General features: G+C 33.6%; 2 protein-coding genes and 1 pseudogene across 6 annotated transcripts; 2 read left to right on the top strand and 1 right to left on the bottom strand.

The window, feature by feature from the left end:
- Positions 1-3,833: 3,833 nt before the first annotated feature.
- Positions 3,834-9,107, bottom strand: LOC105761124 (ABC transporter C family member 3-like; annotated as a pseudogene).
- A 23,513-nt stretch (positions 9,108-32,620) lies between these two features.
- Positions 32,621-36,160, top strand: LOC105761125 (proteasome subunit beta type-4). The gene is made up of 7 exons (XM_012578830.2): positions 32,621-32,773; positions 32,894-32,958; positions 33,065-33,141; positions 34,752-34,881; positions 35,058-35,217; positions 35,307-35,492; positions 35,828-36,160. Exons 1-7 carry the CDS (start codon positions 32,768-32,770, stop codon positions 35,939-35,941), a joined length of 738 nt encoding a protein of 245 aa, XP_012434284.1. The 5' UTR covers positions 32,621-32,767; the 3' UTR covers positions 35,942-36,160.
- Positions 36,161-38,038: 1,878 nt separating this feature from the next.
- LOC105761126 (nuclear pore complex protein NUP160) lies at positions 38,039-61,193 on the top strand. Of its 5 annotated transcripts, XM_012578834.2 has the most exons (28): positions 38,044-38,282; positions 38,786-39,027; positions 39,127-39,500; positions 39,593-39,659; positions 40,663-40,823; positions 43,366-43,451; positions 45,488-45,592; positions 45,717-45,811; positions 46,592-46,712; positions 47,024-47,206; positions 47,298-47,490; positions 47,605-48,176; positions 49,642-49,804; positions 49,935-50,212; positions 50,335-50,522; positions 51,046-51,122; positions 51,218-51,558; positions 52,044-52,115; positions 52,218-52,536; positions 53,231-53,356; positions 56,611-56,719; positions 56,821-56,892; positions 57,009-57,132; positions 57,973-58,080; positions 58,736-58,876; positions 60,507-60,680; positions 60,774-60,837; positions 60,972-61,193. In XM_012578834.2, exons 2-27 carry the CDS (start codon positions 38,855-38,857, stop codon positions 60,813-60,815), a joined length of 4,464 nt encoding a protein of 1,487 aa, XP_012434288.1. In that variant the 5' UTR covers positions 38,044-38,282; positions 38,786-38,854; the 3' UTR covers positions 60,816-60,837; positions 60,972-61,193. The 5 variants fall into 5 exon arrangements, 4 of the variants coding, with proteins under 4 accessions (XP_012434288.1, XP_012434287.1, XP_012434289.1 ...); XM_012578833.2 differs by having other exon boundaries at positions 38,854-39,027; positions 60,774-61,193; XM_012578835.2 differs by having other exon boundaries at positions 38,045-38,282; positions 52,047-52,115; positions 60,774-61,193.
- Positions 61,194-61,658: the final 465 nt, after the last annotated feature.

The raw sequence follows: 61,658 nt of genomic DNA, 5'->3' as shown, positions 1-61,658 counted from the left end.
CAAACAGATTTCCAATTTTCCATTAGGGAATTATTGGTAAAAATACTACATCGGTCCCTGTACCATAATGAAGAATGTATTTTAGTTCAAATAAACATAAAGATCCTTGTAGGTAGATAAATTAACAAGATTATATTTTTCGTAATAGTTGAAAAATTTTGTTAATTTTATGAGATTAACTCGGTTAAATGTTACAACATCAGTTTAAAATATGAGATGGTATGTTCATTTACTCGATTGTAGTTGGACTGGGGACTGGATTCTTGGTTATAACCATTACCTAGAGGAGTGTTCAGTGTTTGAACTTGAACTTGAACTTGAACTTTGGAGCATTTTGGATGGGCTGACTATTTTAAACGAACAGAGATATGAGAGAGTGCTAATTCATACGAATAGCATGTAGGTGATTAAAGTCATTGAAGATAGGTAATCGGCGGATGCAAATTCAGCCTTGGTTAGAAGAACCAAACAATTATTAAACTATGGAAGATTGTGGTTTTTCAGGTTTGTTTCCAAGAAGAATAATAGATTTGCCGATGGGATCGCTAAATTGATTTTTGATAATAAGGAAGGTGTCTAAATTTTTGAGGAGATTTCTAAGGAGATTTTCAAGACTAAGGTTTAGATAAAGCAAATGGCTTTTTTTACTTCTAGTAGTTTGATGTAAGCACTTTGAGTTTGTTATATTCACCAAAAAAAAGAAGAATAAGAAACTAAGTCGGGTTAAATTAATAGTCGGAATTAAGGTACAATAGATAAAAGTGAACAACTCATGTTGTCAAAACCTTTTTTTTGAAATCGAATTTTATTTGAAAAACGAAAATGGAGTCGCCACCAATCACTTTCATGAGATGTGATTGATCACCTCGTAATTTGGTCGTTTTAATAAGATGTTTGATTTACCAAAACAATGTTTTTCAGTCTTCAAAATACAAAAAATGGGTTCGGGAGTCAGTTACGCATGAGGAATGATTAGCACCCTTGTTACACCCAAAATTGGTACCTGGTTGATTACTTGATGTCTTAGTATCAAGAATTGAAAATCTAAAGAGAATTTAAAATATGATCCATTTTTTGTATTAAGATATTTTAATAGAAAAGACTCTATTCTGAATTAATCGAGAAGAAGGATCATGCCCCCGTGAGTTAGGACACGATGCCTTTAGTTTTTGAAAACCAGAATAATCACCGTTTTAATCGTACTTAAATCTAGTTTTTATATTTTGAAATGGATATTCGACTATTTCAGTTTTAGAAAAAGCCATATTCTGTAAGTTAGGAACAAGACTCTTCTAAATTCCAAAGATAATAAACATTGTCACGGTATAAAAAATTTTTCCTTTTTTATGCATCGTGCGAAAAAACGAACGTAACACTTAAAACGATGTGCATTTAACTTATTTAGGCATAATATACACATGGATAAATGCTTAAACTTAATGTATGATATGATGATAATGAATTAATTTAAAATGGTTATGTGGGTAGAATGATAAATAATAAGTAAATAAAGAAATATTATAATAATAACATAATTATAATATTATTATTAATAATTAGTTACTAATACTAATACTAATACTAATTAATAATAATAGAAAAATCAATAATAATAAAATAAAAATAATGTAAAAATACATAAAAAGGAATATAAATAAATTAAATGCTAAACATTAAAAAAGGGTAGAGAAAATAATAAAAGGTATAAAAATAAATAGTAAAAAATAAAAAGTTCAAAAAGGAGTAAAATTATATAGGCTAGGGACTGAAATAAAATTTAAGTGAAATTAAAGGTACAAATTATATATAAAAAATAAGCAAATTAATCAAATAAGGACTAAAACAAAAGAGTTTAAACAAACAGGGACTAGATGGGTAATTATCCCAAACCCTTGGGACACGTGTCATCCCCTAAATGGGTCCACAGTGGTTCAAGGACTAAATTGCACAAAATCAAAACAAAAGGGGAAAAATAAAAGAAAATAATAATCAATAGGATGAAATTTAAAAGTAACAAAAAAGCGGAAGGGCCAAAGCAGAAATTAGACCCCTTTTAAAAAAACACGCGAATCCTGCTAAGTCGGGTCAAGTTGGCAGGTCAATCCCCTCAAAATGACTCAGTTTTGGGGTTTAAGGAAATAGTCCAAAACGACGTCGTTTTCGACCCCTATTTATGTTTTAAAAAATGGAAAAAAATCATTTCATCTTAGTTTTAAAAAACTGAAAACCTTTTTTTTTTTTTAAAACACGCCCTAGGGCCGACCACTGGGTCTGGCAAGCCCCCACGACGGCCACCGGTCGCCGGTGATGGGATCCAACGTTCCCGGTGGCCGAAAAATGCAAAAAATGGCCATTTTTTGGCCTTTCGACTCCTCAAACCCAAATCTAGGGTAAGTGGTCCTCGAAACTCGACAAAAAAATTCGAGAAACCCCTTTCAGTTTCTCCATCGTTTCACCAAAGGGAGCTGCCCATCTGTCCTCGTCCACTCTCGGTAGTGGAAACCAAAATGACTCGGTGAGTTTTTTTTATTTTAAGTTTTATGTTTTTAATACAGAAAAAAATGAAGAGAATCACCTTTTGAAATTTTTGTTCTATCTTTTTTTATTGCTTTTCGTGTCTGTTTCTGTTTTATTTCTCTTTAAAAAAAAACCACCCCCTACAATTGGTTTTTTTAGGCTTTTTATAGTCGATTTTACAACATTAATTATTTTATTTTTCTACTGTTTCAACTGCTCCTTCTTGCGTGTTTGGTTTCTATCTTTTCTTCGTTTTTTTTTGTAGATGGTTGGAAATGACAGTTGCAGAGATAAAAGGCCTAGGAGCGGCCGCGGTGCTAGCCTAGGGTGCGGCGCAAAAGTGGCTAGGGTTTTTGTTGTTTTTTTTCTTCTAAAAATTGTTTAGGTTATACACCATTTGGGCTATTAGGGTTTTCTGATTTTGGTCATATTGGGCCATATTGCAAATGGATTGTTTTCTAATTTGTACTTTATTTTTTTAGTTTAATTTTTTTGTTTGTAATTTGGGCCTGGGCGAAATTGGACATCACACACGTCATATCTTAAATTAATGTCACATCATCTAAATAATTCCACCTAATAAAACTAATTGTTTTTTCCCTTCAATTGTTATAGAAATGACCATTTTGCTTGTATTTCTAGTGTACGTTAATATTTTACTTGTAGAAACTACAAAAGCATTCCACGCTATAATACAAAGACCTCTACAGTGCCCTATTAGTTGGATGAAGAAGCATAAGGATGGGAATAAGACCAAATACATTAAAAACATTAAAATAAATGTTTCCCAATAAATTGAAAATAAATTAAAAAGAAGTATTTATACTTAAATAATAATAAGATAATTATAACTTAACAATCAAATGCCTTTAAAATAGTAGTAAAATTAATAATGAAATAAGAGTTATACAATATCTAAAAAATAACAATAAAATAGTAATAATATAATAACGAAATAGTAACAAAATAGCAACGAAACAACAACAAAACAGCAACGAAATAGCTCATACCTACGAGAGGTCCAACCCATTTAGGAATGAGTATTATTTTTTTGTCTAAACTCGTTTTCTAGACTTATATTTTTACTCAAACTCTCACTTTTGTGTCTAGACTATTGCATTTAACAGATGAATAAGATATGATAAATTGATTGAACATGTTATGCGGTTTAAAAATACTATGTTATATTTTAAATTAATGTGAAACCATTTAATTAAATTATCTCATAAATTTTAACATTTTTTGTTATTAATTACAAAAATTATCATTTTGCTCATTTTTTAATGTACAAGACTCTTTCACCCTTAGACTAAGGAGGCTGGAAGTTTATTAGCAATTTATCAAATGTTAAAACTATACATTTCAAATTTATTCGGATTTGGATGCAAATATAAAGTATAGATGTGTATTTGACACCAATGCATTTTTTAAATCGTTTATTGGGAGCCAAAGAAAATGGCACGAAACAATGAAAAACATTCACAATTACAAATTAAAAACATCACGAATTGTTTACACTCGTAAATTTTCTTCATCTTCATCATCTAATTCAATCCAGTTTCCATCAAAAACCAGAATTTGATCTCACAGTGTACTCTGCTACAAGCTGTGCAAATGATGAAGACTTGTTTTCCAGCAAACTTGATGGACTATCATATTCTTCTATTACTCCTGCAAAAACAAATGTTTTTTTTTCTATTTAAATGAAATGAACTTGAAAGAATCCATCTTAATAAGCAGAGCATACTGTACTACTAACCATGACTTAGAAGCAGAACCATGTCGCTATCCAGAACCGAAGTTATTCGGTGAGCGATCGTTATGACCGTACAATCGGAGAAGTGCTCCCTTAACGTCATCTGTATTAGGTTGTCAGTGGCTGTATCCACCGATGCGGTCGCTTCGTCAAGCACTAAGATCTTACTTTTCTTCAATAGTACACGTCCAAGGCACACCAACTGCCTTTGCCCCATGCTCCAATTCTCTCCATTCTCACTAACTGCACAACAATAATCATACTAAGTATAACTTATGCAACAGAAGGCAAACTTGTGCGTTATAAGATAGAAGGATCGAACCTGAGGAATTGAGCCGGCCGGCCTTGTTTCGAACTTCATCCCCGAGTCGGCATTTATCCAATGCCTTTAACACACAATATTGATGGATGTTAGACTTCGATTACCAATCATAAAAGACGGTGTTTTACTAAAATGAACCTACCTCCCAAATCTGTTCATCTGTGTATTCTTCAAGAGGGTCCAAGTTGCTTCGTATAGTCCCTTCGAACATGGTAGGCTCTGGAGGGATGATGCCGAGTCGTGAACGCAAATCATGCAACCCAATCGATGAGATGTTTACACCATCGATTATGATCTGCCCTGCTGCAGGTTCAACGATCCGGAAAAGTGTTTGTATAAGAGTTGATTTACCACTGCCTGTTCTCCCTACAATTCCGGTTTTCAACCCTCCAGGAAATGTGCAGGTCAGACCTCGCAACACAAGTGGCATGTGCGGGGCATATCGTACCTACATCGAGACCATCATCGTTTATTTAATACAGCCAATGCATAAGAAACAGGATCATAGAACACCACAACACTGCCTTGCCTGCAGATCACGAATCTGAACTTCTCCGTGGTACGGCCAACAATGGTCTGGGCGATTCGTTTCCACCACAAGGGCAGGCTCACTAGGAATACTACAGTACTGAAGTATTCTCTCAACAGATATAATTTTATTCTCCGTTTTGCAAATATTCCATACCATCGAAGCTTGCAATATATTTAGATTGAGTCCATACATCACAGCTAACCCGGCAATAGCTAAACGAACTAAAAATGCATCAAGTCATTCTCCTAGAACATCTGTTATCCAGTAGTCAATAAAGGTGCCAATACGCATCTGCATTTACTTACCGGGATGAATAACTCCCACCGGTGTAGAGATTAAAATGAATAAAGAGAAGGCAAAAGTAACAGTAGACAATAAGTCCAGGCGGAAGAACAGCCATTCCATTGCACCGGCAACATGGAATTTTGGACGAGAATACGAGTCGGTCAGCGCCATGTTTGTGTCTTGGAACCTTTTTTCTTGATCAAAGCTCCTTATAGTTGTTGCTCCTAAAATTGTTTCGGCAAAATTCTGTATTACTGGAGCTTTGCATACTCCAACCAGCCGCAAAAGTTCTCGTGCAGAAGATCTGTAATATTGCTGCGAGATTACAAATTTATGAGCATTCCTTTGTTCAGCAATAAGGCAATGATTAAATGTGTTCTACAAAGTAGAAAATTCGAGATTTTCCATGTGGTGCTGCATTGTAACAAGTCCATGATTTCATGCATTCCATAGCCACAATTCGGCAAGAGTTACCTGATACAAAATGCAGGTAGCAACCACTGGAATAAAAATGATAAAGATCTGCCAAGCAGCTTGAGACATGACTGCAATGATTCCAAGTAGATGGATAACTGAGAAAGCAAATGCGGCGACTTGATACGGGATGTCCATATCTACTGCTCTTTGATCTGTAGAAGCCTATAAGAGGCAGCAACAAAGTTTACAATACTTCAAAAACAAGGGACAAGTGCCAACAAAAATGAAGATAAATCGAATCTTTCGTATCCATACAGGAAAAACATTAGATGCTTACTCTGTTGAGGATTCTTCCACTCGGTGTAGAATCGAAGAAAGACATAGGAGCGCGGAAAATGCAAAGATGCATCTTTTTAAAGAGAAGAGTGGCTGTTTTATATCCAGCTGTACCAAGAAGCATGGATATGGCTAAGACACAAACGGCACTTGAAATGGCCAAAGCCAAATAGACAATGGTTAGTGTAAAGTTCCCAACTGGAGGCTTTATGTCTGCCGACATCGGTGATCCCCAAGCCATCCAATAGTTGCTGCCTATTTGATAAATCTGAAGGAGAATCAGAGCACGCAATATTAAATGCACAAGAGCTCCTCCATATGCCATTGTGATGTACTTCCAGTAGACCGAAAACCCTACTTGTCCTTTCTCTCATTCTTCTTCTTGAACAAGTTGTCCTTTTGGTCCGACATCATCTACTTTACCGCTCTCATTACCTTGGTTTTCTTCTATCTGCACTTTCCCATTAGTAGTACCTATATCACCTTCTTCACTGGTAGTTCGTTCCGAAACCGAACATGCTTTGACGGTATCAAGGGCCAACAAAGCTTTCTTATGTGCATCCACAAGTTCCATAAAATCAGTACCTGATTTGAGAATATCATTATACTTTCCAGCTTGAACAATCCTGCCACCTTTCATCACCTAACAAATTAATATGTAAATACAAGTTGAATCCAGTTAATAAATTATTTCTTGAATCTAAGACATATGATGAAAATAAATGAAAATAATGTAAACAATAGCTCACCAAAATTAGATCAGCAGCTGGTAAAATCTCGACTTGATTAGTGACATAAATCACTGTTTTTGATCTCAAATTGTTTAGTAAAACCTCCTGCATGCCATTCAAAAGAATAAACAAGATGCTCCGAGTTCATACATAACTATTTCAACTAAATTAACTATAGAAACTCTTAAAATACATGCCATATGATCATAGGAGGACATTGCCTTAAATAAATGAGATCGGGTGTGAGCATCCACCGTGCTGAAAGGATCATCAAACAGATAGATATCGGCATCATGGTACAGAGCACGAGCAATCTGTATTCTGTGCTTTTGTCCACCACTCAGATTGATTCCCCATTCGCCTATAACTGTGTGATCACCGAAAGAATTTCGAGATCCTTCTTGAGGGCACAAGCTTCAAGCACTTTGTCATACTTGTCTCTGTCCATTTCCTTACCGAACAATATGTTGTCTACAATCTTGCCACTTTGTATCCAAGGTGACTGAGCAACATAGGCTGTTGTACCAAACAACTTCAGAGTTCCTGATATCTTTGGTAACTCTCCCAAAAGACAGGAAAGAAAACTTGATTTGCCAGAGCCAACCGTACCACAAACAGCAACACTCATGCCATGGGAAACTTTCAAGTTTATATCTTTTAGTGTTGCAGTAGGGGATGACATATCCCAAGAGAAGTTCCCATCAGCAATCTCAATCGCTGTTTCGGAACTACCACTCGGTAGTTTTTCTATAGCATCAAGCTGCAAGTCATCGAGCCGGAGGAGGGCAGCAATTCGATCAAGTGACACCTTTGTTTGAGCTATCATTGAGATTGTGCCAGGAAGGTTGTAGATTGGCTCCTGAAGAATCCTGAATGTTGCGACTGCAGATAGGATCTTCCCTGACACAAGTGGGACTCCTAAGAACATGCAAGCACCAAAAGTGGCAGCAGACACAAAAGTTGGTGCAACCAAGAAAACAGAATCAATCATGGCATTCGTATAAACGTAACATTTTAACCATCCTTCCTCGACCCTCCTGAGCCCGAAAATCTTAGAGAGGAACTTCATTTCCCACCCCTGCAGTTTAAGAATCCTCATATTCCTCAAAATTTCATATGTTGTCTTCATCCTTGTATCTTTTGATTCCATTAACTTATACTGAAACTTCTCTAGCATTTTCCTCAAAGGAATATTGGCCAACATAACAAGTACGTTAGCAACAAAAGCGGCAATGGATGCCAGCCCCAGGGCCTTATACAAGATCAATAAAGCCAAAGCAACGTGCAAAGCTACCATCCATGGATCATGCATGTACCAACTAAAGTCACCCACCCTTTCTGCATCAACAATCATGAAATTGATTATCTTCCCACTGGTATGGCTCTGCTTCGACTGACACGAAAGGGTTAACCCCTTGTTATATATCATTGCTACCAATAGAGCCCTCTGCCTAATTCCAACTTGTTGCAACTTAAATAACCTGTGCCTCTGAGACAGACACTCCACTAGCTTGGCAACAAAGAAAGCAGCAACTAGAAGATACCCCTCAGCCTTAAATTGCCTTTTCCCATTCAGACACTGAACGAAAGGGTCGATGAGGTATGAACCCACATACAAAGCCACCGTGTAAGTAAATGAAAGCAAAGCTGTCCAAAGAATATCTTTCCAAGCCGAAAAGAACAGTGCCTTCACCAGCTTAAGGGAGGTAACACCATTCCCCTCACTATCAGCTGATTCAAGCCTGTTTTTAAATTTTGGAAATGCCCCAATAACACTATCGTGGCTATCTAGCTGAGGAACATCCGTAAGATCTAATGGTTTCTTAGTGCCAGCAGCAATGAGAGGCCCCATCCAAGAAAATGTAAGACGGCTGAAAGAACCAGCATTTGAATATGGGGATACAGTATCAACCCCTTTTTCATTACTGAACTCTACATTACTAACCCTAGAATCCCCATTTAGAAGGGTCTCCTCAAGGATTGAATCTTCACCCTCAGTTCTTAAACTAGTAGCTGTACACATTAGTAAAGACGATCGTAAAAGGATTTTTTTTTTTTTTTAGTTTTGGGAGTAGAAAAATTTGGGTTGCAGTTTTCAGATTAAAGTTTTGATTGGTTTCAAGTGAATATACAAATGCAAGGAAAGCAAAATAGGAGGCAGAGACCGCGAAAGGGTTGGTGGAGCCTTCGCCCCCTCATGTCGTCATTTTTGACTCCGAAATAGCTTTTTATTTTTTATTTTACTTTGGTGTCGGTTTTCCAGAAATGACAAATAGTAAAGTAGCGAAAATATGGGAGAGAAAGAATGGCCCTAGTTATTGGGTTCTCAAATGATTAGTACGTACTATGTCAATAAAATTATTTTGTTTGTGTCCCTATCATTTTAAGCAATGAAACATGAAACATTTCTATCAAATCGTAAACAATGGGTAGTTGAAATCTAATATATTAAAAAAAGAAGAAGAAAATATGAGTATTATTTTTTTAATATGTATGATTCAAGTGTTTATAATTTGATATCTGAGGTTTTAATATGATTTTAATACGTTTAAGCTAATGACTGATCTAATGGAATGACTTAATAGGTATGATATTGATATTTTGGTGATGGAACAATTTGAACTTTGGACATGCATTTGAAATGCAAGTCATAGTTTGAGGATTGAATTTAACATTTCCCAACGGTCCTTGTCCTGCTGACTCATCGGATCAAATGACAGAAAAAGTCAAAAGAAAAAAAAACATGATAGTCACACTAGACAGCAACTTCAGCACACACCGCGTTAATCCGAGGGATTCGGTAGTCAGACGCAAGTTGAGTATGATCCTTCTCCCTGCTGACTCACATTCCACTTGATGCAGGGTGCCGTCATCAGGTTAGTAAACCAATCACACACGGCGATGCAGAACTAGGCGCCCCCTTTTACATTTTTTCCTTTTTAAATTTGGTGTGATGGCAGATTGCGACAGTTGGCCTGAATGCATGCGGTCTCTCTAATTTTCTAAATACTTTAATACCTTCCAACTATCCTTCATGTGGGTACCCTATTCTAGAGTTCTGGAACTGTCAACTCCACTCACCCTTCATTTTCCTTCTAATAAAATAATTATTAGGATGAATTTTATTTGTATTAATCGCCTTTATTAATTTTTAAAGATCAATTAAGAATTAAGAATATGTTGCTTTTTGGAGTTAAAAATGTTTTATTATTAATAGACCAAGTAATTATTTAATTTAAACAAACAAATGTCAAAGTACTAGAAAGAAAATTGTTGTAAAGTTTTTGATATAGTTGAAGCAATTCCTTTAATCAGTTGTAATGCGTGAAATGGAATTTGATATTTCAACGTGGAAAATGATGGTTTTATTTATAATTCAATTTATTTTATGCTTAATTATCTTAAAATTTATATATCTATTATTCATCTTATTATTTCCGGTTTATGTCTATATGAGACTGTTGGCTTTTAAGAATAAAGGCATACAAAGATAATGAAAGTTTTAGGTACTAAAGATAAATTTCATAGATTAATAGATTGTCTATATAAAGATAAAATTTGCAATCATGCTATACATATTGACTCTAAAAATGAAAATAATATTTCAGCTCGAGTAAAAGTTTTAATAGTTTAATGAATATTACTTCTATATATTTTCATAAATTAAAATAGAACAACAAGTAAATAATTTAGGTAAAGTTACGTAATTAGATTTGAACAATGAATCTAAAGAAATCTTATCGATGTTAATAATAAACTACAAGTTATTATTAATAAAAATATAGAAAAATAAAAGATTTATTAGGACATTTATATTATGGAAATAGTAATATAATATTAACTTTGTTCGAAGAAGAATATATTTCTTCGAAGAATCATCTTCTATTAATAAAATAAATAAAACCGAAAAACAGAAAAAATATACTCATCAATAAAATATGATTTCCAATCCTATAAACAACTTATAGAACATTGGAAGAATAAATTTACTAAGACATTTGATAAAAATGAAAGAATAAAATATCTAAAACTAATAGAACAACTTTATGAATATCATAAAGAATTGTTTACATTATTTAATTATCATTATATGTTAAATTATGATACTACAGATAGTAGTAGTAGTTCTAATAATTCTATCAATTTAGAAGATATAAATGTTACTAGTTATAATTCGATAAAGAAAGTACTTCAACAGATGAGGAAGAAAATATAGAAATATCAAAACCTATGGATATTGATAAAAGCAGATCCTTATGAAAAAGAAAAATAGAGAAAAGATGATTATCTAAGATCTTTTAATAAATTTTATGAAAAGTTGAAAATACAACTAGAATTTTTGGTAATCAAACCGAAAGTATTGCTACAAATGAAATAAAATTTGAAAACTTAGGAGAACCCTCTACTCAACCTATACCTCATAGAATAGATGATCTAAATAAAAGAAATGTTGCTCAATGATAAATATATTTAGATCTAACTAATGTTCCTATGGCATACTATGAAAAACCATAGATGATTGGATACAATCTATGACTATTGTTGTTAATAACAACAACAATATATGGTCAAAAGAAAATTTTCTAAACTATTTTGTTGGAATATTTCAAAGAGATGTTCTACAATTTCTAAGAATATGGGAAGAACACGAGAAAGATAAACAACAAAAAAGGCGGTTAATTAACTGATTGGAACTCCCAAAGATCTTTTAAAATGATTAACTTTTATTCTAAAAATAGAATTTTGTGGATATACTGATAAAAAAGATCAGGATTGTTAGTCTAATTATATATTGTCAAAAATTAAATTATGTGATATTAGATATTTAGAAGAATTTTCTAAAAAATTTCTTCATGAATATCAAAAACTAAAAAATTGAAAATATAGAATTTTGGAAAAACCAATATTTTCATAAATTACCACCACCATGGGATGAGATTTGTATAAAAAAATTGTAACACCCCTTACCCGAGACCATTTCCGGAGTCGAGCACGAAGCGTTACTTGATTATCTTGCTAGTTTGGAGCATAAAAATTTACTTTTGAAATTAATTTCACTATTTACAACAAATCTGTCCAATCATGCAGCATTTACTAATTTAATTATAACTCGAGCTACGGAACTCAAAATTTAACTCCGTAAATTTTCCCTAAAATTAGACTCATATATCTTCTTACCATAAAATTTTTGGAATTTTTGGTTCAGCCAGTTAGTTCAGTTTATTAGTTAAATTCTCCCCTATTTCATCATTCGACTGTCCTGACCTCTTGTCACTAAAAATAAATTTTCTCACTGTAAAATTTTCATATGGTGTTCTCCCTTGTTTCTACAGAAAATAGACTCATTAAGGAATCTATACATATAAAATATAAATCATAACTATTTTTGTTCAATTTTTAATGATTTTCTAAAGTCAGAACAGAGGACTCCACAAACAGTTTTGACCCTGTCTAACCAAATTTCACATATCTCAAAATATAAAATTCCTTTTTCTACACCGTTATTTTTCTATGAAAATAGACTCAATAAGCTTTAATTCTATATATCACTCATTCTCTAATTCATTTTATACTCAAAGCCAAGTCATTGTTGCTGTTCCAATTCTATTTCATTGCAAGTTTTTACTCTTTCACAATTTCTAGATATAAACTATTACCTAGGCATTCATAACACCAAACATATTCATGCTTAACCAATTTAATAGCCAAATATTACCATATAATTACACATCATTCTTTAGCAACATTCTAAATACAAACATTCAAAATGGCTAAGTCCCTATACATGCCATAGTTCAAACATAGTTCATCATAAAATACCGAGTTGTTGTTGTTGATAGTGTGGACGATCTCCGACGTCTTTAAGATCCCTGAAGTAGCTTTGCAACACTATAAGAGAAAGAAAAATAAAAGAAGTAAGCATAGAGCTTAGTAAGTTTACAAGCAAATAAATAACAACATTTAACACAAGTAATAATACTCAAGTGACATAATCTTTAATTTCCTATTTACTTAATCTCTTACTCGTTCTCTTGCTTGTTTACTTAGATAACTCATAATTACGACTTACTTTTCTCTTGCTGAAATGTTGATTTTCAATTGTTAATATAATATATTCTTAACTCTTATAACTCACCTGAGCTTGCCATTTATGCTTTTAACTGAACTTTCATGAACATGATTTATTTACTAACCCGTTGAGCCACATTGGAATAATAAGGATACTTGGGTCTCTTTCTGTAAATAACATGCCAAAGCCATGTCCCAGACATGGTCTTACATGGGATGTTCTGGTACTGCCAATGCCATATCCCAGATATGGTCTTACATGGGAGCTCTCATATCGGTGCCCATGCCATGTCCCAGACATGGTCTTACGGGGGACCTCTCATCTCGGTGCCAACGCCATGTACCAGACATGGTCTTACATGGGACCTCTCGTAATCTCAATGATGCCAATGCCATGTTCCAAACATGGTCTTACATGGGATCTCATCACCCAAATGTCATGACATTTGTATCCAATATCTTCCTTATGTTTCAACGGGACTCTTTAATACAAATTCTCTATCGTCTCATACGTGAGTCATCATCAAATAAATTCATGAAATAAATACATAATTGCTGGAAAATATCAGCATTAATAATAATTATTGAAATATTGCATTTATTTAACGTAAACTTACCTCGGTAGAAGATATAGCCAAATTTATCAATTTAGTCTTCAACCTTTTTCTTTCCTCGATCTAACCCCGGATTTCATTCTTCTTGATCTAAAATAGCAAATTTAACTTATTTAATACTCACATTTATCAAAACAGCCCTCGACTCTAACTTTAGCAAAATTACAATTTTACCCCTAAACTTTTACATAATTACACTTTGGCCCCAAGGCTCGGAAATTAAACTTCATCTCTTATTCTTATGTTTTATAACATGCTGAACATTTTTCCCTTCTATGACAACATCAAATTATCACTCTAACACCTACTTATGAACATTAGGTATTTTTACCGATTATGTCAGCTTACCCGTTTTCATTTTAAAATCGACTAGCAAAAGTTGTTTAACATAATTTTTAGCTTCATATTCTACCATAAAACATCAAAATAAACACTTTTCACCTATGAGTATTTTTCCAAATATGAACCCTAGGTTAAATTATTGCTAGAATAAGCTAAATTAAGCTACCGGGATCTCAAAAACGTAAAGAACATTAAAAACGGGGCTTGGAATAACTTACTATGAGCTTGAGAAAGGGTAAAAACCCTAGCTATGGTGTCCCTTGATATTCGGCCAAGCTATGGAGAAGATGAGCATATTTTGCCATCTTTTTCCCTTTTAATTCTATTTATTATTCAATGACTTAAATACCCTTTATTAAAAATTTATTTATTTTTATCTATGCATGCCTATTTTTGTCCATGAAAATTTTATGGTCTAATTACCATTTAAGGACCTCTACTTTAATTGTGGACTTCAAATAAATCCTTTACCATTTTAAACTCATGCTTACCCACTTTTGCAACTAAGTCCTAATAGGCAATTTATGCATGCAATCAATAAAATTTCCTACCAATACTCTAATACTTATATCTAATCACTCGATGAATCATAAAAATTAATTGGTATAAACTTTTCTATCGATATTGTTATACGATTTTCCTATCTTTTCTATATTTATGCAAAAATATTAGAAATAAATTTCTCTTTAAATCGGATTTGTGGTCACAAAACCACTATTTTGATAATCTTAAATTTGGGCCATTACAAAATACAATTCTTATTTAGAAAAAGCATAGTAAAATAACTAGAGTAGAACCAGAAAGTATAGATTCTATAGGAAATAGAATTAATTTTGCAAAAGAAAGAATAATCATTTTGTCTACAAAGTAAGCTTCTAAACAAGTTAAGCATATATTAAGTTATAAGCATTGTACAAAAATTTTAGAAAATGAATGGGAATTTGGATGTAAACCCATACGTCCTAATACTTATAAAAAACATAAAAGAAAAATAGAATATATAAGCTAGTTAGATGGAAACCGGAAATAAAAAATATCTGGTTATAATAAAAAGAAAAGATTTGTTATAAGAAAAACTTCTAAAAACCTAAAACAAATATGTAAATGTTTTATATGTGATGAAGAAGGACATATAGCACCAAATTGTCCTAATAAAGAAAAAGTGCAAGAAAAATTATTAAAACTCTTGAAGAACAATATTTAGAAATATGTTCGAAGTGGAAATAAATCGAGAAAAATATTTTATGAATTAATATCGAAAATGATTTTGATACAGATAAAGAAGAATATATATTTATGTCTAATATGGAAGCAGTTCTAATAATCAATTAGAAGAAATTCCTAAAATGAACAACAAGATATAAAATTAGGAAATATAATAAGAGAAGAAAAGACTTTTCCAATTAAATGATAGAAAAATTAATAAAATTATATTTCTAAAGAATAAATTTATAAAATATCTAAATATAAGATATGGAGTCGAAGACATATAGAAAAAAAAGTGGTAATACAAGTAGCTAAAGACACTAAAGGTGGATTAATAGAAATCTCATTATTTACTAAAGATAAAATTAAGAGGATTAAAAGAAATATTCTCAAGTTAGATATATACATTTAGGAATAATAATGATAACAATAAGAGCTTTGTTTTGAAAAGTTCATGATATACCAATAATAACAGTTTTATTAGACAAAAGATCCGAAAATCTAATAATAGCATTTATTGGAGGAATTCAATCAAATTTACATAGAAGAGTGATAGGATTTAAGGTTAAACCAAATTATTTTATATCTATTTCCGATCCTCTAATAGAAAAATGTTTATGTCTTAGAATTCGGACAAAAATTCTGAAATTAATGATTTAGCGAAGATCTAGCAATAAATTGGACTTCTATTAATGAATATACTAATACAGAGAAGTAGAAATCAACGAAATTAATAATAAAATTATTGAGCTATTTGAACCTAATAAATTCACTATTGAAATACAACCAAATTTGTTACATTTAAGAGATTTATCAATACCAAGAGTTTGGATGATAGAAAAGATAAGTAGTACAAGTACTTCTAAACCTGTAAGTACTATAGAATATATGCTATCTGGGGATAAATTATATTTTAAAAATACTGCTATAACAAATACAAATGATAATTTAGTTTTACCTCAAATACTCAAATAGAGGAAGATGAGAAAACTACATGTACAAGTTCTATATCTTTAACACCAATAGGAATGAAAACAATTCATATTCCTATTTTCCCCACGAACCAAGTAGAAATTCAGTATCTTCTAGAAACACTAGAATGGAAGAAATACAAACTTGATAATAATTCAACAAATGAAAATTGAAACAAGTGATGTAATTACATTTTCAAATTTTCAATCCAGAAATATTACACATATATTGAAATTACATTTCAATTTAGAAAATATAAAACATATTTTTACATGCTTTATTAGAATCTTGGAGCTACAACTAGTAGTTGCAAAAGAATGATATTCCTTTAGAAAATGGGAACATATGAAACATCGAATAAAAGCCATAGGAATAGATGGTAATGAAACTATAATTCAATATAAAGTTAGGAATATACCAATGTACATAAATAATGTAAGATTTGTGATACCTAAAATTTATACTTTACAACAATGCATGGAGATATATTATTAGGTAATAATAATATCAACATTTACCATTCTCTATTGATAAAAATTTAATTATGTTATCTCAAAAAAACTTCAGAGAAATACCATTAGTAGAAAAGCATAAATTTGTTTGTGATAAAAACTTTCCACCACCAAGAAAAGAACAAATTAAACAACTTGAAACAAGTCATTGATTATTTAAAATATTAGAAAATAATTTTGTGAAATAAAATTAGAAAATCCTAATAAAATTATTAGAGTTAAACCAATGATCTATACTAAACAAGATATAAATGAATTTGATATGCAAATTAAAGAAATATTAGAAAAGGATTAATAGAAACAACTAATAGTTCACATTCGGTCCAACTTTTATGGTTAGAAATTACGCTGAAATAAAAAGAGGAAAAGCTAGAATGGTTATTAATTAGAAAAGATTAAATCAAAATATTATTTTTGATGGATATTTTATTCAAGAAAGGATGTTTTAATTAATCAAGCCAAACAAGCAAAATATTTTAGTAAATTTGATCAGAATTGGGTTTTTACAAAATTATTATAAAAAATAAAAATAACCAAAATATTATAACTTTTTTATTTACCAAAATATACCCAAAAAAACAGAAAAAAAACCTGACAACAGCCTGATCAGGCCAATCTCATTTAATAACTCTATTTTAATGTGATTGGCCTGATCAGGCTGTTGTCAAGTTTTTTTTTCTGTTTTTTGTTTTTTTGGTATATTTTGGTAAATAAAAAAATTTATAATATTTTGGTAAATAAAAAAAGTTATAATATTTTGGTTATTTTTTTATTTTTTTATAATAATTTTGTAAAAAAACCCTTGTAAATCAGGATTCTGGCAAATCATATTAACAGAAGAGTCCAAGCATTTGACAGCTTTTAGTGCACCTAATGGACATTATCAATGGAAAGTAATGCCATTTGGATTATGCAGTGCACCACAAATCTTTCAAAGATGGATGGATTCTATATTTAATAAATATAAACAAAGTTGTGTAGTTTATATAGATGGTATTTTAATATTTTCGGACACATTAGAATACATAGAAAACATTTAAATATCATTTCTCAAGAATTCATAAAACATGGAATTATACTAAGTCCTAAGAAAATAGAGGTAGAAAAACGAAATAGAATTCTTAGGATTAAAATTATCTGCAGATAGTCTTAAACTATAAGATCATATTATAGTAAAAATAAAAGAATTCACTAAAAAATTGAAGATAAAAAGTAGCTTTAACAAATTTTAGGAATTATTAATCATGGAAGAAATTTCTTTTCTAACTTATCTGAAAAAATAGGTAAGTTATATGAAAAACTAAAAAGGATAAACCTTTTATCTAGGCTAAAACAGACTCGTAAATTATAAAAATTTAAAATTTGAAATAAATCATATTCCAAAAGTTTATTTACCCAAAGAAGGTGATAAATTAATTTTAGAAACAAATGCCTCACAAAACTATTGGGGTTGTATTTTAAAAGCTAAAACAATAAAATGAAGAATGAATATGTGAATATAGTTCGAAAAATTTAAACCAAATGAAATTAATTATGTTATATATGAAAAATAATTATTAGAAATAAAGAAATGAATAAAAACTTAAAAGAATTATTAGTAATAAAGAAATGAATAAAAAACTTTCTCATATATTTAACACCTGAAAATTTTATTATAAAAACTAATTATTAAGTAGTTAAATATTTCAATAATAGTTTAAAAACATATCACACTCGTTTTCTATGCACATCACACAAGATATAAACATATCAGTCAACCATAGTCGCAAGCTAGTGTATTTAAACATAACTCTTTTTGGGGCTAACCACATGATAAACCATTTCAATGCATAACTTATAAATTTAACGTGGCATAGTCTAGCCACTACTTGGTCAAAGCCTAAGCATGTATACCAAATATGTTAGCCAAATACACATATAGCATAAGCATTATAAGCATGGATGAGCACAACATTTATTCATGTACTTACCAACATGTGTTAATTCATAAATCATTCATGACATTATTTCATGCCAAATCATATACCGAATATACCATACTCACATACTATGAAACTTTATTTTCACACATGAGCTTAAACCATGACCAATAATGCACAAATATAAGCATCATTTCTATTTCATCGTTTATCAATTATAATCAAGCATATGACCAATTATACACAAATCATTCATATATTTCCCAATTTTCCTCCACCTCCTCTCCATTCCTCATCCTTAATGTGTATAACACATTTAAACAACATTATTCATACTTTCACTATTTTCTTGTATGTAAAATTCAAGCTATCCGTCTGAGTCAGAGTCACTAAATTATTTTTATCCGGAGATACAGAGCTCAAAATTAAGATCCATAAATTTTCCCTGAAACTAGACTCACATATCTTCTTACCATAACATTTTCAAAATTTTTTGTTTAGCCAATTAGTACAGTTTATTCTTTAAAGTTTCCCCCGTTTCGCTATCTGACAGCTCCAACCACCCTTCACTAAAAATGAATTAGCTAATTGTACAGAATTCCGATGATGTTTTCGTTCTTTCCTTTGAAAATAGATTCATTAAAGATTCTAAGAGTATAAATTATAACTCACAAATATTTTTCTTCAATTTTTGATGATTTTCCAAAGTCAAAACCAGGGAACCCGAAATCATTCTGACATTGTCTCACAAAATTTATTATATCTCATGATTTACAATTCCATTGCTTACACCGTTTGTTCTATGAGAAACTAGACTCAATAAGCTTTAATTTCATATTTTATTCACCCTCTAATTCAATTTCCACAATTTTTGGTGATTTTTCAAATTTATACTACTGTTGCTGTCCAAAACCGCTTTAGTGCAAAATGTTGATTTCCATTTTGCCCCAAATTTCACAGTTTATACAATTCGGTCCTTTCTCAATTAACCCCTCAATTAATCTAATTTTCTCAATTAATACATTACCAAGACATTATAGGTTGTTTCACAACTATTGAAATTCAGAATTTCCACATATAACTCTATCTTCAAACTCTTTTACTATTAGGTCCCAAACATTCACTTTCTATTCAATTCTTTCAATAAAATCAGCATATGAACAATTTAAAGCTCTAATTCCATGCTAAATCATCATATACTTCCAGCATGTATTCATATCAACTTTCAACTTCTTTCATAGAATCAAAAACTAATGAATACAATAAGTGGGCCTAGTTGTAAAAGTCACAAAAACACAAAATTTTCAAGAAATAATCAAGAATTGAACTTACCTGCAGCAAAAATAGGAATAATCAGCTTAAGGAAACCCTTCTATGGTGTTTTTGCTGTTGAGAATGCAGAAAAATAAAAAGAAATCTAGATAATTCCACTTTGGTCCTAACTTTATTAAGTAAATTTTGCAATATTCCAATTTTGCCCTTAATTATCCTTACTTTGTTGCTGATTTCATGCCTTTGTCGTCCAGCCCAAATAGACATTGGGTCTATTTGCCTTTTAAGCTCTCTTCCTTTTATCATTTAAACTATTTAATCATTTCCCATAATTTTACATTTGTTACAATTTAGTCCTTTTTGTTCAATTAATTATCGGAACTTTAAAATTTCCTAACGAAACTTTAATACTAACTTTTTAACACTACATAAATATTTATAAAAATATTTATGGCTCGGTTTAAAATTCCTGAGGTCTCGATACCTCATTTTCGATTCTAATTATTTTAATATTTATTTCTAGTGTACTATTCACTATTTCAAAAAATTTCCTAACTTCACATTTAACTTATACACACTAAATTAATAATATTTTCTACCCATTTGTCCAATTTAGTGATATCGAATTACCGTTCCGACACCTCTGAAAATTTAGGCAATTACATTTTTCCTCGTCGGATTTGTGGTCCCAAAACCACTGTTCCGACTAGACCCAAAATCTGGCTGTTACGAAAATCCTATCATATTATCCACTAAAGTGTCGATGTGAGGTAACGGGAAATTGCCTTTCAGGCTAGCCTTGTTTAAATTCCTATAGCCTACACGCAGTCGTACTTTTCTATCTTTTTTAGAGACATAGACTATATTGGCTAGCCTTGTTTCGAGTTTTACTGAACATTCTATTAATAAGATATGTAGTTGTTAACAAGACTTCTCCCCAAAGATAACGTGGTACCTGACTAGTGAACATTAAGGCTCTAATTACTTCCAAAAGATGATGATTTTTTCTTTCTGCAATCCCATTCTGTTGTGGTGTATTTGTACAAGAGCTTTGGTGGACTATTACATGTTTGGTTAAGAAAACACCTAATTGGTCACTAAAAAATTCCCACCATTATCACTCCGAAATACTTTTATTTTCACACCAAATTGTGTTTTCACCATAGCATAAAAAGACTGAAACATATTTTTAACTTTAAACTTATCTTTTAATAAAAACACCTAATAAATGTGAGTATGATCATCGATAATTGTGACAAATCAACGTTTTCCTAAAAAAGTTAAGACTCTCGAAGGTCCCTAAACATCACTATGAATTAACAAAAAAAGGTTTGGAAGCTTTATATTTTTAAGGTGGAAAGAATGGCGGGTTTTTTACAAAATTATTATAAAAAAATAAAAATAACCAAAATATTATAAATTTTTTTATTTACCAAAATATTATAAATTTTTTTTATTTACCAAAATATGCCAAAAAAACAAAAAACAGAAAAAAAAAACCTGACAACAGCCTGATCAGGCCAATCACATTGGAGGCACCAAAGGTGCCAAAGAGATTGGCGGCACCAATGGTGCCAAAGGACTAAAATGTAACTATCTGTAGTTTCAAGGACCTGACCTGCAAATTTACCATTTTGAATTTTGAAAGTGAATTGTTGCTGTACACGCACGCACTAAAATTGAAATGTGGCTAATTGCCTTCTAAGCCCTCCTTATTTATTATTTTCTTTTTATTCCCCTTCAACTCACTTTTTTATTTAATAAACAAGCCCTCAACCTATTTTTGTAGTTAAATAAGCTCTTAATATATGATTTTTACTCATAAAAGCCCTTTATTTTATTATTAAAGTAAATATATTTTACCTAAAGTAAAGCTATTTAAAAATTATAAACTAATTCGCATTTTATGTATTATTTTGGTAATTTGATGAGAATAGTTTATTTAAAAATTTACTAAATTTGATGAGAATAGTTTATAATTATAATTTATTTTTCTATTTGGGTTACATTTATGGGTGATCGGTTTATTATTACTTCGGTTTTTCAATAAGGCATGCACGGTATTTCTATTAATTTTTTAATTAAATCTAATATTAGTTAAGTGATAATTAAGATACTTAGAATTCTAATTAGTAATAACTCTATTCTAATTTAATAAACTATTCTCATTTAATAACAGAGTTATTAAATGAGAATAGTTTATTAAATTAGAATAGAGTTATTAAATGAGAATAGTTTATTAAATTAAAATAGAGTTATTAAATGAGAATAATTTATTAAATTAAAATAGAGTTATTACTTAATTAGAATTCTAAGTATCTTAATTATCACTTAACTAATATTAGAGTTATTAAATGAGAATAGTTTATTAAATTAAAATAGAGTTATTAAATGAGAATAGTTTATTAAATTAAAATAGAGTTATTAAATGAGAATAATTTATTAAATTAAAATAGAGTTATTACTTAATTAGAATTCTAAGTATCTTAATTATCACTTAACTAATATTAGAGTTATTAAATGAGAATAGTTTATTAAATTAAAATAGAGTTATTACTTAATTAGAATTCTAAGTATCTTAATTATCACTTAACTAATATTAGATTTAATTAAAAATTAATAGAAATACTGTGCATGCCTTATTGAAAAACCGTAAGTAATAATAAAACTGATCACCCATAAATGTAACCCAAATAGAAAAAATAAATTATAATTATAAACTATTCTCATCAAATTTAGTAAAATTTTAAATAAACTATTCTCATCAAATTACCAAAATAATACATAAAATGCGAATTAGTTTATACTTTTTTAAATAGCTTTACTTTAGGTAAAATATATTTACTTTAATAATAAAATAAAGGGCTTTTATGAGTAAAAATCATAGATTAAGAGCTTATTTAACTACAAAAATAGGTTGAGGGCTTGTTTATTAAATAAAAAAGTGAGTTGAAGGGGAATAAAAAGAAAATAATAAATAATGATGGCTTAGAAGGCAATTAGCCACATTTCAATTTTAGTGCGCCCCACACGCACAGCAGTAGCAATTCACTTTCAAAATTCAAAATGGTAAATTTATATGTCAGGTCCTTGAAACTACAGATAGTTACATTTTAGTCCTTTGGCACCATTGGTGCCGCCAATCTCTTTGGCACCTTTGGTGCCGCTAATGTGATTGGCCTGATCAGGCTGTTGTCAGGTTTTTTTTTCTGTTTTTTTATTTTTTTGGTATATTTTGGTAAATAAAAAAATTTATAATATTTTGGTAAATAAAAAAAAGTTATAATATTTTGGTTTTTTTTATAATAATTTTGTAAAAAACCAAAGAATGACCGATAATGTTTAGCCAATTCACAAAATTCACAGTGATATGAAAAATAACTTTTATTCTTAAATAGATCATGTAACAAATGCTTTAAATAGTAAAAATTAGGGTGTCCAAGCCTATAATGCCAAATAATAACCTTATCAAAACTATAATCAAATTTTAAACATAAAGTAGTTGTTGGTCAACTTACATGGTCATCATCAAAAAAGTAAATTCCACCAAATTCTTTAACATTGCCAATCATCCTCTTGAGGCCATGTCTTGAAATTTACACATAGAGGAGTCAAATATAACACGACAATATGAGGATTGAGATAACTTACCCATCGATATGAGATTTCAAGCTAGATTTGGCACATGTAAAACCAAGAAAGATGAAATTTTAATAGCGCCTTTCCTGGCTATTGTGGAGAACAACCTATCTGCTACTTCAATCTTTTTGTTTCCTACATAATCTGTGTAAGTTGAGAAAAAAATGACTACTAGTTACGTGATCACTAGCTCCAGAATCAACGATCCATGTGTTTGTTTTACAAGGCTTGACGTTGAAAAAATAGAAAAATTAGTACCTGATTGGGCAAAGGAGGAAGGACTATTGGATGAGTTAGAAACAGAAGAATTCATCTGAAATTGTGGTGATTACAAAAGCTTGTTTAGATGCTCTAGGGTTTCCTTAGTGAATGAAGACCTTTTCAGATAACTTTGCTGCTCATGATTTTTATTTGTCGTTTGAAAAGCTCTGCTATCCCCAGATTGTGATCCACGACCATTTTCACTCTTTTTTCTCCATTTGTTGGTTTTCCATGGAGCTTACAACACATTTCTCTAGTGTGCCAATATTTTTTTACAGTGGTAACACCAAGGTTTTTCGCTTTTTTCACTCTCATCATTATTTTTAACAGTCACGAGCAGAATTGTCATCGTTAGCTTCAAATCCTAGCCTTAACATTACTTTTCTCCTTATCTCTTCTCTTCTAACCTTAGAAAAATCTCATGGAGTGTTGGAAATGATTTTTTCCTTGGATCCGAGATCTCGCTTCATCAAATTCTTTATTTAGACCAGCCATAAATAAATAAGCTCACTCATTCTCTTCTTTTTCATAGCTTTTACACTATCTCCGAGACACTCTCATTCATCATCATAACACTGATCTAATTCTTGCCAAAGAGACATCATCTCGTTATAATAAAAATTAACTTTCTTTTCCCCTTGCCTAGCCTTCCAGAGTTTTATTTTTAACTTAAAGATCTTTTTAGCATTTTCTAAATCTGAATAGGTATCTTTCATAACATCCCAAATATCTTTAATAGTCGGGAGAAAAAGAAAAAGGTTTACCTATAGATGCTTTCATGGAATTAATAAGCCACACAATTATCATAGAATTTTCTGACCTCCACGTGCTCATCTTTGGATTGCACACCTGTGGTTGCTTGACTTCTCCAGTTAAATGACCTAGCTTGTTGCGCCCATCAATTGCTAACTTCACGAACTACGGTCATTCGAGATAATTCTTGCCATTCAGCTTGTGAGATGTTAGATGAAAAGAGAAGTGAGACACCTCTGTCCATTGAGTTATTGCGTTCTCGGTAGTTGTTTTGACGATAGAACTTTTTACCTCTATTTGGTTGCTGGATCTCTCATCTCTAGTAAAAGTTATTTTAACCATGATGTTACTGGAAATTTAACCTAGATCAGATGACATGAAAGATTTCAAATGAGCTTTCAATAAAACTGTTCTAAATTTTATTAAGTAAAGAACTAAATATAAATAGAAAAAATAGTCATAACCTAACTAGGAAAATAAGTCCCTTATTCTAGTAAACTACTAAAAGATAAAAGAAAATGTTCCTAAAAAATCTCAATTGATTATTCTAGTGTTTATCTACCTAAATAACTTAAAAAATACCCCCAAAATATATAGTGCTTCACTTATTTCAACATTTATAACCATTGAAAAAATTATGATAGTGTTGACAGTACGTTGATTTTTTTAGAAGAAGTTTTTTAAAAGTTTCGTAGTTGTTGGATTCTTCAATGGTTTGGTATTGTCTCTAGATCGAGCTAAAGTTTTATCTCCTAACTCTAAAGAAAGTCTAAGTTGGGGGTGGGATTCTCAAACTATGTATGTCTCATCGGATTGGGCCACCTACAAAGGGGATGTGAACGTTGCATGGTTTGAAACCTTACCCCTTATATGGCATTTAAGGATACATATGCTACTTGATCAACCGCACGATTTGACGAGGTGCTATTCCTTTATGACCCTTATCTTCTACTTGAGCTCTTTGCAAAATTAAGAGACAAAATCCTAACTCCATTTTAAGACAATGTAAACCTATTGAGGGGTTCGAACAAACAACATATAGAAAACTTCTCTGGAAGAAATTGACCTCCTTTCAATACATGGGGTATTAATTTAAAACATAACTTGCCATTTTCATCAAAACTATTATAGTTAAAAAACATGAAATATAGCATTTAACACGTGAATAGGATATAAAGGTTCAGGTTAAATTCAATTGTTCGAGGTTTTTAAGCTATGATAAGTTAAGTGAACATGTTATACCGTTTTCATACTAAATATGACTAATGCAAAAGAAGATAAACTCGTGTGTTGTAAGATAGAAGGATCGAGCTTGAAGAGTCGAGCTGGCTGGCCATGTTTCGAACTCCTTTCTCGAGTTGGAATTTATCCAATTCCTTTAAAACACAATATTGATTTATGTTAGAAATCAATTTCTGATCATAATAGACAGTGTTTAACTAAAATAAACCTACCTCCTAAACCTGTTCATCTGTGTATTCTTCAAGAGGGTTCAAGACTCCAAGTTGCTTCGTATAGTCCCTTCAAACATGGTAGGCTCTCGAGGGATGATGCTGAGTCGTGAACGCAAATCATACAACCCAATCGATGAGATGTCTACACCATCAATTATGTTTACACCACTTCCTGTTCTCCTTACGATACCTGTTTCCAACCCTCCAGGAAATGTACAGGTCAGACCTTGTCACACGAGTGGTATGTGCGGGGCATATCGTACCTACATTGAGACTATCATCGTTTATTTAATACATCTAATACATTAGAAACAAGGTCATAGAACACCACAACACTGACTTATCTGCAGATTACGAATATGAACTTCTCTATAGTTTGGCCAACAACGGCCTAGGTGATTCGTTTCCACCACAAGGGTAGGCTCACTAGGAATACTACAGTACTAAAGTATTCTTTCATCAGATATAATTCTATTCTTCATATTGCAAATATTCCATACCATTGAAGCTCGCAATATATTTAGATTGAGTCCATACGTCACAGCTAACCCAACACTAGCTAAACAAATGAAAAATGCATCAAGTCATTCTCCTAAAATATTTGTTATATAATATTAAATAAAGGTGCCAATATGCATTTACTTATTGAGATCGATAATTCCCTCCGGTATAAAGATTAAAGAGAAGGAAAAGGTAACAAAAGACAGTAAGTCCAGACGAAAGCACAACCATTCCATTGTACTGGCAACATGGAATTTTAGATGAGAATACGAGTCAGTCAGTAACATGGAATGGCTATTTTTTTATCTCAAATTGTTTAGTAAAATCTCCTGCCATCCAAAAGAATAATCAAGATACTCAAAGCTCATACATAACTATTTCAACTAAATTAACTACAGCAACTCTTAAAATACATGCCATGTGATAATAGGAAGACATTACCTTAAATAAATGAGATTTGGTGTGAGCATCCACCGTATTGAAAAGATCATCAAACAGATAGATATCAACATATTGGTATAGAGCAGGAGCAATTTGTATTCTTTACTTTTTTCCACAACTCAGATCGATTCCCCTCTCGCCTATAACCGACTAATTACCAAAATAGAGAATTTCGAGATCCTTCTTGAGGGTACAAGATTCAAGCACTTTGTCATACTTGTCTCTGTCCATTTCCTTACCGAACAATATGTTGTTTATAATCTTGCCATTTTGTATCTGCTAGAGTAATGAAAGGAAGTCAGTTAGCAGTTAGAAGTCTGTTAACACAAACTGTAAGCAGTTAGCAGTTAAGTTGTTGTTTACGTGTATTACTATAAATACATGTATCAGTGTATCATGCAAAAGCAATGTAATCTTGATGTACTCATTAATCAAGATATTCTCTGTGTATAATTCAACATGGTATCAGATGTCCGCTGTTTCTAGGAATGATACCTTAAGTTTCATTAGTTTTGTATGGAGCCACTATCTAGTCCGTCCACTGTGCAGTCTCCTACACCCATGATGGCCTCTAATCTTGCTACTGGTGCTATTGATAGTAGGTTCTTCTCCACCAAGAAGGTTAGTATTCTTCTTGATGACTCTAATTATCTATTGTGGCGACAACAGGTTTTTTTGGCAGTTAAAGCATATAAATTTCAAGGATTTCTTGATTTGCGAACTATTCCACCTCCTGCGATAATTCTAGACGATAATGGAGTACTTTAAGAAAATGATGAGTTTACACGATTTGAACAGCAAGATAGTGCTATTGCTTATTGGCTCTTGTCTTCAATAAGTCAAGCTTTCCTTCCTCATCTTATTAGGTTGGACATGAGTGCACAAATCTGGAATGCCATTGTGTCTCTCTATGGCAGCAAAACTACCTCTCGACTGATTTTCTATTGTCGTGCGTTGTATTTACAGCGAAAAGGGGATCTTCCTATGAGAGAATTCTTGATGAAAGTTAAGTCCTACTGTGACAATCTTGCTAGCTGTAGGGAGGTTATCAGTGAACATGAGGATGTCACTGCTATTATTAATGGGCTACCATGCGAATATGAATCCATTGTCTCAATCATTGTTGCTAGTTAAGTTCCATACAGCCTGCAGAGTGTCTTCACAATATTAATTGATGCTGAAGCTCGACAGCAAGTGACTATGGCTGAGGCTCCAAGCTCTGCCAATCTTATTTCTCAATAATTGGCTAAACCTGCAAATACTGATTCTAGATCAACTTACCACCCGACTTATTGTCCATCTAGTTCTCGAGGACGTGGACGTGGTCGTTACTCAGGAACTCGTGTTCTTGCACAACATGGTATTGTACACCGTTTTGCATGTCTTTATACATCAGCTCACAATGGCCTAGTCGAACGCAAACACCATCAGATTGTTGAAACAGGACTCTCCATGCTTGCCCATACTTTCATACTAGTGGCCTATTAGAATGATGCATTCAGTAATGCTGTCTATCTCCTCAACCGATTACCCACTGCACCTCTAAACTTTGTCTCACCGTATGAAAAACTGTTTCAAACCAAGCCTGATTATTCCTTTCTCTAAACCTTTGGGTGTCTTTGCTTTTTGAATCTTAGACCGTATAATAATTACAAACTCCAATTTCACTTCACACCGTGTATTTTCCTCGGCTACTCACCTAGTCATAAAGGATATCGCTGTCAAACATACAGTGGAAAAATATACATTTCTAGACATGTCATCTTCCATGAAGAAGTGTTCTCTACGTCAGCTCTACCTCACCCATGTCCATACCTCAAACACAAATTAGCTCCAAACTACTTGTATTTTCACCTCGAACCCAATCACACAATCAGTCGACCTCTGCCCCAATGACCATCACCACACCTCAACCTTTGACATCTTCACACTCACCTAACCTACCAAGTTCACCTCAACCTTTGACTTCTTCACACTCACCTAACCTACCAAGTTCAACACAGGCATCTCTGAATGCATATATTTCTCCATCAGTTGTTGTTGTACCTACTCCATCCCCTTGTCTTGCTCCCCACAATTCACATGCCATGGTCACCCGCAGTAAAGCTGGCATCTACAAGCCAAAGATTTATCTCAGTAGTGTTCACTCACCTCTTGATGTTCCTACGGATATTCATACTGCCATGACACAGAAGTGTTGGAGTGATGCAGTACTTGCTGAACTAAGTGCTCTTACACGCAATAACACATGGAGCCTGTGTCTTCTTCCTCCTCACCATCGAAAAGTTGGATGTAAATGGCTATTTAAAGTAAAAAACGAGCTGATGGAACTATTGAACGGTACAAGGCTCGGCTAGTCGCGAAGGGGTTCTCTCAGCATGCTGGCATTAACTTTCGTGAGACATTCAGTCCCGTGGTACGAGCTGTCACCATTCAAACTGTCCTTGATGTTGCTACGATGCTAGGCTGGCCATTACGACAAGTCGACATGAACAATGCGTTCTTGACTGGGGAGCTGACTGAAGAAATTTTCATGGACTAGCCACTTGGCTTTGAAGTACCCGGTCCCAACGGTCAGTTAATGGTATGCAAGTTACGTAAAGCCTTGTACGGCTTGCGCCAAGCACCACGTGCCTGGTTTCACACACTCAAGTAATTTTTGGTAAGCACGCTTGGATTTTGTGAGTTAAATACTGATCCCTCCCTATTCATTCGATGTATTGGAGAAAGTCGGTTGCTGCTTATGGCCTATGTTGATGACATAGTCATCACCGGCAACTCCAGTCAAGACATTGACAGCATAGTGCTTCAGCTTCATGGTCGGTTTGCTCTAAAAGACTTGGGGCCTCTCAATTTTTTTCTTGGTGCTGAAGTTCAGTCTGTTCCTCAAGGGCCGTTTCTTACATAGAAGAAGTACATTCAAGAAATCCTCAATAAAACAGGCATGGAAGGAGCAGCAGCTACACCCACCCCTATGGTTAGTATGCCCAAGCTAGTTGCTGCTGGTAATGATGAGACATGTGTTGATGGTCAGCTCTATCGCAGTACTGTCGGCATGCTACAGTATTTGTGTATCACACGGCCTGACTTATCTTTTTGTGTAAATAAGCTTAGTCAGTATATGAATGCACCAGGTGAGGCTCATTAGAAGGCTGTTAAACGAGTTCTTAGGTACTTAGCTGGTACTCTGGAGCACGGGTTGGTCTTCTCACAAGGACAGCTCAGACTGGTAGGTTATTCGGATGCCGACTGGGCATCATCTGTTGAAAATAGACGATCCACTACAAGGTATGCGATCTATCTAGGGACAAATCCAATAGCTTGGTGCTCTAAGAAACAAGCTGTAGTTTCTAGGTCTTCCTCAGAAGCCGAGTATCGTAGCCTGGAAAATTATGTGTCTGAGCTTCTGTGGATCAAGCAGTTGCTAGAAGAAGTTGGTATACCCATGGAACAGCCACCTATAGTTTGGTGTGATAACACCTCTACTGTTTCTATTGCTGCCAATCCAACTCACCATGCCAAGGTTAAATATGTTGAAATTGATCTTCACTTCGTGCAAGAGAAAGTTCTTGATGGCTCCTTACAAGTCAATTTTGTGTCGTCAGCCAGTCAGATTGCAGATGTTCTTACTAAACCAATCACTTACAAATAGTTTGCTAGTTTTTGACATGCTCTTAGAGTCATCACAAAAGACGCATTGTCTGGTATTCAAGAAGAGAAAAAACCAGGAGAATGTTAGAGTAATGAGAGGAAGTCAGTTAGCAGTTAGAAGTTTGTTAACACAAACTGTAAGCAATTAGCAGTTAAGTTGTTGTTTACGTGTATTACTATAAATACATGTATCAGTGTATCATGCAAAAGCAATGTAATCCTGATATACTCATTAATCAAGATATTCTCTGTGTATAATTCAATAGTATCCAAGGTGACTGAGAAACATAGGTTGTTGTACCACACAAGTGTTCTCGATATCTTTGGTAACTCTATCAAAAGACAGGAAAGTAAACTTAACTTGTCAGAGCCGACTGTACCACAAACGACAACACTCATGCCATGGAAAACTTTCAAGTGTATATCTTTTAGAGCAGCAGTAGTGGATGACATATCCCAAGAGAAGTTCCCATCAGCAATCTCAATTGTTGTATCAAAACTACCACTGGGTAGCTTCTCTATAACATCAGGCTGCAAGCCATCGAGCCGGAGGAAGACAGTAATTCGATCAAGTGACACATTTTTTTGAGCTATCATTGAGATTGTGTCTGGAAGGTTATAGATTGGCTCCTAAAGAATCCTGAATGTTGCGAGTGCAGATCAGATTTTTCCTAACTCAAGTGGGATTTCTAAGAACATACAAGCACCAAAAGTGGCTACAGACACAAAGATGCTGCAAACTAAAAAAGAAAAGCAGTCATGGCATTTGTATAAATGAATCGTTTTAACCATCCTTCCTCGACCCTCCTGAGCCCAACAATCTTGGAGAGGAACTTCATTTCCCACCCCTACAGTTTAAGAATCCTCATATTCCTCAAACCAACCTGGCTCAAATTCAATTTAAATAATTTTTTTAAATTTAGTTTATTATAAAAATATATAAATATTAATATAAAATATATTTTTAAATATTTTATGAATTTAACTAGAGGTGAGCATTCAATCGAATCAAGTGAAAAATTTAGAGTTAATCGAGTTCAAGAGTCCTATATTAGGTTGAATCTGCGATTCAAGAAACGGGCCAGAATAGTTAAGTTTCAGCGGGTTGAGGCAGTTGGGAGCGTATGTTAGGTTTCGATTTGTGTTTTATGTGATAGGCGCTATCTGGGCGAGTGTTGGAGGAAAATGGGTGTGTGTCTTGGATGTGGATCCGTTGAGCATTGTGTTAGGGATTGTTCACGACATTCTTTTAATCAAATACAAGCTTGACTCAAAGAGGGAAACAGGAGACTGGTTTGTGTAACTAGGCCTTGAGAGGACCGAGACGCATCGGACATCAATACAAGGACATTTGTGATCTATGTCAATTGTACCCTACATTGATTAAGTGTTCGGGGGTACTCAAATGTTTGATTGTCATTGGAGTTTCTAAGATTTTGGGATTTTGGAATAGTTAGTGATATTTTATAGAAAGTTTCTTGAGACAATATGAAATAGTGAATGGGAAGTTTGATAGAAAAAAATATTCTAGTTTGGGAGTGAAATATTGTCTGAAATTTGTATTGAAATAAGAGTTGTGCAACAATAGCGTAATGATTAGGTTCGAATGTGAAATTTCATATTATGATGAGTAGATTTGGAGTCAAGTCAGAATAAACCTTCAAATGATGAGTAAGCTCTTCTAATGTTATTTTTTGGTTCACAAAATTTAATTTTAAAACTTTTATAAATAGTATCAAATTCACTCAACCAACAAATTTTGATAAAATATCATGAATTACTGTCAAAATAAATCATTATGAATACTGAATGGGATAATTAGTTCAATTTTTTTAACAATCTCATTATATGTTCTAATCGTATCTTTTTATACAATACCTAAAATTATCCATAATTCCTCCTAAACTCATAAATAAGAATACGCTTGAACGTACTCGAATCTACATTCTACTACATTGATAATAATATTTATATCAATCGAACTAAGTCTCAATCCACATAATTAACAGCTCAACTTAAAATTGCTTAATTTACACAAATAAACTCGAGTTTGAGAATTCAAAAATCCCAAAAACTTACTCAATCACGTAACCTATCCGGGCCTAACCCGATACTAATTGAAGCAGGGCCCGTTTTGATAAAAAAGAGTTTCTTGAGCAAAGGGAAAAGAGCAAGCTTCCTGCTTTTATTTCTATAGCATCAAATTGTCAGTTCTGCACTGCTGCCTTTTCTTCTTCTTCGAGCGATCTAAACCCCTAAATCAGAATGAATGTAAGTCATTCCATTGTTATCTTTGAAACCCAATTTTAAATTGTTAATCTAATACTTCATCCTTCAAAAAAAGCACTTATTTTGACCTTTTTTTTAATGTTCTTTTTTTCCCTAATGCAGTTTACGGCTTCAAAGCAACCTGAAAATTGCTTGCTTGGCCCTGAATCTGACTCCCAAAGGACACTGTATGTTCTTTATCTGATGCCCAAATGAACCAGGGTTTTTTCTTTGGTTGTTGGTGTTTGAAAATTTTCCCCTTTTTTTTTTAATTTTTTTCCTGGATTTTGTTAGGTATCCATATGTGACAGGAACATCAGTCGTGGCTTTAAAGTATAAAGATGGGATTTTGATGGCTGCTGATATGGGAGGTTAGCTCATACATTTTCACTAGCTATTATTTTTTTTTCTGAATTTTTATTTGGTGTTTTTCTGTGTGTGTTTGAATTGCTCTTTTTATTTGAAAATGAATCTTGCTCTTGGAGAAAACTATGAAAGTGAAAAGGCTAATGGTTCTGGCCCTTTGTAGTCTTTCTTATGTGTTTTTGGATCATGATATGGGTCATCGAATCTTCCTTATCTTCAACCTTTAATACTGCTTTTAATGTTATTGTAGGATTGATATTTCAGTTAGACTATCCGACTATTTCTAAGTTAGTAGCATAAGAATAGTCAGCTGTTAGGTTCTCTTCATTCTTCTTGAATTATTGGTGTCCAACATTTGGATATTAGGACATGACCTCCAAGGGTCCTTCAAATATATGGAAAAACTTGGAATTATCCATTGATATTCATGTCCGATACATATCCATAACTAATACTCACACCTGAGTTTGAGTAACATAGGTAATGCCGAAATTGAGGTCATTGTAATCTGTAGCATAAATCTGTATGTTTAATAAAATTCGGACCTTGTATTTGAAATGACCGTTAATAAGATGCTTGTTTGAGAGTATTCTCTCAGTGATCTGCACTTACAGATTTTATATTGAAAGCTAGACTATGTAGATGGTATATGTTTTTTTTATTGTAGCACCTTCCATGTAAGTAGGAACATGATTTTATTAGTTTGAACCTTCATACTCTATCATTCAAGTTCTTATTCTCTCTCTCTCTCCCTCCCTGTTTTTGAAATCAACTTATTCAACCTGTAAGGACCCATAGAACAAGATATGCACTTATAATGGCAATTGTCAAATACATTATTGCCTATTATATCTGGTGCCTCATGCATGATCTGAGCTGGACCTGGAAGTATGTTGTTTCGAGAACCACGGAATTGCAATAAAGCTAGTATGCGTTCACCTGAGGCTTGTTGTCAATCTGACTGGTTCCTCATTTCAATATGCAATTGATTTCTCTGTTACCTAAATTGTTCTTTTCACTGCAACTTATGAATCGGAATGCTTGATCCCATTAGTGGTTCAAAGCGATCCAATTCAGTGAAATCTGTGATCCTTCCCTGAGAAGTGGAAAACTCTGTTATGAAGATGCAAGGAAACTGGCAGAATGTTAAGCAGTGGACTTTTAATCTTTGTGGGTTTGTTTTGATTCTTGAAGCAATTATCTAGAGACACGTATATTTATTTTGGTTTTTAAATTCTTTTCTAATAAAAAAGAAAGGTAAGTGGTGGATAGATTTATTTTTTTAAGGTAGATGATATAAATTAACTAGAATGTATATCTAATTTTTTATTAATTAAACATACTTTAAAATAAAGTGGATCGTTATAATTTTCATCATTAAATTTATGAGAATTAATTATTTTTATCAATAAATTACATCAAGTTTTATTATTTTAATTAATTGAAACATATATATGTACATTCTTAATGTTAAATATTCCATTCCTACTAAACAAACTAAAAGAAGACTACACTTATTAGATAATTAATGATTTTTGTTCCAATTTTTGTTGCTTGTACCGAAATGATCCGCGTTTTAGGTAACACTTCATGCCTGCTTCCTGTTTATTGACAGGTTCGTATGGGTCCACCCTGCGGTACAAGAGTGTGGAGCGAATGAAGCCTATTGGCAAGCATTCCCTTCTGGGTGCTAGTGGGGAAATCAGTGATTTCCAAGAGATTTTGAAGTATCTTGACGAGCTTATGTAAGTATTGACTGATATAACTCCCCCCCCTTCCCATTCTCTTAGTTGTTATTTCATGGAATTTATTATTCATTTTCTTTATCCACAAATCTGATTTAGGTTTTGTTGGTAACACATGTTTTTACTGTTTAAATTCTGACATAAAACTGTTGCTTTTGGATGTTTGATTATTGTAGCTTATATGACAATATGTGGGATGACGGCAACTCTTTGGGGCCTAAAGAGGTGCACAATTACTTGACTCGAGTTATGTACAACAGGCGCAACAAGTTCAATCCATTATGGAACTCCCTTGTACTTGGTGGAGTTAAAAAAGGAGAGAAGTATCTTGGAACGGTAGGCTTGGAGTTATATCTTTGACCTAATTGAACAATTTGCAGTTTTTAAGCCTGTAATTGACCGTTCTTATAACTTTGGCTTTTCAGGTCAGTATGATTGGTGTAAACTTTGAGGACAATCATGTTGCAACTGGTTTCGGAAACCACCTTGCACGACCAATTCTTCGACAAGAGTGGCATGAGAACTTGAGCTTTGAGGATGGTGTTAAATTACTGGAGAAATGCATGCGTGTTCTCCTCTATCGTGATAGATCAGCTATTAACAAGCTTCAGGTTTGCTTTTCCCATTTACCATGCTGGCTCCATGTTTGAATAAAAACTTATAATTTGGTAGCGACTTGTACAGCAGCCGAACTGTGTATGGCATTCTGGTTTACTCCATTAGTTAACAATCTGTCTCTATGGATATTATGAATCTGATAGACTCTTTAACTTCATCATTTGTTACATGCTAGTGTGGCTGTGATTTAGGTCAATGTATTGCTCAGGATAGCTCTCATTCAATTCTATTATTCAGCTCAACGACTGCTGTCCTTTCATTTGATTATCTGAGGCAAAATTTTGCCTATTAGTTAATGTTTCATTTATTTGAAATCGGATGATTGCAGATAGCTAAGATCACTGAAGAAGGCATGACGATTTCCCCGCCATATTCGTTAAAGACCTACTGGGAGTTCGCTGCTTTTGAGAATCCTACTCAGGGTGCTGTAGGATCATGGTAGATGTCGCCATCATTTTATGCTTTGTGGAAACATTTTATGGTACGAGAAGAACATCGATGACCCCACTAGGAGTTGAAATGAAAATCTGATGCATCTTTATGTTTGATTTGGAAACTGAGTTATGAACTTATGATGCATCTTCATGGTTGTTTAAAACGATTAAGTTGAAGGTTGATTGTTTTCATGATTAATGTTAAAGTAGATGCTTTTTCCTTTCCAGTTTGTTGATGCAAGATATAGACCATCCTGTTTGATTATTTAATTAGGCAGAGAGCATCAAATTTAATAGAAGCTGATCATCAGTTCATTATCTACTTTGCTTAAACAATTGCCATGGAAATGGACACCTTAAGAAAAAAATCTAGTGCCACTTTGCTCTAAACTTATCGGTTCACCTCTGTTCCGGTTATATGGTTCTGGTTGAACTGTCAGCCCATCAATTTTTTATTTAACCAATCAATCTGGGGACTTGTGTACGAGGGCTTGTTCTTGATCAGATTCTGAAGGAAATGAATGCTGTGAGAGTGGAAGGGAATGTTCTTCTTGCTCGAATTCAACCTCCCACACCTTTGCAGTGGCGGTACTCTTCGGGTTTGAAGTATCTAAAGAGCAATGAAAAGATGGAATAATCATATTGAAACATCGAGCTATAGAGCTATATCCACCTGAACTGAACCGAAAAGAACGCTTTGCTTCGTGTTCTGGTTCATCATCTCCACGTTTTGCTACTTCGATATTGGCAAAATAGATGCTTTTCTGATTCAAAGTAAATAGAACACCTCTCCTTCTGGAAGGTCATAACTAATTACGACTAAATATGCTTGACTAAATACTTTACGTCATATCCGAATGGGTAATAACTTATTACAACATAAAAAAATTACTGAATCAATCTAGCCAATGAATTACCTAATTGCATTAAAACTTACACATGACAATAGTTCATGATGGGACTCAAAAGCTCATACATTTAATTGCTAAGATGAATCTCAAGTTTAGATATTTAAAACCCATAAACTCCATCTTTTCAACTACACCAAAGCTTCATGATTTATAAAAATCAGATGATAACTTGTGAAGGTTTGACTGTATAATGTTGTTGAATTAAAACAAATTGAGGTTTCAGATTACTGTTTTTTACTCACAGTGATTTAATGCAGAAATGGGAACATAAGATAGACCCACATGTCTTGTAACATTGATATATGTTGTTTTAATAACATCAGACCCTCACCGCCAATCAAAGTCTTTATCATTTATTTACCATCAACCCCTCCTTTTTTAACTAATGCCGGCCCTCTCATTTTGCTGTGAGAACATGGTAACAGTGAGCCTAGAGTTCTTCATGGCCGGCCCGGGCTAAATATAAAATTTAGATCCATTTTTTAGATTTTAATTTGGTCTGAAAAATGGGTTTAAAATTTTACTTAAACTCGACTCAGATAAAAATGCTAAAATTTGAGTTCGGCCCAACCCACCCATATTAAATTTTTTTATATTATTATTTTTATATAAAAATAAATTTAAAAAACATAGCACATCAAATACACTAAAAACATTAAAATAAATGTTTTACAACAAATGATAGTAAAATAATGAAAAAATAGTAGCATTAAAAAATGAGCCTTTTTTATCTAAATTTATTTTCTGGACCTATATTTTTATCTTAACCTTTTTATTTTTCGAAAGGGCCTTTAGGCCGAATCACCCATAGACAAGCCTGCCGAGTAACCTAGTATATAATAATAATTTTAACCAATATAAAACATAATAATAAGACACATTATATTTTTAAAATGAAAATATATATTCAAATATTGATAACAATATTATTGGGAAATCTCGAAAAAGTTATTATATATATTATAAGATGAGAAATAAAGATAACTTCGATTGAGTCGACCCGGTTTAGATGGTTCCAATTTTACTTTTGATTTCTGATATCGGTTAATTTCAATTTTGAATTTCAAAATCGTTTAAATTAAAAATTAACCCACTTAACATATATATTAAACAACCCATTTACCCCCAACCGGCCGTGGGCCAACCCAAAATCATAAATAAAAAAAAGAAAATAATTAAAAAGAAATATTTTTTCCTAAATAGTACTGACCCAAAAAAAGTAAAACTAAAACCCCAAAACAAAACCCCTGCTGTAGAAGTTACGTCCGTCGGCCTCTCCACTCCTCACTTCTGCCTCGTCATCGTTGCCGGTCGGCCGTCGACCTCTTCTCCTCATCTCTTTCCGTCGGTTGTCGGTCGGAGTAAGGGCTCTCTCGTTTTCGCACTGGTCAGCCAGTTAACGGACGCCTCTCTCAGTCATTCAATTCTCGGTTCTAAGGTGATTTCTAGGGTTTATTTGTTCTTTCTAATCATGTTTGCAGAGATCTGTGGAGGTTTCCTTTGTGTTGCAGTATTTTTAGTATGAATACATAGTGTATATTTCCCTGTTGGTATATTGATTGGTTATAACTTATAAGCAGAAACTATTGCATTTTTCTTCTCTTCATTGAGTATTTTTAGTATATTGATCGGTCATAACTTTTTTTTTTGATAATGCTGATCATCTTTTGCTATCATTATTTTATCATGTTTGAAAAAAAAAATTAAAGGAAAATAATCTCGGTTCGGTTGGTTGGCCGACTGAACCGACCAAAACTAACTCGGGTCGGTTTTTCGGTTTTCCCCCAAAGTCTGTTTGGTTTCAGTTCCATAAAATGGGGAAGCCGGTTAAGTCAGTTTTCGGTTTTCTGCACCGAACCGGCTAATTGCTCACCCCTACTGAGTCAGGACACAGTAGCGTAGTTTAGAAGTTGAAACTAAAACCCTGGTATTCTACTACAGTGACCACTGGACATTGAGTTGGGCACAGCGGAGGTTTTGACTAAATATTGAAGACATTGACATTTCAGGATGATGGTGGCGGGGACTGAGGTTCCTGTCATTGGTAGCGACTCCATAAAATGGATTGACCTCACGATTCCTTCATCCATCAACCACATTGACAATGGTGGGTTCGCTCCTCCCACGGCGGATTCCGCCTCCGCCACTTACATCGATGGAGATGATTCTTTCTATCTCATTTGGTAAGTGTTTTCTTCTCTACATTAGTTCATCAACGTAACCTTTATGATTTCTTTTTCTTTTGATAAATTCTTATTCATATAATTTTTGCAATCCATCAGCCAAATCCATATGGCTCAATCGAATGTTCTGGAAATCTTCAAGCTCTCGCAGGAATTCCCTCACAACACTGGGCTCCGCCTTAGTTTCTCTCACCCACTCTCGGCTTTCGCTCTTGTTAGCGCCTTTCCAACCAAGTCACACTACTTGCTTTATACCGTAACTATCTCCGGGATTGCTTACTTCATTAAACTTTCCAAGGACTTGACTTCCATTTTCTCCAGGGACGAACTTATAGAGCTTGATGCGCGTGCTTATTCTAATTGTAATGAGCCAATTACTTGTATGGCAGCGAACCTTGGATGTCTTTTGCTTGGGAGAAATGATGGATCTGTTACTTGCTTCCAACTTGGCTCGCTTCACCAAACTGCTCCTGGTATCTAATCTTTTTACAGCTCATTCTTATTTTGTTATGTTATGGTTGTTATCACATGTAAAACTTTCTGACTCTTAACTTTCCCAATTTAGGTTTTGTATCTGAACTGCGTGATGATTCAGGGGTTAGCCTAGGTCGCTTGTGGGGTTTCATGTCAAGGTATCTTTTTTTCTACTTTGAGTAAATATATATATGTCCATTGTGCAAAAAGTATTGTACTCATCTGGGAATGTATATTTACTAAGCTTGCCTGTTTTAATGATCTATATTTGGCAAAAATTCAGTATGAATCATCAAAATGTGCTTTTAGGCTGTCTTTGAAATTTTGAATCATGGGAAAAATGTGAAGACATTGAAATGTATTAAATGTGAAAGAATTGAAAGTATAATATATGGGAGAAAACATTTTCCAATCTTGTTTGAGTGTGAAGGGAAAATGAGAGAATAAACTAAGAGACTAATTAAAGGAAAAGGATTCCAGTTTTTTCTTTTAAAATACTGTTTCCATCTTGTTTTCTTGTTCATTTTCCTTCACTTTTTTTCTAACATCCAAATTAGCATTAATTTTCTTTATCAAGTGTGATTTGGCTTATGTAGTGTTTGTTTGCATGTTGTCTGAAAAGCTTAAAATTATGGTTGGACAAGATGAATAGGTCTAGTGTTTTACCGTTTACCTGCTATAGTTATAAATGGTTTACTCTCTGTACCTCCAAAAAACTTCTTCTGAATCAACTTTCGTATTGGTTCTTGTTCCATCTCATTGATGGTGGCAGCTACTAGAGTTGTCTACTAACTTCCATACCACAAGTCTTAGGATCTTGGTGGATGCCCAAGGATTGCGTTGGAGAGAGTTTTGGAGTGAGAACTTTTTCTTCTAATTGATATTCTCAGTAAGTTAATTTTCACTGGTATTAGGATTCAATATAGTGCGTATGATAGTCCTGTTAAGAATAGGTTTCTTACTAAACTCTAACCAGGAGTTAGATACATGCGAGTGTGTATAGATGAATGGATTTGACACGATTTGACCTAACCCATAATCCAACATAGCTGGAAAAGGTTAAACTTATGTTTTGAATTTTATGCTTGATTTGATTATATCTGTGTCACAATCATTGTTTTCTCTTCTAATATAGGCCAATTTTGCTCATCTGTCATGCAGGGGGAGGGGTGTTGGGGCTGTGCAGGATTTAATAATAAAAGAGATTCTTGGGAAAAAAGTTGTATTTGTGCTTCATCATGATGGGTTTTTACGAGCATGGGATCTTTTATCTCGCAACAAAATATTAAGTCATGCAATGACTGTGCCAACATCACTTGAAGGTTACCTCTACCACTTGACTTCACCATTCTTCTGTAACTATGTCTTAACTTTCATCATGTCCCTTCTCTAAATGTTCCTGTTTTATGGCTTCTCAAGCAATAGGTTCTCCTCCTTGCAAGGAGAATGGCTTTCCTTTAACCTTTGTAATAAAACATAATGCTGACTGGAAGCCTTTTGTGAGAGGGGGAGCAGCAGGAATATTTCTCTTGATCTATTAATTCATTGTAGTTTTCATCTATTAATTGATGAAAACCAGTGTAGTTTCCACCATAGAGGGACCGTTTTCTGATTGTTGAACACCCTATATTTGATATTTACATGTGCCAAAAATCAGATTTATACAGTATCATATGAAATGACCTTTGAAGAAGGGGTTCAACATTTATATGCCTTTAATGTACTCTGGTGAGAGTATGTGCTTAGAATTTTGTTGCTTGCCTCAGGTCTTATTTTTTCAATTTTCTGTTGGCAATGCCAAGTTAAGCCTTCTTGATGGATGGTTGTTTGAAAGAGGTATTTAATGGAAATAGACCATCTTAATGAAATGTTTTATTGGTGAAATCTGCTGAGTGGCAATAATTAGAAACCATACAAGCCTAAGAATAAGGGGTGCATGACCAAAGGTGTTTAGTTTGTATATATATAACCTTGCCAGGCCTTGGGATTCACTTTAGATTCCAAATTAACTAGTGGGAGAATCTTTACGATCAATTTCCGTCTCTACCACTTGACCTATGGAATGTACTGAGCACTTCACTGTGAATAGGATATATGAAATGACACTGGGGCTCAATACTTGTGGAGGATTGTTCTAAATTTTGGTAAAACAGGATTAAATTTGTTAAAATAAACTTACATTTGTAAGTTGAAGATTTAGTTAGATTATATTTAGTTCAATTGAGTATGTAGTGCTGGTTAGCTTCTAGAAAACCAGCCAATTGAGTGTAAACTAATGTTATTGTTTTACTACATACACTGCATGAAACTCCCTATCTTAAAAGCACAATAAGATCCAATAGACTGAAATTGAGGCCAAAACTGGGAAATGGGAAATGACCAAAGTAGTCATGAACGCCAAGATAGTACTTGACTTTTAATTATTGTATGAATGACCTCTTAACCCTCAAGGGTGCTTACCCTTGGGCCTAAAGGTTTTAATTTATTAAAGAACACGTGACTTAAACCTTTAAATTTCCTAGAGTATGATTCTCTAACTATGGTATCCATGTCTATTGCTATTCATCTGTTGGTCAGTGAACAATGAAAAGATTTTATACGGTGCAATATTAATTATAATGATGTGACATTATTGGTAAAGCTAGCAAGGGTTGGGTTCCTTGATTTAGAGGATTAGTTTGACAGGTTTCTGAACCGTTTCGTGCCAGTGATAAATAAATAGATGGTAACTATGCTTGAAATATTAGTTATTTTGCAATTGTGGTGGTTGCAGTGTTGCCAAGCTATGCGCCTAGGTGAAGCACACTTTAAGTGTGCGTAATTAAGTGTTCTTTGGTTCCCCTAGTTTTTAATTTCTTGTGTTGGCTATCTTTGATTGTTAAATAAGGACAGTTGTAGCTCTACTTATAGGAATAATAAATCAAAATAGTTGATGCGCAATGAAGGCAGAAATAGGGAAATCTTGGAAATTTGTTTGATGGCAATAGTTGTGATAGTTCTTAACCTTTGGAACAACATTAGACTATCTATTTCAGTGAGGTCTTTATTGTTTATTAACAAAACCATATCTTTCAATTTATTATTTATATTTTAATAGATGGATTTCCTTTATTTTTTCATGCATATATTTATTATCTTTAGAAATTTGCACTGTACCTCACTTGGCCTAGTGTGCCTAATGCCTTTTATAACACTAGTCATTTGTCAAATGGAAGTGGAGACAAGCTTTAGAGTTTTATCTTGTGCTTTATGGTTTGGAATGAGCATTGTAGTTGTTCACTAAAGTTTGAAGTTATAGCAGAGGCTACATATCATCATCAATAGTTGTGTATGTTGAAGACATAGTTGTAAATAGCATTATTTAGGAAATTTCCTTTTATATAATTGTAGTTGATATTTTAGGAACAACTAGCCTTTTAATTCTTGTAATGATCCAGATGTGTTTGATTATTGATGGTCTTCCAATGTCATCTATTGTAGCTACATTATGATTTTATCCTTAATAGTCATTATCTAGTAATTTTCAAAACCTTAAAATTTAAAGATATGGCTTATTTGTTTTACTCATGCATTTTTCACTTCATTTCCATTGTAGTTTATATATAGATTGGAGTTCTGTTTTGCGCCTTTTGTTTGGTTATTCTTCTAAGTTTAATTGGAGCTTTTGGGGTACTTGTAATTAAAAAAAATTTCCACCATCTGAAGGAATAACCAAGGTTGTTCTGAAACACGATCTCTCCAACATCCACTTCTAAAGGATGTTCTTGGCAGCCTAAAATTACACTGTGGACTTTCTGTAATATTTATGAGCTTTTTCTTATCTGAAGTACATTTCCCATGTTTTTTTGTATCTTGTAATTGCAGGAGCTATATCAACAAGGTTATGGTTGGGTGAATATAATAGTGATTCAAGCATTGTTCCTTTGGCCATCTTGTATAAGAGTACGTTGGTATGTATTTCTGAATTAACTCTAGTTGTCCAGATTTATTTCTAAGCAAATATGTTATCGCATTTCTCTCTGCCCTCTTAATTGTTGAAGTGCACAATCACATATTTATAACTTGTTACAGATATTAGCCACACTTGAACCTCCTAGAAACTTAGTAAACATCTGAAAACTGATCTATGGATCTCTCTTAGCTTGTTTGAATCTCATTTTTTGAAATCCCTTTTCTCTAATTATGGCACAAATCATCATGCTTGGTTTATTCATGAAAAATTGGATTTGGAAGCAATGTTTATGGTTACTCAGTTGTCACTTTTGAGGTCACTAGGCCGCAAATAAAACGCTCTTATTTTCCCCCCAAATCAGTTGGCAACTAGTATGACTGTATGGGCCATGCGTTTACCCTCTGATTCTGGTCACGGCTTTAGCTTTTGGTAGTAGTACGTGTCTTACTGTTACAAGATACTAAATTTTCATGGATAAGGTCTAAAGTTACCACTAAATATAAGATGATAGATAAAATTTACTGCTTATATTTGAAGGATGCAATATTGTAATGTACTTTTTAGTTTTGTCCAGAAATGGTCGAAGTAAATGGGTAAAATAACATTATGATTGGAAATAAAGAATTATTCTACCGAATATTTTATTGTTAACCTTTGGCCATTTTGAATTAAATAAAAAGGTACAGTGGTAACTGGTAAGTTTGCATTTGTTCAAAGATAGATGGTAAATGATCCTTTACCTTAACTAGAGTGGCCTTATCCCAAATATCAACCATCTAATATAAAATAAATCTTTATCAATGACCTGTCATAAGGATTCCTTCCCAATCTGCATCAAGATAATCCTAAGTCTCGTTTAGCTGTAATTCTCATTGATTGTACGACATCCTAAAGCTCCCTTGAGAAGCCTCAAAATGTGTATTAGTGCATCCATATCATTAGTTAGTGGAGAATCAAGAAACTAACTAACTTCACTGAGTGCAAAAGAAATGTCTGTCCAAGTAACTATCTAATAGTTTAACTTCTGAACTAATTTGTGAAATTGCCTTGGATCAAATATCAACTTTTGTCAACTACATGTTTGTTGGATCTATTACTTTGGATCCTTGAATTCTGTTACGCATAGTTTGTTTATTCGAAAGTTATGCCAAACGGGATTGAGCTGCCTTGATTTCCAAGAAATGTTTTGTTGTCCCAATTCCTTTGTTTGGAGTTTACTTCGCAAGAATACTTCAACTCTTGTATTCCAACACTCATCACCTGTTATGACAATATCATTTGCATAAACACTTGACAATAATTTACCTGGGTACTGTTCTTTCTTAGCTCATTGAAGAACATTGAGAACCAAAAACTCACGAAGTAGGACATGCAAATGTTTTAGACTAGAAAGATGGTTGCTATGGGTCATTATAGTTCGTCCTTATCATCCTAGAAAATAATAAAAAATACATGCTGCAGGACTACTGGCTGCGATAAAAATACGATAGGTGATGGTTTTGAGTGAGAAGCTAATAGGTGTTCAGATGATGATGAAGTGGCTGGTGATGGAGCTTGACAAAAGAAATGAAACGCAAGTGAATTATAAGATCCAACGGCATTGAAATGATATTTTTGGGGATTGTGGTCCATTGGTTTTCTTATAGATTAAGCTAAAGGGCTAGGTACTTGTTATGGGCATTGGCTTCTTTGAGTAGGATGTTCGCCTTAAGTTAAATGGATTTTAAGAATTCTATTCCATTTAGTTTCAGATAAGTGTTGGATCTTTTGGTGGTGGTGGTGTTATTTTATTTAGTTATTTGGAATTTGGAAAAATTGATTGAGAATATTATTTGTTGTGTTCTCCTATGTATTTTCCATTGATGCATGCTCATTTGGCTTGTTCTCCAATGAAAATGTGGAAAACATTTTCCCAAAACAAATGGAGCCTAAGTTTCTAATTTTATATTGTTAATACTGTTCGCATAAAATAGTGCCAGTAACTTGTTCTACCTTTTGCTTCAATATTGATTGATTTCTTGGTTTACTTTTAAGGAAGTTAGCATGGAGGTGATTTATGTTTATGGTCTCTGCTGTTCTACGGGGGACAGGATCTCCTTGTCTGTAGACTCTTCAGTAAAAAATTTTCCTGTGGATGAGGTAACAAACTGGTTTTCCATTTGTTGCTCCATATCTCCCTCTCTTTTTCTGTTTTTGGTAAACATTCGCTTAAAATTGACATGTTAAATACTTTTCTGGATATCTCATTGTTTCAATTTGTCAGGGGGGATGCATTGATGTCAAACTTACGTCAGACAAGATCTGGATATTAAAGGATAATGGATTGGCGTATCACCACCTTTTCAATAGTACAAATATGTGAGATTTAACATGCCTAACCAATGAAAGGTCTTTACTATTGCATGGTTCTACCATAATTATTGTGCTGTATGATTTTGCAGCACACCTGGTTAGACATAGTGTGGCTATAATTGTTGAAGCATATTGAATTCGAGGATATGGTTGTTATATGTGTCCCCTTCTTTCATAATTCGTGGTCTGCGTCTTTGTTTATACATTTAGCATAAGTACTTATTGTCATGGATAGGGATAAAATACATACAAACAATCTAGAATTGTTAATTGGGCGGGTCAGGTTGGTTTTGGGCTGGGTTAATCTAATCTAGGTCAATTTGGGTTATAAATTTTTTGGCTTATTTCAAGTTCAAGTCATTTCAAGTTCAGGGTATTTTGGATTTGAGTTAGTTTCGTGTTCAGATCATTTGTGTTTGTCAATTGGTTTTTTCAAGTCAGGTGTCTTGGGTTCATGTCTTTTCGGATTACTTGTTTGGGTCATATTGGGCTCAATTTAATTGGGATTTTCAAGTCGGGTATCTTGGGTTCATGTAATTTTGGGTTACTTGTTCGGGTCATATCGGGTTCAGGTTATTTTGGGCTTGGGTCATTTTTTTGTTTGGATTGTTTTAAGGTCTGGTGGGCAGGATCGAGTTGTTGATTTTGTATGGTCAAATCAAGTTGTGTTGGGTTTTCGGGTTTGGGACAGAGTTGGCAAGTCTAAAACAAACACATATTGGTGCTGTAGTGATTTTGCTTAGCAATTTTGTGGTTCCTAATTTTTTTCCGAAACCTTTCTTCTAGGGAAGAAGCATACTGCTATGCTTTACAAGAAGAATTTATTGCAGACCAGCTGTTTCAAAGTTCAGAACACACTTCAGATGATCTTATATCAATAATTAGTTCAATTTTGTCATCTGGAAAGGTTCTCTCATCAATGTTTCTTTCTTATACTTCTATGGATTTTTATTTATTTATTTATGTTCTTTGACTGCCAAGTGCATAGTATTTGTCTCATTCAAAGTTTGTCCACAGCTTCTGAATAGGACATAGCTTCTTACTTTAGCCCCTTTTATATTGAAAATAGAAGTAAATCAACCATGCATTAGTTCTACTTCTCCTTTCAGTTCTTTGCTGTGCATGGTGTGATTTTCATTTTTTATTTACTTGTCTTTGTACTGAATAGAAATGTTTGTGAGAGGTATGTTGCTTATTACATCCTTTCAACCTTTGCAGGATCAGATTGTGCCATTTGTATCTTCTATTTTCTTACGCAGGCTTCTTCATCCTGGGGTTTACCATAATAAAGTTCTTCGTTCAACTTTTCTAGATTACAGCAAGCACTGGACTGATAATGAATTTCAGTCATTAACTGTGGACGGACTCAAAAAGGAGATTCTTTCACTTGTTGAACATGAGGTTTTCTTTGCTTCATTGCTTTAGTTGTTGTTCCTCTGGCTACTTTTATGTTCTCTGGATAGCCGATCTAACTTTTGACATTTTTTGTCAGAGTATGGCTGAAAGTCCTATATCTATATTTCGAGGGTGGAAAAATTTTTGTTGTCGCTATTTTCAATACTGGTGTAAAAAGAATGCTCCGTATGCATTGATTATACAGTCCACCTCAGGTGCTGTTGGTCTAATCAGAAAACATTCTGTCTCTTTGTTCCGTAGTTTGGAAAATACTGAGCTGCTTACTGATGGTATGATGGAGATCCTTGCTTTTTGTGAAATACAGTATTGAACTGGGTTTATACACAGCATGGACTTATTTTAACTGTTTAAATACATACGCTCTTGTTTTTGTATTCTGCTAGGGCTGTCAGAAGATCTTGGTGATCTTGCTAGCTTTGGATTGGATTTATTTAATGACAACTCTGATCGCGAGATTCTTTTTGAAGTTCTCAGATGTGTCGTAAACATCAGCCAACAGTTGGGAAAAACTGCTTCTTTTGTCTTTTATGAATCATTTGTTGGAAGACAGAGTATCTCATCTGAAGAGATTATTCCTCGCTTGCTGAAGATTTTAGGAGCTGGATATGGTCCATCAACAAGAGCAGGCTATTTATCTGGTCTTGGATCTGATGTTGCTTTGGAGAGGGAACAGAGAGATCATAAAAATCTAAGAAAATTCTCTGTTGACATGCTTTTATCTCTTCATGATCTTTGCAAAAAAGCTGCCTCATGGAGAAAAATCTTGGATGTCATAGAGAGTTATCTACAATTTCTTGTCCCTAAAAAATTTACACAGAATTCAGGTGCTGAAACATTATCTTGTCTCAACAATTCCATCTTGGTTCAGGCTTCCTGCCAGATTGCAAAGGTGATGTTTGAGTATGCATTGGACATCCTTCTTTTTGTAAGCTATCTGATGAGCATTGGTGGGCAGGTGAGTTATTCCTTGTTATACTTGATTCTATATTAATTTGTTATGAAAGAAAATAAATTGGATAAATGTCCATGCTTTTCTATGTTTGTGTCAGACTTGGTCATAGTTCCATAGCGAAGGGAATTTACCAAATTATGCATCTTTTGAAGGGGAAAATCTGGTATTAGGGGAATTCTGAGTCGTGACATGGTTATATGTGATCATGTTAAAGTTTATATTGACCTATGTTGCTCAGTATTGTGTCAAATGACACGATCCTGGACATGGACATGATATGGGATCTGTGCCTGACGCAGGTAAACAATGCCACCAACTTGGTAGCAGAGGTTTGTTTGGTATTAGTTTCATTAGTGTTTTCCTAAATTGCGCTTGCATTGGGTAGCCTATATGCTGGAAATCTAAAAAGAGCGAGAAAAAGATAACAGAGAGAAGTCTGATATTGCAAATTCAAAAAGAAAGAAGATAATAATGGGAAGACATACAAAGAAAGAAGGGGGAGAATGAGAAGGATTAGTGGAATGAGGCGTTGCTGGAAAGTGAGAGTAAATTGCAGCTGTGGAAAGATGTTGTAGTGGATGAAAATTGCAGAACTGGAAAGGTGATGCACAAAGGGGGACAAGTTATGGAAAAAAATGTAGGGTTCTTGAAGTTAAATCTTAAGAATAATGGCTTATGGGCCTTGGGCTATCTGGGCCCAAGATAAATGATAAAGCCTTTGATACCAAATTTTGATACTCAAAATGGTCGGGTCCCTTCCAGTACTTTTCCTTCCATTATTTAATACAACTTTTATCATCTTGTGCGTCATTCATGTAGGATAAGGAAAAGAATAGTAGTAAATAGGTCAAGCCTTTCTTCATACCAAATTTTGGTGGTTTTTACTGATAGCGGTGAATAAAACTTATTAAAAAGGACATTGTATATGCTTCCTAGTTTTGACTTCAGTCAACTTTTGAGAGGACAGTAAGCACAAGCATTTGTGAGATTTGAGTACAGTATTTCTATGAAGATATCATTCTTGTTTTGAACTGTCTCCTTTCTTAACAGTTAGTAGTAGATTATATATTTATATGTTAACATTGTGTACTCTTGATAGTTTAGGCACCCTTTAAGAGGAATTTACCGCTACCAAGTCTGACTTTTGGAAGCATTATATCTATATCAATATTTTTCTCATGTTAAAATATCACCTTCTTAAACTAATCCTTTGGTTTATATTATGTGCAAAATGAGTTGAGTTGTTTATTTAGTCTTCTTTGTTTGACATATTTTCTTTCCCTTTTACAAGTGAAAACCGTTATTTGCAACTTGCCCAAAATATAAGTACTCAAGTCAGATTCTTGACTTTGTGTGCATATTTATACATTTATCTTGTTGTCTCTTTACGCAGAATATGAATTTTATTATTATTATTTTTTTTGAAATCTGTTGAGTTTTAGATATGTTAAAGTTTTTTTTAATACAGATTAACATGGTGCATGATGACATAACTAGAATACAAGTTGACTTGGTTCCGATGATTGAAGAAATTATTTCTGAGTGGCTTATCATTCTTGTTTTCTGCACAACACCATCAGAATCACCTGCAATTGAAGATTTCAGTTCTCAACTTTCATTGCTGCAGATTGGTAAGTTTCTTATGGTTTCTGCTTATTTGCTTTAGCTAATCGGAACTGTTACATACTATGGTATGGAGAGAGGAATTTGTTATTACTTACTGGTTGGCTTGATTGGTTTCTGTTCTTGTCAATGTTTCAGATAATAAGATCAATAAAAGATCATGGAGGGAGAAACTTGGGAAATGTGATTTCACATTAGCCTCTTTACTTCTACTAAATAATCAAAGTTCCTCTGGATATGAGAGACATCTTTCTTTGGGATGCCTCCTTAATCCACATGAAATTATTACCTCAGTGCAGAAGTTTGCTAGCTGGATAGTATGGGGAAATACTGGGGAAGTTTCTTCTTCCTTCTTGAGGCGCTCAACTGAATTAGCAATTATCCTTCTTAGGAATGGCCAATATGATGCTGTTGAGGTTTGTCATTCATTTCTCACGATTGTGACTTTTTACATTAAAATATATAGTATCTGAGAGTTTATCTAAAATTCATATCCTGCCTTGTTTTTTGGGGGGCCAAAATTTTTACCCTGTCAAAGTACCTACTTGCTATTTTTGAGGCCAATGCAAGAAGGGAGAGGATATTCAGAAGTATTCAAGATACTAGTGGTGATTGGTGCTTACTTCAACATCTCCTTGGATGCTGTCTTGTTGCTCAAACTCAGCGTGGGTTACATGGAGTTCTGAAAGGAAGGAAAGTCGGTGAAGCTGTTAGCTGTTTCTTCAGGTAATTAGTAATTTAGTCATATCCTGGTCCTCCATTTTAATGCTACTTCATCTTTCTGATTTTGAACCTATTTTCCTCTTAATTCCATTTTATAAATATTTTAACTTCCTATACTTTTTAGCCTTGAAGTATAAAAAGTTGAAATTCTATAATATTAACTTACAAGTATTTCAATATTCTTAGAATTGAAAATTTTATTAACTATAGCAATTGATATAAATACCACACCTTTACCAAAGGGTGATGATAAGTTATACCTTTCATCCTTTTAAATTAATTTCTATTATATTAGAAGTAAATTTCTCCTATGAAAGTAATGCAGTGCAATACAAGTCTTTCTTATCTCCAAAATAAGTCCTATCATTGATGAATATTTATAGTTAACAATGTAAACAGGAGTTGGAGCTTGTTTGGATTTGCTTTGAGTATTCAAAATTGTCTTTTACAGGCTTTTCCACGTTTGTTAAGACTTGGTCATTTTATTTATGTCTCAACTGAGTTGGCACTGCTTTGTTCTATGCAGAGCTGCATCAGGAGAAGGAGCTTCACAGGCCTTGCAGAGTTTGTCTGATGAAGCAGGGTTGCTATATCTTGGTTTTAGTAAGTTCATCTGTAGAATATTGTTGTTTCCTAGAAAAATGCTGGACAATTTAATTTCTTGCGCAAATAGATGATTTTAAAATTTTCTGGTTCAGATGGTCATGTATCTGCTGCATGGAAGCTTCATTACTATCAATGGGTAATGCAGTTATTTGAGCAATATAACATTAGCGAGGGTGCTTGCCAATTTGCTCTTGCTGCACTGGAGCAAGTTGATGATCTTGGCCTTGGAGGTGATGGCTTTGAGACAGATTCATCTAATGAATCCACTACTACCATCAAAGGACGTCTTTGGGCAAATGTTTTCAAGTTTACTTTAGATCTTAATCTTCTGAATGATGCATACTGTGCAATAATTTCAAATCCAGATGAAGAGAGCAAGTACATCTGCTTAAGGCGCTTTGTTATTGTTCTTTATGAATGTGGAGCAATAAAGGTTCTTTTATATATCCCACTTTTTGTTTGTTCCAGTTATTCTGCCTCGGTTCAGTGTCATGCATAGTTTGTCATGGCTTGCATGTGGTTACTTACAAGCTCAAGTAAAGCACAATGCTTGATGAGTAGTTTCGATGCCATTGACAGCATCCTAAGAACAAAAATCATAAAAGAATTTAGTAAAGCAAGAATTGACATTTCTTTTTGTTTGAAAATAAAGGTGTTGAAGCGAAATAGAAATTAAGGAAAGGATTCATGATAGTTATCAGCTGTAAAGGATGTAAATTTCTGTAGGGAATTGCAACTTTCCTTCTTGCTGTTTTTACCATTTTGCTTGCTCTGCATCACGGATCGGCATCTTCATTTACCATACTTAATTCTTGCAGTGCTTGCTGTATTATTTATTTGGTCATTTTTATTCTGTGCCTGTGGGTAATAAATCAGTTGACATGTTACTTATTGGGAACTTGTTCTCCTTTTTCATAGCAGATACTCTGCAATGGTCAATTGCCCTTAATTGGTTTAGCAGACAAGGTTGAGCGAGAACTTGCATGGAAGGTATGTAATACTTTCTAGGAGGTGTTATCTTTACGGCTGCTTCTTGCTTTTATTTTCTTGCAGACTGATCTCTTAGGCATCCTTTTATGCTGTAATTTGTAGGCGGAGCGTACGGATATCTTGGCAAAGCCAAATCCATACAAATTGCTTTATGCATTTGAAATTCACAGGCATAATTGGCGAAAGGCAGCTAGTTACATGTATCTATATTCTGCTCGATTACGAACTGATACAGTTCAGAAAGATCAGCAGCATATGTCAATTACACTGCAGGAGAGGCTGAATGCACTCTCTGCTGCTGTTAATGCCCTGCAGCTTGTCCATCCTGCTTATGCTTGGATTGATCCCCTGCCTGAGGGATATTCTCTTCGGAATGAGCATTACCCACATAAAAAGGCTAAAACAAGAGTGAAAGAACAGTGTAATTATTACATCTACAAAGAGCTTTATTATTCTGTGATATTCTCATTTTGTTGTCATCAGAAGAAGCATGCTCTTAATCTTATCATCATAGGAAAAATGAACCTATTCGATAGTTTGATTATGTCTATGTATGTGCTCAGTTCTCCAATCAGTTTCAAATCTATGCGTGACCTTATTCAGTGTTGTCAAGGTGTGTGCCTTGTGCCTTAGTATTATTCAACAAAAATGCCTCAGACACTTCCAAGCAAGGCCCTTTTGATTAGGCACACGGGTGTGTGCCTTGGCGTGCTTTTATGTATCGCGATAGGCATAAAAAATTCCCACCTGATTGAAGTTCCCTTTAATTTCTTTTATTTTTCATGTTTCTCATTTCATATATCTTTACTAGTATGAAAGAGATCATGTCAAACCATGTACTTCTCCATATTTGAGCATTCAGCAACAGACATGGACTATAAGGAAATCATGCCTATTGATCAATAAAAACATTGCATGTTCTGTAGATAAAACTAGACCATACTTCAGAGTTTACTATATATTTTAAGCTTTATATATTATATATAGTCAGACTTGCAAAAACTACATACATATATTACGCTTCACTTCAGTCAGGCTAGTGCTTTTTTTGCACCTGGAGTGCACTTTGTGGTCTTGATGACGCTGACCTTATTAATATCTCCTTTCTTCTGCAGCTGTTAATGATGTGCCATCTCAGAGGCTGCAATTTTGCATTGATATTGAGAAACTTGAATATGAGATTGTGCTAACATCAGCAGAATATCAGCTTTCACTGGCAAACATAAAGTGGACATATTCTGGTAATTTTCTTTTTCTTTTTCTGAGAGTACTTCATTTATTAATGCTTGTGACGTTTAATTATCATTTTATGGTTGTTGTTGACTACCAACTCTGTAAATAATTAAGATATAGGTGTAAATAAGCAAGATCGCACTCCAGCGAGAGGTGTTCATGGGCTTGGCCGGGTTTGGTTTTGGTTTAAGCATGATATTAACACACTTTATGCTTGCTCAAGCCAAGTTTAAAATTTTGCCCAAGCTTGTCTATATTTGTAGATGGCTAACCCAAGCTCATTTTAGCCTGTACATATTTTTTTAAAATCTTTTTTGAAAAAAATTATATTATTTTTAATTTATCATTTAATAATTTTATATATATTTTCATTTATGAAAAATTTATATATAGGCAACTTAACCTTTTTTTAATGTTTACATTATGGTATTGTATATTATTATAGATTTAATTTTTATGTGTTATATTAGAAAAAATGGGTAGGGCCGGGCTTAGGCCTTGAATGTTTGAGCTTGAGCTTGGCTCATTTTTTAAATGTGCCTAGTTTTCTTGCCCAACCCCATTTTTCAGTCCAAATATTTTTGCCCTGACCCTCCCAAATTTTGAGCAGGTTTTCGGGTTTGGACAGGTAGCCTGGCCCAGCCCTTGAACAGGTTTAACTCCAACCAATTCAACCAAACAAGAGAATTTGACATAACCAGTAATTTGCTAAGTAATCTAAATAGGGGTAATCGTATTACCAAAGTTAATCAAACAATATCCAACTGAAATGCTCCCTTAGGGTTTGTTTCGAGTGCCAAGATTGTTAACTCTTGGAGTCTTAAGTATTTCCTTTAAAGTCCTACTTGGAATACTTAGAATAGTTCTTTAGGATTAGGGTTGATAGTAGCCTAGATAGTTATCCATGTACTCTTTCTTTTGTGGACAGATTATGACGAGAATTCTTAGTATTGTTGCTATTTTTAAGTGTGATGCAATCAATCTTAGGTTTGATTTCCTAAGGAACCCTCATAGTGAGGCGGAGGTTTTCTTTCTTCTTAGTTATGGTCAAGCAATCAAGCAGTCAAGCAACTCTAATGTTGGAACTAAGAAATATTGTGTTTCTTTATGTAGTTTTACCTATCTTAATTATTTTAGATTGTTATATTTTACCCTTGCCCTCCAATCACTCGTGTATTCTGAAGTGGCACAGTCAAAACAGAAATCTAATCAGACTAATTTTTTTTAGTGTCTTATATAGGGTGCCTTTCCTGAATAAGACATTCAAAGCTGAATAGTTTATGCTTTTGATGCTATCCTAGTTTCAGTATACAAACTATTAAGGGCAAACAAGTTGTTTTCCATTTCCATTTGACTCGGTTTCAGAAAATTAGTCTTTCATGTTCAGAATTCTCATGGGCTAAATTGCTTGAGTAAATTATTCTTCCAGGTTGGAAGATCTCATGAGCTACTTTATTTTTTCTTTTCATTTTAAAAGAAAAATAAATTTTCTACTTTTAGCTGTTGAGTTATTAGTTTTGTACATTTTTTAAGTCATTTATTTTTTGGGTTTTTTTTCTCACTTTTTTGGAGTTACGTGAGTAAACGAAAATAAGGGTTCGTTTCTTTCCTTGTTTTAAATGAATAAGAAAAAGGAAATTGGTAGGATTATCAAAATCAATTGTTTGGTTATGGAATGGAAAGGAAAGGAAAGAAGGAGAATGAGAAAATTTTCTAGTTATACCTTCTTAGCAAAATAATAATGTAAACGATAGATATATTTGGTACACAGAGTACGATGTTTAGTTCTTAATATATTAGAAAGCTAAAATATTTTTATCTCAAACACTAAAATCCAAATGTAACATTTACTTTGTTGGCAGCATTTTAAGTAATAAACGCAATATACATATTTCACAAAGATATAAGAGAAAAATTTTGTAACATGTCCTGTTGTCTATACATGTCCCACTATGTCATCACATTTCCTCCTTTTCCCACATCAACCCAGCAAAACCATTTTCATTTTCATCCCTTGTACATGGACTTGAAGCTTCTATATGCTTTTTCCTTTTACATGTTGAGAACCCCCTTACGTGCACCATGTGATGGCCCATGTATTGTTATTTTACTTATAACTTTTGGTTCTTATATTGTAAGTTTCAATCAGGAACACAATTCAACTTTAGACACAAAAAGGTTCTTGTTGCCATGAAAGCAAGAATTTCAGTATATAACCTTTTCTCTTTTCCTTCCCTCACCTTCCCTCTGGCTTTCGATGGGAAATGGCAGGACTCTTCCTTTTCCTTCCTTTTATTTCATTGATTACCGAGCAAGGGAAAGGGTTCACTCTTTTCTTTCCCTCCCTTCCCCCCAATCTGAACTCCTCCAAAACTTGTGGCTTAGTAGTTTTAGGCTTATGTAAATGTTGTGACATGCTTCACCTTATGCCTTTTTCCTTTTTAAAGGTCTAATAAATGTACTCAAATGGGTGGCTTGTATATCAGTTGTTTCTGTTATGGATGTGACATATTTCTGTAAAGATGTGTGGGTTTAGTAATGATAAGATTTGTTGATGGTTGACCGATAAGAGTTTCAGGTGTTTGGTATTCTGAGAGGTTCTCTGTTTGTGGAATTGTTTGATTTCTTTGGGGGAGTATTTGAAAGATGAAAGAGCCATGAAAGTCAGCTCGGTTGTTTGGACACTAGCTTGAGGTACAACCTTTTGTGTATCATTTTAAAGCAGAGCAAGTTATTGCTCGTCTAAGAACATTAGCACTAGTGGGCAGTATTTAAAATTTAGTCTTATAGCTTGGAAGGTTCTAGTTGCTCTGCATTTAAATTGGCTTGGATAATTTGGGGTACACCGTATAATTGTTGCTTTTCTACATGCTTGGAAAGGCACTTTTGAAGAAAAGGAGTTCTTGGATGATTTAGCTTAGTATAGTTTGTAGAGAACGGCCTGGTAAGGTATGAACGGATAAGGCTGCTATTATTGTTTTTAATATTTTTATGCAAATTGAGAAGTTCATTATATTTTTTCCTCCATTAATTTGGGTTTTGAGATGGTTTTGTTTTCTCATTCTTATTTCAATTTTAGGTGTATGCTCTTGTATACAGATGGTGTACTATGCTTATGATATTAATAAATGGTTTTTGTTTGAAAGAAAAGTGAAAAAACTGGATTCTCCATCTCAATGTTTAGTTGAGTGGAGCTTTTATTATGGACTTCTAATAGTCACTTCTTTTTGGATGATTTCTTAAACTTTTAATTGCTTTCCAGGGATCGGAAAAGCCCCATCAGATCTGGTTGAGCTTCTAGTCCTAACTAATTTATATGACACGGCCTTCAGCGTTATTTTAAAATTCTGGAAGGATTCAGAACTGAAGAGGTGGAAATATTTACCCTTCTGCTGCTTCATTGTTTCTCCTGGTGGTAATATGTGCTTCTGGTATGTCTGTTGACCTTTACTTGATGGTTCTTTTTGGTCAGGGAACTGGAAAAGATCTTCTCTGCTATTGCATTGAAGTGCTGCCCTAGTACGGTTAGCTCGTCTTGGACTAGGTAAAATCAGTTGTCCTTTCCACGTCATATGTTTCACATTTTCCTTCTTTTGATTTGCCTATGAAGCAATTAATCTTCATTACATAATGTGGCTTTACCTTTTTGATTGAATTTAGATCGCAGAGTCTATTATTGACTTCATCCAAGGATGAAGTGGTTGTTCACGGTTCACCTGGTATGGAGCTCACCAGTGAACAAACTAAGGCGAATTGTCACTGGGAAACTCTTGAGCACTATCTTGTTCGTATCTTCTGCCTGCTTCTATATTGTTTATTTTGTCTAGTTCTGAAATTTGTCGTATTTTGCTTGTTTCTTTTGCTACTTGCTTTTTGTCACCTTAATAAAATATTGCTAAAAGGCAAATGCAAATAGTAAAAAGTAAAACCATACTAAAAGAAATGAATAAATACAATCCCAATCTAACATGATTATTCTATATAATCATGCTTTTTGTTCAAAAAGTACAGATTTAGTTTTTAGTTATTCAAACACATTAATTGTTTTTTATTGCAATGCAGCACTTGATTTTTTCCATTGAATACAAGCAAATCATACTTAGTTTTAATTAAAGATAATATGAAAGAAAGGAAAATTGGCATCAAGGTTTTCAGATTGGGGGCCTAACATCAGAAATTATGGTTTAACCCAGGATAAAAATGATGCTAAAAGCGATGCTGGTTTCTCATGTAACAATTTTTCAAAATTGTTTTTCTTTTTAGTGCATGTGCTAGAGGTTGAGGTTGGTTATCAGTAGTCCTAGCGACTTTTGACATGACACACAAATGACATTTAAATGTGTATGGGTTTTATGTATTCGTGTTTCATGTCATAATTGTGTCGACACGCAAGGGGTCACAACTAATTTCCTTTTCTTGGGGTAAAATTCCTGAGTAATTTTGAATTGTGATAAGGTTTAAAGATGTGGAGTAGTAATTACTTGTGTCAGGTTTTCTGAACTGACCATTGAAAGAATAAAGAACTCAAAAGCAACCTTAAAATTTTATCCTTGTTGCCCTTTTTGTTTTCCTTTTCTTAGCCTCTTTTTCCATCTAACACATCTGAGATGTTTATGCATTGCAGGAGAAGTACAAAAACTTTCATTCTAGATTGCCAGTAATAGTTGCTGAAACACTTCTTCGTACTGATCCTCACATTGAATTGCCTTTATGGCTGGTTAAAATGTTCAAGGTAATACTTCTACGCAGAAGATGAATCTTCAAAATCAGTTGCTCTCTTGATACAAGAAGCTGTGAACGGCAGAAGTTGCATGTTGCTAGTTTTGTATAGTGGTCTCTGCTATGTTTCTTTGACTCTCAGTATTCATCTATTTTCTTGTCAAGAAACAATATCATTTCTAAGATGTGAGATAGTATGATATAATATTCAGGCAAAAACCGTATGCATGGCCTATATTGGGTCTATTAAGATAACACAATAATACACAGGTATGAAAAGGAAAGAAAAAGGACAAGGCTGTAAGTTGATATATAATTGCTTCACATGAAAGTTCATCAAGCTAGTAAATTCATTCTTGTGAAAGCCATATCCAAGCAACCAAATATTCCTGGGATAATCGTTTTCTATTTGTTTTCCTTGAGATTGTATAAATGGTCTGGTAGGAGAAATACAAAAGACCAAGTAGGGAAAAAAAGGAATGAAAAGAAAAAACCCCAAAATGGGTTTGAAAGTTTACCGTCAGCAACCATTTGTACCAGTTGAATTCAAGATAACTTTCTTTAAATGAATGTAGTTGATCTGCCTACAAACTGTTTTTAATATTGTCTGGATTAATGTTTGCTTATTCTTAAACTTTTGCTTATCACATTCTGTCGGATTTGATTAGGAAAATCAGAGGGAAAGGCCTTGGGGAATGACTGGTCCGGAGCCAAGTTCAGCATCCTTGTTTCGACTATACGTTGATTATGGTCGATATACAGAAGCAACAAATCTGTTTCTTGAGTATGTAGAAGCGTTTGCATCAACAGTAAGTTACAAAATTTCAATTTTATCTTAATTCGCTTAGTGGTATTTGTCTGTTTTCCTTGATGCATTTTTGTATATAGTGACTCTCCTAATGTCAGAAACATCCATGATATTTCAATCCATGTTTTACTTAGATATCTGACATCGCCCATTTTAGTCAAAAGTCACTGGAGTTGCAAGATGCATCTTCAAATCATCTTACAAAATTAGATCAGGACTCTCTGGTTGTGAAGAGATACAGGGAAGAGGATGGATCAATTGTGGATGCCTTCCTTTATTTGATGGTTAATAAATTGAAAGGAGGCAGCTATTTGTAACTGATATTTTATCAAATATGGTCCTAATGAGTGGGAATGACAGAAGGCCATACATGGGCAAGGAAATTGCACCCCTTTCCTCCCATTCCTACCTTGGTCAGTACGTTAGGAATGGTGACCTTGTTTCGTCAATATCCTCCCCCTTTTTTGTCAATAATAATAAAAATCCTCACCCTTTTGGGATGGGGAGGTGGGTTCCTTGTTCGGTAATAGTCAACTGACATCCCTGCTAGTCAACCATGTTCTTTGCAGCTTTAGCTTCTACTTGTTTCCTAGTAAAAACAAGGAGTGGAAGATATCTGCCTTTAGGTGCAACCATGGAAAAACTTCTATTTATTTTTTATCATACAATTTTAGTTTTATTTTAAGGGGCAGGATATTAAAGTTTTGCATTTTTTGTAACTTAGTATATTCATGCAAGTTAATCAAGTTTAGATCATGCAAAGAGTTACTAGGACATCTTGTTGATTTTCTGACTATAGGATTGTGTGTGTGTGTGTGTGTGTGTGTATACTATAGAGTATCTACAATTATCATCGCTTTAAATTATATAAGTGATGGTTAGAGTTGTAACCGACCCGAGCTTAGTTCAAATAGAGAAAAGCTCAAGCTCGATTCAGAAGACACTATTTTTCCTTATTTGGAAGTCAGGGAAGGGGAATGTTTGTCATTTTCGGAGAACCTTTTGTCCTACTTTGAAATAGTTCTTCCCTCCCCTGTGAACATATTTATTTCACAGGCAATATGCATTACTGAACTGTTGCTTCTTTGTTTTTCCACAGTTGCTATTAGCCGGTTCACATGTCCTCATGTGCTTTCTTTTTGCTTTTGATCCTGATTTTTTTTTCTATTATCACGTATAATGTATTCACTCTTCATTCTCACTTTCCAGTTTTAATGTCCATCAGGGCAAATTTGTTAAAATTCTATTTTAATAGTGTATTTTCTAAAATTGTATTAATTTTATACCATTTCTCTATTCTACGAAGACTTTGCAACCACATATTGATTATGTTTAGTCTGATAGGAAAGAGCTCTTAAAGAACGTGAATCACAGAAGTCTTCTGAATCTGGTTGTTACCATGTCGGTTGATTCTACATCCGACTCCTAATGTCACATTGGAGATTTACCAAAAAACATTATGGAGCCCAAATGAAAAGTCAAACCACTAGGATTTTTTCGCAAATTATTGAACCACATTTTATGCTTTATGTATAGTTCTCTAAATACGAACCTGTTCATTTGTCTGTTACCAGTGAAAGTTGTACACTGCTGGTTTTGCTGATTGGTGTTACTGTTATATTTTTTTGCAGAGACCAGTAGACATAATTAATCGCAAAAGATCGTCTGCAGTATGGTTCCCATATAACACAGTAGAGCGGCTTTGGTGCCAACTAGAGGGGTTGATCAAATCAGGGCACATGGTTGACCAATCTGATAAGCTCAAAAGCCTACTGTATAAATCTTTACTAAATCATCTAAAGCAGGTAAGTTCTATTGAACGCTGGTGGCTGTTTTGGATTATATTTGTTTTTGGCTTTTCACTGCTGACCATTTGGCACAATTTCACTTGTTTTCAGCTGAAGGTGGATTCAGTTGATGCAGTTTCTTCTGCAGGCTAAAGAAAATTTCATCACATCTAAGGTAACATTTCGAATCATCATGCAGAATCCTTGAAAAACTTTGGTTTGGTTAGGGTTCTGATTGCAGCCCATAAACTCGTTGTAAAGAAAAATTACCAAAATTTTCCATGTTTTGTGTTTACCTTTCACAATTAGGTTCAAGTTTAGTGAATGCCAACTGATACAATCTAGTGCCAAGCTTTTTTTTTAAAGAAAATCCAGTATTGGACAGACAAGTAAGAAATTTGTATGCACTAAAAAGTGTGACAATTGTAATCTTAGACAGGGACTTCAGCCTCCTACCGTTTATCAATTATTTTTATTTGTTGAGAACTTGTAAGCCCGTTTAAAAAATTATATATTTGTGGTGTTCATGTATCTTTTCTTATATGTATTCATTTTTCTATACATTAATATGTATCCTATTCATTTTCAATTTTGAATTATTGTGGTAGGCTGTGGAAATCTGGATTTGAGTTTTTTACTTTACTGGTACCGTAAAAGATGATAATCCTCTCTTTAAAAGTAGTTTTATAAAAAATTACAAATCAACTATAATTAAAATAAGGAAAAGTGCAACAGCAATAATTAAATTTTAATTAAAATAACATTGTACGAAAAGTTAGAAATTAATTACTAATGTTTTTGAAAATTGTCAAATCAGTCTTTCGTTAGACTTAATGTGACAGCTGAGTGGTTCGTTATGGTGTAATGTTAGACATGATTTGATGTGATGTGTAATTAATTTCTACCGTGTAATTAAAAAAATTAACTTAATGCGCAAAGTAAAAACGAATTAAAACTTGAGAAGAAACTGAGTAGGCAAAAATAATTCAGTGAAAA

The sequence above is a fragment of the Gossypium raimondii genome, chromosome 11 (assembly GCF_025698545.1).
Source record: "Gossypium raimondii isolate GPD5lz chromosome 11, ASM2569854v1, whole genome shotgun sequence".
Lineage (NCBI taxonomy): Eukaryota > Viridiplantae > Streptophyta > Magnoliopsida > Malvales > Malvaceae > Gossypium > Gossypium raimondii.
The sequence above is the reverse complement of the archived record's forward strand: the minus strand, read 5'-3'. Positions and strand labels throughout refer to the sequence as shown.

What these genes read in the sequence shown, in the direction of transcription:
- LOC105761125 (XM_012578830.2), top strand. An exon ending in TCTGACTCCCAAAGGACACT is followed by an intron (nt 32,959 to 33,064) that starts GTATGTTCTTTA and finishes GGATTTTGTTAG; the next exon opens with GTATCCATATGTGACAGGAA. An exon ending in CAGCTATTAACAAGCTTCAG is followed by an intron (nt 35,493 to 35,827) that starts GTTTGCTTTTCC and finishes GGATGATTGCAG; the next exon opens with ATAGCTAAGATCACTGAAGA.
- LOC105761126 (XM_012578833.2), top strand. Translation starts at nt 38,855, where the DNA reads ATGATGGTGGCGGGGACTGAGGTTCCTGTCATTGGTAGCGACTCCATA. An exon ending in GCTTCACCAAACTGCTCCTG is followed by an intron (nt 39,501 to 39,592) that starts GTATCTAATCTT and finishes TTCCCAATTTAG; the next exon opens with GTTTTGTATCTGAACTGCGT. An exon ending in AGCGAGAACTTGCATGGAAG is followed by an intron (nt 52,116 to 52,217) that starts GTATGTAATACT and finishes TGTAATTTGTAG; the next exon opens with GCGGAGCGTACGGATATCTT.